General features: G+C 39.4%; 3 protein-coding genes and 2 long non-coding RNA genes across 6 annotated transcripts; 1 reads left to right on the top strand and 4 right to left on the bottom strand.

Annotated features, from left to right (window-relative positions):
* The first annotated feature begins 36 nt into the window (after window positions 1–36).
* On the top strand, window positions 37–11475 carry tgfbr2l (transforming growth factor beta receptor-like). The gene is made up of 7 exons (XM_066686169.1): window positions 37–98; window positions 4286–4436; window positions 5414–5616; window positions 5877–6718; window positions 9855–9996; window positions 10282–10409; window positions 11194–11475. Exons 1-7 carry the CDS (start codon window positions 44–46, stop codon window positions 11473–11475), a joined length of 1803 nt encoding a protein of 600 aa, XP_066542266.1. The 5' UTR covers window positions 37–43.
* A 2412-nt stretch (window positions 11476–13887) lies between these two features.
* osbpl11 (oxysterol binding protein-like 11) lies at window positions 13888–30769 on the bottom strand. Of its 2 annotated transcripts, none has more exons than XM_066686168.1 (13): window positions 30396–30769; window positions 25647–25715; window positions 25215–25390; window positions 25031–25110; window positions 24164–24307; window positions 23181–23379; window positions 21608–21750; window positions 20135–20275; window positions 19270–19720; window positions 18194–18380; window positions 16442–16624; window positions 15887–16040; window positions 13888–15731 (listed from the first exon to the last, which is right to left on the bottom strand). In XM_066686168.1, exons 1-13 carry the CDS (start codon window positions 30509–30511, stop codon window positions 15645–15647), a joined length of 2130 nt encoding a protein of 709 aa, XP_066542265.1. In that variant the 5' UTR covers window positions 30512–30769; the 3' UTR covers window positions 13888–15644. The 2 variants fall into 2 exon arrangements, with proteins under 2 accessions (XP_066542265.1, XP_066542264.1); XM_066686167.1 differs by having other exon boundaries at window positions 13889–15731; window positions 24164–24352; window positions 30396–30768.
* Window positions 30770–32606: 1837 nt separating this feature from the next.
* On the bottom strand, window positions 32607–45453 carry lmln (leishmanolysin-like (metallopeptidase M8 family)). Its single transcript, XM_066641368.1, has 17 exons — window positions 45304–45453; window positions 44578–44675; window positions 44461–44491; window positions 44289–44371; window positions 44085–44202; window positions 42513–42691; window positions 42281–42386; window positions 42105–42199; window positions 41241–41358; window positions 41021–41128; window positions 40851–40927; window positions 39184–39294; window positions 38846–38978; window positions 38498–38657; window positions 38168–38298; window positions 36796–37006; window positions 32607–36282 (listed from the first exon to the last, which is right to left on the bottom strand). Exons 1-17 carry the CDS (start codon window positions 45451–45453, stop codon window positions 36182–36184), a joined length of 2010 nt encoding a protein of 669 aa, XP_066497465.1. The 3' UTR covers window positions 32607–36181.
* A 2565-nt stretch (window positions 45454–48018) lies between these two features.
* On the bottom strand, window positions 48019–50280 carry LOC136664066 (uncharacterized). Its single transcript, XR_010795063.1, has 5 exons — window positions 50266–50280; window positions 49800–49931; window positions 49293–49415; window positions 48642–48944; window positions 48019–48446 (listed from the first exon to the last, which is right to left on the bottom strand). It is a non-coding gene; the product is annotated as an uncharacterized lncRNA (long non-coding RNA).
* Window positions 50281–57625: 7345 nt separating this feature from the next.
* On the bottom strand, window positions 57626–59056 carry LOC136664218 (uncharacterized). The gene is made up of 3 exons (XR_010795093.1): window positions 58926–59056; window positions 58112–58407; window positions 57626–57941 (listed from the first exon to the last, which is right to left on the bottom strand). It is a non-coding gene; the product is annotated as an uncharacterized lncRNA (long non-coding RNA).
* Window positions 59057–61930: the final 2874 nt, after the last annotated feature.

Below are 61930 nucleotides of genomic sequence, written 5' to 3'. Positions count from 1 at the left end.
ACACACTCTATCAGATTGAACTTTCACCGCGGATCTGTTGACAATGGCGCGCATGCGCAGCAGCGTCTCGGCTCTAACATCTGTTCTCTTCTGGCTGTGTGAGTAGAAGTTAGCTTTTCTCATTGCTTTACTACTTCACAAACAAACACACGGAAAATATACAGCAAATGTATCTACCTGATGTTTATTCTAACGTACTCTACACTGACAGACTTAATACCCGTCGGTAAAAGACTCAGAAACATTCCTTTCATCTTTTAATAGCTACAGTCTCACAAAGTGTGAGCTCTTTTTTAATGGACACGTTAAAGAGTTTCCTCTCAGCACAGAGCACCAATGTCAGCAAACTCGCTTTTAATGGCCCTAGTACACACTGTTTAAAAAAGAGCTTAAAACAACAGACTGAATTAAATATTCTACATTTTTCTGAATCTGTGTTTGGATCTGAGGAGTTCTCTGAAACAGAATATTAACTAATTCAGTAATGGATGTCTTAGATGATGAATTATATGTATTATACACATAGGACAAGAAATTTTAAATACACAAGGCAATTTCTACAGGATTCCTTAAAAAAACAAAAACAAACAAACATTGCAATTTCCTACACATACGGGTCACTACGATGTCCTACAGGAATGGGCTACAAACAATAGATAATAATGGCAGTATTATAGAGCACTAGAACCGCTGTAGAAGAAAAGGTCCAAGATGCATATTTTGTTTCATTTCTATAGAATTGTTATAGAATTAGAAAGTATCAAATGACCTATGACTGTAGAGTAGAGGGTATAACATTGTTAAATATAAGGACACAAAGGAGAAAATAATCATGTATTAGAGTTTATAGCAATATTTAACTTTGTCATGACTTGTTGGTCCAATTGTAATGTAAAAAAATGTAGAAAAATAGGTTGAGCCCTGATTGTGACAATATGCTAATGAAGATAGAGCATAGCCACGTTCTGAGAATAAAAGTAAGTTAAAAAACCATGAAAACACTGGCATGCTTGTAATTTGCTCTCATTGACGTCTGGCGGTGATCAATACACATTACACAAAGTTGGATGTTTATAATCAGGGCTCCTGTTGGCCAGTACATTTATAGATTATTTTTTCCTGCGCACTATTAACCTGTATGAAAAAGGCTACATCGCATCAAGTTCTTTGTAGCAGCAGATGCCTGGAAGCGTATATTTGGAATCTAATATTACGTGAAGCTAAAGCCTCTCCCAGATATTGAAGTTAAAAAGAGGAACTCTGCTGCAAAGATGAAAAGATGCAATGGACTTTGACCACAGTGAAATGTCACTGAATAAAATGTGATGGAAATTTCCAGCAGGAAATCCATCTTGAGGGCTCCAAATTATCTTTGTTGCACAGCGGAGGATTGGGTGTGTGTGAGTGAGCAGTTACACTTTCAACAACAATTATGAAATATTACCATGAGGGTGGAGAGGAGAAAACCATAACCTCTTACTCCCTCGCACCGTACACTGGCTGTTGTTCGAAACTGCTCCCGTTAAAAATAATTCTGGTAAATATTGAGGGGCACAGAGGGCACATGTGGCACGCCACCGGGGCCAGCGATGATGAATGTGACCACACAAAGAAACAGAATAAGAAAAGCCAGCAGGCCGAAAGTGCCCTTCTCCTCTCTGCTCTGCCATCATCATTTCACACAATGCTAATATTGTCAGGCCCAAAGTGAGGGATATGATGCTGACGGGCTCTGAGCCGCCCCCTGGCTGAAGGGACCCACGATGGTCTGCCAGCAGACACACACTCTTGTGTTTTCTCTCCTTTCGGCTTCTTGAGAAAGGTCCAGCAGATTCTTTGCTGTGGGCTAGGCCTTTTTTATTGTAACTCTGAGAAGAGAATCACAGTGATTAGAAGATAGATTCAAAGATAAATGACTATTTATTGTTTGGCATGAGATAATAGGCACTGCTTTGGCAGCCGTTGGAGCGGGCCCCTCCTGTCTCTGCTTTAAATGAGTGTCATTGAGGCCTGTAATGTGTCGAAGAAGGCACCTTCTTTCAGAATGGCTGTAAAACACAGTGCATAGTTCTTGAGCAAATCTTGAAAACACACATGTGACAAGGTCTAGGAGTGATGTTATAATTATGCTGTTACTAATTTATGCAGGAAATATTTTCCAGGAGCATGCAGAATTTAAAGGCTAGTAAATTGTGGCCTATGTGCCACCCGGTGTCTGTGTGTGATATTCCTTGCGTTGAATATTCGAGTACCTAACCCGAGCAGTTTATGAGTTTCATGTTCAATTGCTTTTGATTTGAAGCTCTCTGAGGGTCACAGACGTCTCTAAACTATGGCCCTTCTCCACAGGGCTGAGACATTTCAAATGTCAATGTATTAAAGTCCCTAAAACATACAGTTTTCAGTTCTTCTTCATTACTGTCGATCACTAACTGTGTATTATCTTTGCTTTCTTGGAAAAGGCACTGACACAGTCTGTTAAATAGCCATTTTATATCAATATTTTCCGAAAAATAATGTGGGGTGGGGAGGGGTGTCGTTATCTCTAGTGGGAATGAGGAGGGCTAAATAACGAACCTGTTGGCTAAATATGTAATGTGTTGGTTTGTGAAGTCACAAAACATTGCACTCAAGATTTTGCAGTTTAATATGCTTATGTAGACAATAAGGAAAGTGAATACTGCACCAAAAATATGTAGTTTTCCATTCAATATATATACATTTTTTACATTCTGAATATTAATTTAGTGTGTTACAATAAGAGCTTGTGAATTGCAAATAGAGAACGAAGAAGAACACTTGCTTGACTGCAAAGCAAATAACTGAAGGCCAACATTTCTGGGCCTCCTGTAGCATGTGGCCTTTGAATTTCCCATAAGTACAGAGAGGTTCTGCTGAAAAACTTGGCCAGGGCAAACACTTCTGGCTTCAATTTATTTCTGGAGAAGTCACTGCTGATTTTAATTACTTTAAAGTTTGCAGAGGGGTTTTTATGCTTATCCAGCCTTTTAGGTCTCTCTCTCTCTCTCTCTCTCTCTCTCTCTCTCTCTCTCTCTCTCTCTCTCTCTCTCTCATTCACTTGTATATTTTTGATGGTTGGCATCAGTGAACATCTGGAAGACTTTGAGAAATATCTGTGCAGCTTCTTTTCATGTTTACTCAGTTCTGTTAGATCACCGCACTCTGTGAGTGAAAGAAACTCAGCCCTCATCTGCTTTCAATCCACAATTAATATTGTTGTGATGTGGCAGGGTAAGGATAGCAGAGGGAAGATGCGTGGGAAGGAACGCTTCATACTCTCGACATAACCACAGGCACTCACACACACACACACACACACACACACACACACACACACACACACACACAGAAAACACACCAAATTTGTCCAAAACACATAATATACTCTGTATATATCATCCAAATCCATTTAGCTCTGTGGGCTCCAGATGGGCCACAGCACTCCCCAAAGACTTGATTGCAGTTGTCAATACAACTTTTACTCTTCTAAATATTTCTCTTTCCTGTCATCATTGTCATTTTGCTGGTATGATTATCAAATATGCCGAAGGCCATAATGACAAGCACATACCCAAGCTTTCAGGCATTACATTCATGATTATTGCTGATTTTTTAATGCCTATTGCTCTTGAGGATTTTCAAATACTACTAGAATTATGGTTTTGAATATATATGGTATTGTTGAGCTATTTAAATTTTCATTATCTGTAAGCGCTTATCCAGTTCAGGGTCGCGGTGGGTCCAGAGCCTACCTGGAATAATTGGGCGCAAGGTGGGAACACACCCTGGAGGGGGCGCCAGTCCTTCACAGGGCAACTCAGACACACACACATTCACTCACACACTCACACCTACGGACACTTTTGAGTCGCCAATCCACCTACCTGGACTGGAGTGGACTGTGAGAGGAAACAGGAGCACCCGGAGGAAACCCACGCAGACATAGTGAGAACACACCACACTCCTCACAGACAGTCACCAGGAGGAAACCCACGCAGACATAGTGAGAACACACCACACTCCTCACAGACAGTCACCAGGAGGAAACCCACGCAGACACAGAGAGAACACACCACACTTCTCACAGACAGTCACACGGAGCGGGAATCGAACCCACAACCTCCATGTCCCTGGAGCTGTGTGACTGCGACACCTAACTGCTGCGCCACTGTGCCGCCCTAATTTATTAATTAGTATTTATTAAACTCTACATTACAAGGAACAGAGTTCTAAACTGCTGTCACTCTGTCTGTGCACATTGCAGTATTTCAAGCCAGTGCTTTCACTCACATGTCGAGTAACTTGTGTAAGTGGTGTAACCATACCAGTCCTGTGTGTGACGACAACATCTGCAAGACCAACTGCAACTTCAGCTCCTACTGTATCCTGGCTGAAGAGGTCTGTGTGGCTATATGGTAAGTAAGAGCCAATTCAATGCCTTTTCCACCTTAAAGAATGTGGAGCATTAAAATGGAAATTAAAAATGTGTATCTCCCAAAAATAGTAACTTTACAGGAGAAGGAACAAGCCTTCTTAACTTTCAATGGAAGCGAATGTAAAAGGATTGAATTCCAAGTATTTTGGAGCATTTCTTTTGGTTTAATCATCATGAAATTTTAGTCATAAATATATATATAGACACACATACACAATACAAGTGCAATTTGTCATTAAAATCTTGCTTTATGAAATACTTGGATGTGTTTAGAATGTTTTCATTGGCCTAAGTTCGTGCATTAAAATGATAAATGCACTTGAAAATAAGACAAAATAGTAGTTGCAAACTCCAGAATGACAAGCTGATTTATGCTTTAACTGAGCAAAGTTTTTTTAGCTGAGCAAGCCTTCTCTGGACCATTGCTATGATAATGGACCCTGTTTCCAAAGATTTCCCCTGAGCTCGTTCCACCCTGTTTGGACCCTGAAGAGTTTTTCGGGGTTTAATCGAGCTGACCTCTGATTGGCCTGAAGTAGAAACTAACTGGGTATTGAGGACTGGGCAGATCTTCAGGGAGCAGAAAAAAAAACACCCTAGAGTAAATCACTTAAATAAAACTCCTGTTCCCTGCTAATACCGCATGAAAAATAAACACATGTATAACCTTCAGAAAAGAGTTGACTTTGGAGAAAAGTACAAAGAAAACTCCTGAGCAGGGATTCCCAAATTACTTTTTATTTCTTTATTTTCTGCTCACGAAGACTATTCCGTAAGAATTCAAAAGGAATATTTATTCTTAATAATATACAATTAGTTAATAGAAGGCTTTAATAGAGAGTAGAACATAGAGCTTTTTGTGACAGCGTAGAAAAGATTATGCTAAATTAAGCATCATTTAGAAACAGTTTGTGTGTGTGTGTGTGTTGTGTGTGTGTGTGTGTGTCTCGTTTACAGGAGACAGGAGAATGAGCGTGTGAGTGTAGAGACCCTGTGCCACAATCCCAAACATGCTTTGGAGAACATAATATTGTCTAACGCAAGCTCCAGCGAGTGTGTGATGGCTCCACTGCCCTCGGAGAACGGCATGCTGTTCCTCTGCAGCTGTGTGAGAGAACATGAATGCAACGACAAACTTATCTTTGACAATGGACCCCATGGTAAAATAATAATAGAATATGTCTAATACATATGTAATACAGTTGATCCATTGTGAAATAGAGTTAACTGCCTCTTATTTTGAAATCCTGGACTAAAAGTCTCCAACACAACATGGTGTAAAATATCATTTATTATTTTCAACTCATAAATTCAATTTTGGTGCATGCCTTCAGCCAGTTATATCATCTTGGCTCCATTATCATGTGCATTCAGTCTCACTTGACATACATTCTTATTACGTCTTATTCTTTTTTGCCAGGTTTCTCCAGGATGAAGAGTAAAGATGTGATACCAGTAGTCGTGATCAGCCTGGTACCTCCTCTCTTGGTTGCTGTCATTGCCACAATGGCCTTCTACCTGTACCGCACACGCCGGCCCAGCAAACAGCCCAAGGATTGGACCCCGAAGCGTACCCATTACCAGTCACTTGACCGACCAGAAGTCTGTGTGGGCGAGGCTAATGGCAGTGATTTCCATGGAACACTGCTGTCCCTCAGCATGGATGCAAATTCAGACATGTCATCAAGCTGTGCCAACAGTCTGAACCACAACACTGAGCATCTACCCATCCAGCTGGAGGCTCTGGTGGGTAAGGGGCGCTTTGCTGAGGTGTGGCGGGCACGGCTCAACCACAGCGAATGTGGCCAGTATGAGACGGTGGCAGTGAAAATCTTTCCAGGTGTGGAATATGCCTCATGGCGCAACGAAAGGGCCATCTTCTCTGATGCTAACTTAAAGCATGAGAATGTTGTGCAGTTCTTGACGGCAGAGGAGCGTGGTGGAACACCAGGTGCTCCCCAAAGGCAGTACTGGCTCATAATGGCGTACCATGCACTGGGGAATTTGCAAGACTTCCTGATCAACCATGTTCTTAGCTGGACGGAGCTTTGCTCGTTGGCAGGCTCAGTGGCCCAGGGCCTAGCGCACCTGCACAGTGATACCACGCCCTGTGGCACTCCCAAAGTGCCTATTGCCCACCGGGACCTGAAGAGCAGCAACATTGTGGTGAAAAGCAACAGTGAGTGTGCTCTGTGTGACTTTGGTCTGGCACTGCGGCTGGACCTCGCACTCACTGTGGACGATTTTGCCAACAGCGGGCAGGTAATACGCCATTTTCTTGACATTATAGTTAGGTCTATGTTAAGTCTTAAAAAGCAACTTCATATTAGAGCATTGGCTCTATTAATGGATTGTGAGTTTGATTCCTGTGCGGTGCCTCACCCATAACTGGCCACGTTCTCTGTGGGTGGGTAGGATGGCCCTTTCTCTTCCCATGTCACTCAGCAGTGTTAGCCCGTGTGACTGTTTTTAGCTAGCATAAGTAGCAGTTTGTAAAGGAGCATTAACTGCCATCACATGTCTCACAGATATCATGTGATAGCATTCACTCTCCTAGGTTTGTAGCTCTGTGACTGGGAGAAACCAAGTAAATGTGTTAACAGACAGTTGGTTTAAAACTTACTTCTCTCAAACTTTGTGCTGAAGATTAGCTTTTTAGCCAGAAGTTACTCTGGGTTCTCAGGTCCAGTGTTGGGAGGACATTGTCTTGCAATATTTCAATTAGTCCCTGCCTCAGCACACACAATCCCACTCAGAAAAGGCTTGACAATTTGTTGATTAACTGGATTAGGACTGACTAATTATGGACCTCTGAAGATAATGTTGTCAGGTGAATTGCATAAGAGATGAAGCTAAATTAAGATCTCCAGGACTAAACTTGATGACCTCTGCTGTAAAAGATGCAGCATTCATAAATGTCCATCCATCCATCCATTATCTGTAACCCTTATCCAGTTCAGTGTCGTGGTGGGTCCAGAGCCTACCTGGAATCATTGGGCACAAGGCGGGAATACACCCTGGAGGGGGCGCCAGTCCTTCACAGGGCAACACACACTCACACATTCACTCACATATTCACACCTACGGGCACATTTGAGTCTCCAATCCACCTACCAACATGTGTTTTTGGACTATGGGAGGAAACCGGAGCACCCGGAGGAAACCCACGCAGACACGGGGAGAACACACCACACTCCTCACAGACAGTCACCTGGAGGAAACCCATGCGGACACAGGGAGAACACACCACACTCTTCACAGACAGTCACCCAGAGGAAACCCACGCAGACACGGGGAGAACACACCACACTCCTCACAGACAGTCACCTGGAGGAAACCCATGCGGACACAGGGAGAACACACCACACTCTTCACAGACAGTCACCCGGAGGAAACCCACGCAGACACGGGGAGAACACACCACACTCCTCACAGACAGTCACCTGGAGGAAACCCACGCGGACACGGGGAGAACACACCACACTCCTCACAGACAGTAACCCGGAGGAAACCCACGCAGACACAGGGAGAACACACCACACTCCTCACAGACAGTCACCCGGAGGAAACCCACGCGGACACAGGGAGAACACACCACACTCCTCACAGACAGTCACCCGGAGGAAACCCACGCAGACACAGGGAGAACACACCACACTGTTCACAGACAGTCACCCGGAGGAAACCCACGCAGACACAGGGAGAACACACCACACTCCTCACAGAGTCACCCGGAGGAAACCCACGCAGACACAGGGAGAACACACCACACTCCTCACAGACAGTCACCCGGAGGAAACCCACGCAGACACGGGGAAAACACACGACACTCCTCACAGACAGTCACCCGGAGGAAACCCATGCAGACACAGGGAAAACACACCACACTCCTCACAGACAGTCACCCGGAGGAAACCCACGCAGACACGGGGAGAACACACGACACTCCTCACAGACAGTCACCCGGAGGAAACCCACGCAGACACGGGGAGAACACACCACACTCCTCACAGACAGTCACCTGGAGGAAACCCACGCGGACACGGGGAGAACACACCACACTCCTCACAGACAGTCACCCGGAGGAAACCCACGCAGACATAGGGAGAGCACACCACACTCCTCACAGACAGTCACCCGGAGGAAACCCATGCAGACACAGGGAAAACACACCACACTCCTCACAGACAGTCACCCGGAGGAAACCCACGCAGACACGGGGAGAACACACGACACTCCTCACAGACAGTCACCCGGAGGAAACCCACGCGGACACAGGGAGAACACACCACACTCCTCACAGACAGTCACCTGGAGGAAACCCACGCGGACACAGGGAGAACACACCATACTCCTCACAGACAGTCACCCGGAGGAAACCCACGCGGACACGGGGAGAACACACCACACTCCTCACAGACAGTCACCCGGAGGAAACCCACGCAGACATAGGGAGAACACACCACACTCCTCACAGACAGTCACCCGGAGGAAACCCACGCAGACATAGGGAGAACACACCACACTCCTCACAGACAGTCACCCGGAGGAAACCCACGCAGACATAGGGAGAACACACCACACTCCTCACAGACAGTCACCCGGAGGAAACCCACGCAGACACGGGGAGAACACACCACACTCCTCACAGACAGTCACCTGGAGGAAACCCACGCGGACACGGGGAGAACACACCACACTCCTCACAGACAGTCACCCGGAGGAAACCCACGCAGACATAGGGAGAGCACACCACACTCCTCACAGACAGTCACCCGGAGGAAACCCATGCAGACACAGGGAAAACACACCACACTCCTCACAGACAGTCACCCGGAGGAAACCCACGCAGACACGGGGAGAACACACGACACTCCTCACAGACAGTCACCCGGAGGAAACCCACGCGGACACAGGGAGAACACACCACACTCCTCACAGACAGTCACCTGGAGGAAACCCACGCGGACACAGGGAGAACACACCATACTCCTCACAGACAGTCACCCGGAGGAAACCCACGCGGACACGGGGAGAACACACCACACTCCTCACAGACAGTCACCCGGAGGAAACCCACGCAGACATAGGGAGAACACACCACACTCCTCACAGACAGTCACCCGGAGGAAACCCACGCAGACATAGGGAGAACACACCACACTCCTCACAGACAGTCACCCGGAGGAAACCCACGCAGACATAGGGAGAACACACCACACTCCTCACAGACAGTCACCCGGAGGAAACCCACGCAGACACGGGGAGAACACACCACACTCCACACCCGGAGCGGGAATTGAACCGTGAACTTCAGATATAATTCAATGAAAGCTCTTAAATTCTTTCTCTTAGGTTTAGTGTTGTAATTCTTAATTGAATTGCTCTGATTTCTAAGGTGGGCACAGCTCGATACATGGCCCCTGAGGTGCTGGAGTCTCGAGTCAACCTGGAAGACTTGGAATCTTTCAAACAGATGGATGTTTACTCCATGGCTCTGGTGTTGTGGGAAATGGCCTCTCGCTGTGATGCCATAGGGGGTGAGAGACTACACCAGAAATGATTTTCTATACAATAATTTTATAGAATTATGTTTAGGCTACAGATCTACTGCCACCTTAAGTAATGATGTGGGAAACTATTATGGAAAAATAAACTGTTATGGCCATAATAATAATAATACATTATACTGATATAGCTCTTCCTCAGAGACTCAAAGACGCTTAAATTGTTTTATTAACTCATATATAGCCCTCATTCACTAATTAGGATAATGTAGATTTTTAAAAGCAATATAAACATGCAATCTTTCTATTCTTGGGCAGAGGTGAAGAGCTATGAGCCTCCATTTGGTTCAAAAGTGTGTGAGCAGCCATGTGTGGACAGTATGAGAGATCTGGTACTGAGAGACAGAGGACGGCCAGACATCCCACACAGCTGGACAATACATCAAGTGAGTATTTCATACAATTTAATATTACTACAATTCATTCATTATCTGTAACCCTTATCCAGTTCAGGGTCACGGTGGGTCCAGGGCCTATCTGGAGTCATTGGGTGCAAAGCAGGAATACACCCTGGAGGGGGCGCCAGTCCTTCACAGGGCAACACACACACTCACACCCTCACACCTATGGATACTTTTGAGTCGCCAATCCACCTACCAACGTGTGTTTTTGGACTGTGGGAGGAAACCGGAGCACCCGAAGGAAACCCACGCAGACACAGAGAGAACCCACCACAGTCCTCACAGACAATCACCCGGAGGAAACCCACGCAGACACAGGGAGAACACACCACACTCCTCACAGACAGTCACCCGGAGGAAACCCACACAGACACAGAGAGAACACACCACACTCCTCACAGACAGTCACCCGGAGGAAACCCACGCAGACACAGGGAGAACACACCACACTCCTCACAGACAGTCACCCGGAGGAAACCCACGCAGACACAGGGAGAACACACCACACTCCTCACAGACAGTCACCCGGAGGAAACCCACGCAGACACAGAGAGAACACACCACACTCCTCACAGACAGTCACCCGGAGGAAACCCACGCAGACACAGGGAGAACACACCACACTCCTCACACACAGTCACCCGGAGTGGCACTCGAACCCACAACCTCCAGGTCCCTGAAGCTGTGTGACAGCGACATTCTTGGAATTATGCTATTTTCACCTCCTGAACTGTGCTGAAAAATCATTCTGCCTTGTATTCTGTTGCAGGGAATGCAGTTACTGTGTGCTACTATAACAGAATGCTGGGATCACGACCCAGAAGCCCGTCTGACTGCACACTGTGTGCTGGAGCGGTTTAACATGCTGGTCCAGGATGAACTGGAGAACTCGGCTCTCTCTATCTATGTCCCAAACCCCTCAGAGCAGCAGGACTGTCTCCCTTCTCCCTGCAGCCCTCCAACTCCACCACTTCCACCAATTCGTCCTCAAAACCCTCCTTCAACTGAGGCTCAGACCACTGCCTCCCTCAGGCAACCGAGTGAAGTTTGACTGTTCCCAAAGCCTTGCAAACATTTGTATTTGTAAACCTATATATATAGGTTCAATATGTGGAGCTGGTCTCCATCATTTTCTTATTTTCTCAAAATATCGTTTAGGCTTTGGGTTTTGGTACTGCAGAACTTAATGAACATAAATGTGCCACTGAAGAAGAATAAGCAAAATATTGTAAGCCCTGGCTTCTGAGTTCACCATGTTCCTATCATGTCTCACTCATAGCATACACTGACCCTGCAGGCTACTTTTCCTAGTCTGTGTGAATTGAGTCAAGTAACACTTCAAAGATTCAGCGTGAGTCTCGTACCACAGTAGATATTTAAAGCCCAGATGTTGCAGATATAAAAGGTCCTATGTGAGTATGAGTAACTCCTGAGAGATGGATTGTTAACGTAAAGGCAACAAAGACTCCAAAAGGTCCTCACTGTACTAGTGTGGTATGTCCCAGTTCTGCTGGCAAAAAATGTTTTCCAAAAACTGTTTACCACACACCATTTTCTCATTTGAGATTTTTCCATCGGCCTCTGAGTCTCTTACTTACTTAAAAACAATGTGGCCGTTAAACCAAAGCTTGGCTTTGGGAGGGTTGCAATTTGATTAACCACAGGCCCTGAACCGAGCTTACGCGTCAAAGGCTCAACACGCAAGCAGGCGGGACGCAGTTATATTTATTTATTTTTTTATGATGAAAGAAAATAAGAGGGCATTTTATTGTTTCCCTAAATTGCTCAGCATACCCAGGCTTTCCTTTATGAAAACCATCAGCCATTTTTAAAATTTGCAGTGGATTAGAGGTGAAAAATCCATTTGTTATATGCATATTGCACATTTAATTACTGACTCAATTACTACCATCCTTATTGTCTTCTCAGTTAAAACTGATGCACACTCATCTGCCAAGAGGCTGTGTCAGGAATCTGAATCTTAGATGTGTTCTCTTACCTTATCAACAATTACAGGCAGAAACAGTAGTTCTTTTAGCTCATCAGCCTAACTTCATTTATTAGCCAGATTTTGTCAGTCTCTTTATAGAAACATAATGTGAAAGTCTCAGTTAGTAATTCTTTCAGAAAGAAAAATGTTGACCACCAACTAATCTTGAAATGACTTGCCACTCTGAGTCATATTTAGTTCTCAGAGGTTTGGTAAGTTAAACAGACAACCCCCCAATGCTAAATTTAAACATAGCACAAAAAGTAAGGACATTTGTGTTTGGTGAATTATTTCTTCATTGTAACAATGCTTCTTGGCAATAAATCGTATAACATTGGAAACCTGTTAATTTCCCTTTTAAATGGTGCCACACTTGTAAGGAACGTGTATTTGTGGGATGAGCAGTAGAGCTGAGTGTGTGGGTTGTGCCAAACAGCTTATTCTGTGTGATGGTGTGGGGCGGCATCTCCCTCACTGGAAGAACTAGGATTTTCATCATTGGAGGCTTCTTAATGCAGAGAGATATCGAGATGAAGTGGCAAACCCACATCTCCACAGTCTGGGACCAAACTCTATCCTCCAACATGACAACACTCACCCCCCACAGAGCGGGGTTTATCAGAGACTACCTCCAGAATGTGGGAGTGGAGAGGATGGACCTCAACCCCATTGGACACTTGTGGGATCTTCTTGGGCGTGCTGTTGGTGCCAGAGTGACCAACACAACCACGTCGGCTGACTTGTGACAAATGCTGGTTGAAGAACGGGGTGCCATCCCACAGCAGTGTGTGACCAGGCTGGTGACCAGCGTGAGGAGGAGGCGGAGGGTGTTGTGGCTGTGTATGGTTCTTCCACATGCTACTGAGGCTCCTGTTTGTTAAATGAATAAATTGCCAATACGTCTTGTTTCTTCAAACATCAATCATCCAGTTCACCACACACCAAATGAGACAATGGCAGAATAAGCTGTTTGGCTTTGGCAGAGAGGGTTTGGCTAATTTTTCATGGGCGCAACCCACATACTCAGCTCTACTGCTCATCCCACAAATGCATGTTCCTTACAAGTGTGGCACAATTTAAAAGGGAAATTAACAGGCTTTCCAACGGTATAAGATTTATTGCCAAGAAGCTTTGTTACAACAAAGAAATGATCTACCAAACACACATTTCCTTACTTTTTGTGCTATGTTTATATAAGTACTATCAAAAAATTAATTTCAACATCTCACAAACTGCACTGCAGTTAATAGTGGTCTTTGTAGGGGTATTTTTGGCCATAGATTCTAAATCACATCATGCACTGAGGACAGAGCCAATGAGGATTTTTTTTTTTTTTTTTCAGTGTTTGTATTATGCTTTACAGATGGACAGATCTATTGAGCCATGCTGTCCTTCACTTACTGTGAACTGGTGTCACAAATGTACTCATCATATACTCAGTGTTAACGTATCATCGTCTTTTTATTTACCCCTTGCATTTTTAAAAGGTAATGGTCAAGACATGCAACATCCGAGCAAACAACACAAGAAACCATAAGCTCTCTGCTAATATATTAGCAATTTTATTTGCTCATTCACCAGGACATATTTCTCAGGATACCGGGAGTGTAATTAAAACATCAGTGCAGTTCACGGCTCAACAGATATACATTTTTGGGTCAGTTTTCTGAACAAAGATTTCAGGACCACCGGTTCTCGCTGTTAACGCTTATTTACCTTATCCTTGAATCTGGCTAGTCTATGTTCCGAAAATCAGCCAAGTGAATGAAGTGACACAGACTGGAGAGGAGATAGCAGACGTTCTGGACTTCCTTGTCAGGGAGCCGAGGGCAGATATGTACATAGGTCGTATTTTAATTCTTAACACATTTCATAAAGAAGGTGAAGAATGGGCATGGGCTTAGACCAGAGGAAGACCAACACAAAAATAAGGCACCACAAGTTTCTCAGCAAGACAAATCAGGGCTGTAGTAGTGATTTCATATGAGGGGTGTTTCACTAGCGCTCTGTTCAGCACATGTTCACTCAAACCACCGTCTGTTAGTAGAAAAAACAAAGATGCAACCTTTACAGTCTAAATCATCAGAGATTGAGTCAAGCAGGATTCTTCAAACTTGCTGGCTTGTATGGCTCAAAAAGGTTCAAATTTAGTGGAAAACAGCAGTAAAGCATATATTCAGGCTCTGTTGAAGCTACACGTCTTTCAATAGCATTCTGATTGCCTTTCAGACTGAGAATGAGCAGACTTCAGACTGAGAAGAAGTAGTTCTGAAATTACTAATAACTTGACTTCACTCGTCGCAGTTCTGTGGAATGTTCAAGTTTATCAATTTGAAATAATACTGTCTGGTGACAATCCACCACATCTGCAGAGAATTCACACAGTTACCAATCAAGAAGGACAGTAGAGATCGGAAGCAGAGGTTTGGTGCTCAAGTGCTAGAATGAATCATGATTTCAATGTTTCTAATTGTAGAACTAAGTCACATGCGTGCAGAACAGTAGGCAAAAAGGGAAAGCCTCTACCTGAGCAATTAGATAAGAGTGTAAGAGGCAGAAAATGGGAGGCAAAGAGATTGGAAGAGAAATGTAGACTGAGGGACAGAGGAAGAGACTGAAATGGAGAAATAAATCTTAAACACAACTCAACCTCCAGAACACTTGGCTATCCACAATAGCACAAAAGAGCCAAACCTGCAAACTCTACTTCACTGTGGCTTCAGATTCCTTTGCTATGATTGAAGAGCGAGAGAGAGAGAAAAAAGCCACAGCTAAATACTCAACTTCATCACATATCACCCTCTCACGTTCCTGTAATAAAAATCATAATAAATCAAATAAGATTTTACACGTATGGAAAAATGTCTGACCATAACATGGTCAGATAACAGCATTCCATAATAGGATCAAGAGAAGTGAATAAAGTATATTCCCTTGCTATGCACAACTTCCATTAAGGCAACATCAACAAAAGACCTCTGTGCAAGCTGGGACCCACTGTGGATCCGAATGATTCGTTGAGAAGTTGTATAAAAGTATCAATTAAGGGATGCAAAACATTAACATCAGATTCTTCTCAGTGTAAAACCAGCAGTCCACTCCTCTCCTCAGAACATTCTACCCATATCAGGATTACTGTTAGGAAATTGTATAGGCGGAGAGTCTGTGTGTGGACGTCTTCATACGTGATAGAGGGAGCACTGACTCAGGAGCATTACAGCTGTCTGGGGTCAGGGGTTGGACTGAGAAGTTGCAGGAGAAGGGCTCCGGCCAGAAACCGTTTTCCACAGTGGTTTATGATACACCCAGCCTTCACCCTGATGAGAAAAATAAACAAAAATCACACTTTTAGTAAAGGGTAAAGCATTCAGCCGTTATGATCCATATGATCTAAGGCAGTACTCCACAAGCCCTTTTCTGGTTTAGCAGGAGTGACTAATAGAGACTGATGTATGTTGATAAAGCGCTTTACTTTTCTTTCAAAAAATTTGGTCCTCCAGGGTGTTTCTGTCTCAGTGCGGTGTCTCTCCTCTTTCCTCTGTCTCTCCTCCAGGAAGCGCTTGTGCTCTGTGGCTTTCTCTAGGTCTTTTTGCTGCAGGGCTTCTGTCACATGCTGCCACAGTCGCCTGGAGGAAGAAGAGATCAGTTATAGAGACTGTGGCTTCAATACCCCATTCCTTCATTGTCTGTAACCACTTATCTAATTCAGGGTCACAGGCAGTCTGGGACATAATCACTGGGTGCAAGTCAGGAACGCACTCTGGACGAGGTGCCAGTCCATCACAGGCACCACACCCTCACTCTACTGACACTTTGAACAACCAATCCAACTACGAATGTGTGTTTGTGGACTGGGATGGAACCCACACAGGCACTTGGAGAACACACCATACTCCTCAGTAACCCAAGGGGGGGTTTGAACCCATAAACCTAGAGCTATGTGACAACAACTCAGGAGCCCCCAATATATTCCATCATTTCTGATACTGACCAACTGATTCAGAGAAATATGGAAACAAGATTTCACCTGGATTCGTAAGGTCCCTGCTGGCTATTAGGCCGCACTCTTTTCCTGGTGACAGGCAGCTTGGTGACGTCTATGGTGCGTGTCTCACCGTTACTGTAGCTAAACTCTAGTATGCCGTTCCATTCCCCCTGCACGCGACACACCACTGAGTTGGAGGGGTTGTGCTTCACCTCTGCATTCACTCTGCATAAAAAAAAAGCTCCAGTCACAACCAAGACACTTTCATAACACCACAAAGAAAGATGTGTGAGACAATGAAAAAGAGAGAGGAAAATAAGTCATCAAGCGCAACGATATCTGTAAGGTTCAAAAGTACCCAAAACACCCATCCATCCATTATCCACCGCTTATCCGGGATACCCAAAACACCCCATCTAAATAGTGCAGTGAGCTACTGATGCTCAAGAGCTTAAGATCACCATAAGGGATGTAAATTCCAAACAACGTCTTTGGAATGGGCCATAGAGGTGTTTGTGATCCAGAAGTGATCATCCACTTTCAGAAGAACTGAGTCAATTCCTCTGTTACTGTTTGGGGGAGGGGTGTTGTATTTATGCCCAATACCTCAATAACAGTATGAATATGACTGAGGTTTACCCTAGATTTTTGCAGCGATGGTTAAATATAGCATAATTATTTTATAACAAATGGATTAGGAAAACGTAGTTACTTCAAAAATATTTTTTAAAAATAGTGACTAAACTCATGCACCTCATAAACGTAGTGGTGGCATAGTTGTAGTATACCAGCCTGACTTCAATATGCTCATGAAGGTATTGTGTTTCAAACTATTTTCTGGAAGCTCTTTTTCTGATACAGGTAACATGTCTTCAGCGATGTGGAAGGTTACTGCGTCTCTAATTATTCTATACATTTTATTTGGAGGACGCTTTTATGTTTCTTAAATATAAATCTGCAGAGCTATCTTTTGTTACATTTTCCAGACTCCTTCCTCAAAGCATTTATTTGCACTCTTGTCCTTTTGCAATCAAGATGCATGTGATTGGCTGGTTTTCAATGTACATGCAGCACGTTTGTGACCTGTATTGCTGTAAAAGGAAAAGGCTGGAGTACCTTGCATTTACTACATTCACTGTCTATTTTATCAGTTCCACTGACCATACAGGAGCACTTTGAAGTTCTACAATTACAGATCATTGTCCACCTGTTTCTCCGCATACATTCTTATCCGTATTTCATCCTGTTCTTCAATTTTCAGGACGCCCACAAGACCAGCAGAGCAGGTATGATTTCAGTGGAGGTTGGTTCTCAGCGATGCAGTGACACCCATGTGGTTGTGGTGTGTTATTGTGTGTTGTGGTGGCCTCTTTGTGTGTGTTGTGTTGGTATAAGTGTAGATAAATGGTAGGGGTTTCTAATCCAGTTATTGATCAGTGTATATGTCTCTGTCCACACTACTGGCATACACATTCAGATGCACTGTGATAGTGAGTACATGCCAGTGTTTCTATAAACAGAACACAGCTAAAAGAGTTGCCTGAGAAAAAAAAATATTATTTAAATAACACACTACACATAGAAAAAGTGCAATTTAAAAGTAGAATCACTGAGCAACATACAGGTAAAAGATAAATAAGTTTTGAGCAATCAATTCTTAAACATTAACATTGTGAAATCATGGAGCCAACGTGAATCATCATTTTGTCATGGAATGGCTCGATCTGATTTTATTTCCCATCAAGTTACATTAGTCATCTTTCCTTACTCAGTACAACATGATGGCTCACCAACCTGTGCAGCTTGCCTCCATAGAAAGGCTTGGTCTGGAAAGTGATTGCTGCACTGTAGCCCGACTTGGCGCAGTTGACATTGACCTTTCCACCCAACTCCACCCAAGGTACAGTCAAAATGGAGCGTGCATAAGCTGACGGGAGAGTGAATGTATACTCCTCCCCATGCTCCAGCAGGTGCAAATTACCTGAGAAACCATCAGTTACAGGAGAAAATTTGTTAAACTGTTCTAAAAAGCCCTTTAAATAAATCACAAACATTTCCAAAAAGAAACATCAATGCAATATATATATATATTTTTTTATTATTACCTGAATAAGAAGAGTTGTTAACAGTAAATGCTAAACAATACAGTATAGACAAAGTGCAGTGGCAGGCACTACCTATTTTCAAAAGCACTTGGCCATATTCCACATTGTGACCAATACATATTTACAGCCTGTGGTTCAAGATTCATTCTTCTTCATTATTGTCCATATTTCAGAGGTAAGTGCAAGGAATCAGATTTTGTATTAATTTTTACTGTAACCACCATGCCACTAATGTGATGTTGTGGTCACTATGCCCGTTTCCTGGCATCACAGATGCTGTTTCACAGGCTAAAATTCAGATATTATTTTGTGATATCAAGGTAGTGACAACTGTTTGATTTCTGTACTGAAGCATGCTGGTTAAAGGTCAATACAATGTTCAAGTATATGTTCCAATTATTCTACTACAACCTTTGTGTTTTAATTAAATCTCATTTGGCCCATTCCACAAGGTACCCCGGTGCAAATAAGCCTCATAGGGTAAGCAAACCCTGCACTCTTCCCTGATACTCCCTTCCTGGCCAGACACATAAAACATGCATGAGCACTTCAACAAGCTAACAGTCAATCTGCCAGGCCAAATGTAAAAGCTCACCTCTAATATAATTAACATTTTTGTCTGAATGGCTGGTGCAAATTTTTATATGTGGCACAGATCACAAAAGACACCACATAAAAAAACTCCCCATTATAAGGTGAAAGTGACTGAAAAAGGCAAGATAAAAACATTAAGACCTATATCTAATGATTGAAAGATCACCTTACCCTCTCCAATCATGGAAACGCCAATGGACATGCCCATGAACTTGCTCTTTGTCCACACATGTGTGTTCACACATATCTGCCTTTCTTGGCATTCAGCATAAAACCCTGATACGGGTGGATGATGGGATACTTGCTCAGCTACAAAGCGTAACTGGTAGATGTCTGATGGACTGGAGCCCTCACTCTGAATGCCTCCTTGAGATGCTGTTGTTTTTGGCACTCTCCAAGAGCAGTGGAATGTCTCGCCAATGATTGGGTTATAGGGTTTCTTGGCGATGGCGCCCTTGCGGCCCTCATGAAAGGACGTGAGATAATATTCCACAAAACTGACCATACGATCCATAGGACTGGTCCCATCGGTGATAGCCACAAAAAGATCCGGGTGGGACATGAAGTCTGCATACATCTCCAACAGAGAGCGCTTTTCCAAAATAAAAGTAGGAAGGACCACCTACATGAAAGCACATGAAATGTAAATAAAAAGTCCTATGAAACATTCCAAAAGCAATACAAAACGGAATCATTCATTCATTGTCTGTAAGCACTTATCTAGTTCAGGATCGCGGTGGATCTACCCGGAAACACCAGGTGCAAGGCGCCAGGCCTTTGCAGGGCGGCACACACACTTACACTTATGGACACTTTTGAGTAGCCAATCCACCTACCAACATGTTTTTGAACCGTGAAAGGAAACCAGATTACGCAGAGGAAACCAACACGGACACAGGGAGAACACACAAAACTCCTCACAGACAGTCACCCGGAGCAGGGCTCAAACCCACAACCTCCAGCTCCCTAGAGCTGTGTGACTGTGACACTACACGTTGATGACAGATAGGACAGATGATTGGTTCAGGTTGCTTACTCTGGTGAGGTCCATGCCCAATTTGAGTTGAGAGAGGAGGTGCAGGATGACACTACGTTGTTCTTCCACTGCTCCCAAATCCTCTTCCTCAGTCAGAGAGGAATCTTCCTGCTCCTCCTCTGCATCAATATCTTCTTGCTCCTATATTAATTTTAGATTAATCACAATGGAGAGAAAGCATTTCTTTATCTCAAACACAATTATTTAAGCATTCAGAGACTTTTAACAAATAAACAAAAACTTTTTGTAGTCTATCCGTACACTACTACTTCTATTAGGATTACTACACATTTATTATTTCACAAGTCAGGGGTTGGTAGGCACTGCACATTCGCAAATTAACATGCAAGTCCTGGACTATATTTTCCTTAGACCTAATCCCTGTCTGGGAAATGCCCCGTTGTGTCCAGTTTAAGACGTTTCATCAAGTATGCTGGAAAGTCTGTTAGGCTTGGCTGCAGTAGTGAACAATTCTGTTTAAGATTAATTTTATCTTCCAAACCTGACTAACACCCCCACAAAAAGCATGTTTTGATATCATAAATATTAACATCTTTAGGAGCTCACAATTGTGGGGAAATGCTGTTCTTTCTGATTTATTTAAGTTCAGAAGCTCGGCATCTTTTAAAGTTAGAACAGCATTTTTGAGGAAGAAAATGACATGGCTGAAGTTTTTAGTTACTGTCGAGTTGTTTAGCTTTTTAGCACTTTAGCACGTTTTGGAGTTCTCTCTGTTGACTAAAAACTCTAGATGCCTTTTCTATGCTGTGATAAACCCTAGCGTACCTTGCTGAGAAATGTTGTTTTCTTTAGCTATTTATAGACACTGGGGCTTTGTAAACACATTAAACTGGTTTTGAGGCCAACAGACTGGAGAGACAGCAAATGGTGAGGAAACATCCTCAGAATTGTATATAATGTGGTTTTTGAATAAAATCTTGAATGTCACAATCAATCACATGCAGGCCAGAATTTTTATTTTTCCCAGTCTCCCAGCAAAAATAAAAAAAATAAAAAATTACAGTAAATTCACTGTGTGCATGAAAATTTGCATTTTTTGAATGAAATAATAATAAAAAATATCATCCAGAATTTTTGGAATTTCAGCCTGCTATCAACTTTCAGCCCAACAGATAGAAAACAATTAAAAGAAGAAGGAGCTGTGCCCATTTCTACTGCATTACACTTTCAGGCTAATCCACTGACTTAGTAACAGCGACATCCTTCAGATAAAATTCATCTTCCTGACAAGTTCCAATGGAAGTTGGGTGAAGGGAGACAACGAAGGGGAAAACATAACAACGTCACATAGAGAGTGAGAGAATTCGACTGAATTGAAATAATGTCCAAAATGTACCTACTTAATAGTCCATCTTAATTTATCAACATTAGTGCCATAACTTGCTGTTGTCTAGAAGCACTTCGCAGTTTGCATCAAGAGCAGAAAATTTTGGAATGTAAAAGCAATCTTACCCCAGCAATGTCACAGGAGTCCATTTCAATGGGCTCTAGAACAGTCCCCTGCGTTTTGCTGCTGTCCTTGGTGATACTTGCCAGAGTGCCACCATTCTTCAGGATGTCAGGCAGTTTGGGCTCCAGCCACTCAATTGTCGGTCCTGCAGGGCAAATGGAGCCTTGTTCAGGACTGCTCATGTCACCGGACTCTACACAAAGTGGCCACAGATCAACGCAGATTCTGTCACAACTAGAATTCCAGGTGTCCCGTCGCCTCGCAACTATCTTCAAGTTCACGTTTCCAACATGAACACAAGAACCAGCATCTGCACACCAGAAAGCTGAACTGCTTTGTGAGTAGATAAATCTCTCAGTTTCAGCTTCATGACAATCCCCTAAAGCTTATAAGGGAATCCCATACTCTTATTTGAACTAGGTCTGCAGAGCAACTAAGATACAGGTACACCCCACAGAGTGGTTGCCTGTTCGTATGTTCCTATCCTTGCTGAGAGCTATAAAATATGTATGCTTGGTAACTGGATCAAATTCAAGGTATGTAGCTGTGCACAATTGGAAGACCACCAATGTTCACCTGTCTACAACAAGGAATGCAACTGGCCACAAAAGCACCAGACACTAGAGGATTTTACAACATATAAACTGTCCATTTGCACTAGTTGAGGAAAACAGTCCACTTAGAGAGAACATATGTTTATGCACTAGCAAGAGGAATTCTTGACAGCCGTGTACATCACAATTTGAGGAAGCCGCCAGGTGGCTCACATGGGTGACACCCTCAAAGCTCTGGTTACCTTCACTGGCCTATCAGAGGGAGATACAATTCCTCATCCATTATGAAACTATATTCCACTCCCGAGCCAGGGCCCCAGGTCATAAATTCTACAGACAAGAACATGACCTTGGATTAACTGATTTGCTACTTTAGACTCTCAGGATATGTAAAGTCAAAATTAAAATAGGTGATGTTTCTTTGTTATATCATTTCAGAAAAGAAAGGCCTTCCCTTGATATCCAAGGCATTTTCATATTATCTTACATGCCTTTATTAAATATTATTGATAAATTACAGTGTGTGTGATTTAAAGTATACTCTAACTGTTTGACTGTGAATTTTGAGGCTTACCCTGTTTTTGAACTGCAATGAAATATTTAGCATTTAAAGGTTATTTGCTGTATTATTTTGTGTGTATTAAATTTCTGCTGTCCCCCTGTTTTTTTTCAAAACACAACATGTTCAGTTTGTTAAGGAAAAATCAGATTATAATTTCCAGTATCAAAACTGCTGAAAAGAGAATGCAGCAATTAAAATCGTGTAGAAAATTACACAATGAATATAAGCATAGTTTATGTACAGAATACACAAGGTACCGTGTCTGCTAATGCGTATAGAAACATGCAATTAAGTGTTGCATAGAAATGTTATTACAAATGTTGGCTTTCATTGCGTTACAGACACATTTACAATAAACATAGCTACATTCAAACACATGGATGTGTAAATGCTAAAGTTTTCTCCTTGTATTATTTTTAAGATCAGTGCTGTGAAGTATTAATAATATTAACAGGTCACCTCCGAGAGGAACTTTTTGGCGTGCCACTTGCTGAAGCTGCAGGATGTGGAGGCAGTCACTGAGGCACGTCATTGTGGCCAGTGATGTTGCCTTAAGTAGTAGCAGGTCTTGGTCCAGTGGGGAGGGACCCTGACTGGCTGGTAGACCCTCTATACATTGCACCAGGTCTCTGTGCTGGCCCTGCGCTTGGCTCATCATCTGCACAACAAACCACAATGCGAAAATTCTCCAATTTCTGCCGATGGATGCCAGGCATGTTAGGGGTGATCGTTATAATAATTCATTCAGTGTAACTTTTAATGAACCAATTGAAGCATCAGGAATATTGATTAGTATACCATTAGCAATGGTTAATGTTCCAGTATTATTACAATAAATTCTAATAGATCTACATCATGCAGTAGAAATCACAAGACATGTAAGTGACGCATTGCATAAGGGATGGTCTCTGATTTTGCTGAGCATTTCTGTAATTCACAGAAGTCATTTTTTACTGAAGCAAAATTAGACGTGTCTCCAAAGTGGCAAACAACCCCTGGAAAAATTCTGAAATCTCCACAGTTAGTGGAGGTTACTGCAGATTTAAAACAAATTAAAGCTGACATTTTTGTGTAAACAACTAAACGTCTGGCTTTATGAAACATACTTTAATCAAAAATGTAATAATGGCATTATCTGTTTCCCAAATGAAGTAGATGGAATGTGGAATTATTTCAAGTGTAGATGACTGGATGACAGCAATATTCACTGATGAATCACAATTAAATGATGCAATATTCTTCTCTACTTGAAATAAGCCATTTATTAAAAAGCCAGAATATTTAGCATTTAAACATCTGCAATATGTTCATTTGCTACAAAAGTTACAGCCTCCAAATTTGGTGGTGTGTTATTTTTGCCAGGTGTTGCAGCAATTACAACACAATTTGGGAGAGCAATAATTCATCTTAACAGAGTGTAAGCTCCATAAACGTGGTCTCACCTCACGGGCCTCTACCAGGTGGTCAGGCAGCAGGGACCGCTTGCTGGAGTACGGTGAAGAGCCACGGTGTAACTGAGACAGGCCCAGGAGGGAGCTGGCATTATGGCTGATCCTGCGCTGGGATCCAGGAGAACTGGCACTGCCCTGAGATGTTGTGGACAGACTGCGAGTCTTTAGCGGTGGGTTTGTCTTCAGAATAAAAGCAAAGCATTTAAAGCTGGCCATAACGCATAAACAGATGAGCCAAAGAACAAATGTATATCTAGACTATTAAACTATGAACAGATGTTTGTTTAACTCTAAGTGTGTCTCCAGGTCTCGCAAACACTGGGTCTCAAAAAAAAAAGCAACCTTCATACCGACAACAATATAAAACTATAGAAGAGAAGAGCTTCTTTCATGTTTGTTTTAGAAAAACACTTAAAACACGTTCTCATAAATAAGTAATGGGAAGCGGGATTAAGAAGTGTTTTTGTTTCGATTATTTTTACACAACGAATGTCAGGCCATTTCCTGTCCTAACACTTCAAATTAAAACTAAAATGCTGTGGACCGTAGCCTGGAGATCAATTTCAACGGCCATGGAGGAACATAAAACTACAATAATTGATTTATTATTATTATATTTCCCGTGCTCATTTTCTTTTCTGTGGTCTTCATGGATCTCAGTGCATATGTCACAAAATAGGAAGTAAATAAAAATGGAAGAAGAAAACTAAAGAAACATTAAATGCAGGATGAAATAGGAAAAAAAAAAAAAATTAAAAAAGGATCTAAATATTTGACAAATGGGAATTCGGTTAAGAAGAATATTTGTACAAACAAGAACTTAGCAATATTTAGACATTACAAACTCGTCTTTCTCACCTTGCCCATAGCTTCTGTGTGATGCTGTGTGCATATCTGCAGTCTGCTCACCCAGTGCTGTCTCTCTTTAGCATCCGCAGCTGTTGCAACCAATCATTATAAATAATAATCATTTAAAATTGTTACTCAAAAAGTTTATTAAACCCATAAAAATTGGACCTTAGCATTAATTCAGTTGAAGTACCTCTGAGTTTGTACTGCTCCCCGCTGATCGCATTAACAGTGAAGGTGTGAGAGTCCTCGTCACTGGGGGAAATGACTGCACCTGCTAATGGAAGAGTGCCCCTTGGCTTCTGTTGTCGAGACTGTTCATTTACAAAATACTCCAGGAGCCCTGCCTCATTGTTCAGCACAAAGAATCTAACACAGCAAAAGAAAGAAGAGAAAAAAAAAGCTAATCATTAGTGTTACTCACATACTCTCATATGCCTGGGGGGCCATTCAAGTATGGGTACAGTGTACCTACCCCCTTCAAACACTCCCGCAAACACCACCACCATTTTAGAACTCAATTTTGATTTTGTCATTTTTTTTAATTAATTTTAGTAACTGATAAGCTTCTATATATTTTTTTTTAACAAAACACAATTTAAGTTAGTTCTGCGCCAGCACTCACCGATACTGCCATCCAGTTACAAGATTTGTGTACTTCATTAAATACCCATCCACATTCTCCATGTGATCGCTACAAATGACAGATGAAAGAGAAAACTGCATTATCAATTCGACAGCGCTTGTAGTAACATTTTGGTAACATTTCTACCTCTCTGTAATGCCTGCCTAATTACCATATCAAGGTATTAAACTCCCAATTTATTTATGTAATCTAAAGCAGCCCTTAAACACTGATCAGCTCCAACATTAAAACCACTGATAAAGGAAGTGAATAACACTGAGGATCATTTACAAATAATATCTGTCAAAGCGTAAACTGGGTAACCATAAGCATCTGAGCAATTTTTACAAGGGTCAGGCTTAGTATCTGACAAACATGAGGTTAAAAAACTAAACAATAGGATGACTGAGGTGCATATTGGGAAGGAAAACTAGCTCAACCGATATGATCCCACAGAAGAACTACAGCTATACAAAGTACTGAAAAAGTTAATATTTGTGATGAGAGAAAGGTTTCAGAACAGAGTGTGTATCATGGCTCGCTGCATAACGGGAGGCTGGTCAGGGTGCCCATGCTAACGCATTGCCATGGCAGAAAGTGCCTACATTTGGCATGAGAACAGCTGAACAACAGGTGAAACTGTCCTGGTCTGATGAATCACATTTTCTTTAACATCATATGGACCGTTGGGTTGCCTTTGTGTTGCTTACCTAGGGAAGAGATGGCACCACAATGCACTACAGGAAATAGGCAAGCCAGGGGAGACAGTGTGATGCCTTAAGTAATGTTCTGCTAGGAGCCCTGGGCCCCAGAATTCAAATGAATGTTACTGTAAGCATCAGCAGGACAATGTGACAGGACAACCTGCAAAAACTTTTCAGGAATGGTTTAAGTAACATGACAAATAGTACTAGGTTTTAAATTTGCCTTCATATTCCTCAAATCTGAATGTGTCTGAGCATGTGCTGGACAAAGAAAATCTTCGCAACCTACAGTAATAAAAGATGCACTTTGTGACAAATTAAACATTAATAGAGAAGTAAACTATACATTTCAACGTAAAGATATAGTGGATTAAAGGTGTCCTGAGTAGAGAAAGAAGGCACACACAAGTTGTGTTATACTGTTCGCAGGCCCTTGTTTTCATAGTTGGGACAGCTCTGCATGCACATTAATCCCAATCTGTAGAAAATTTGGCCATCCTCACGTTTGTTCTGCCCTCCCCAAGTGACAAGACAGTGACTGGCTACAAAGCCTTGTGCGCGCCAGTTGGCGGACTACAGCACAAAACTTTCAGGAGAATGTGACCATTCACATATTCCTCCAAAGAAAAAAACACATTCAGTGATTAAACATCAAAAATTCTGACAGAAACTTTCCCACAGGATTCACTCAACATCTGCTAATCATGTAATATTATATTTGTTAGTTCCATGCCACACAATGTTTGCTGTTGTTCAAAGAGGTATTTAATTTATATGCGAGTGTTTTATGTTGTTTTAAGGAAAGACAAAAAAAAAAAAAACTTTTCTATATGTAAAAAAGTTGCTGGAGCAAGAGGCTGTGATGTCTCACTAGATGCGGTCTAAACAAATATTGCACCGAATCAAGTCCCAGTACAACCTCCTTTCATGACTTTTTTTTTGCAGAAATGTCCTTTTTATTACTTAGGGTCTTAAATCAATTGTATCAATCATGTGAAGGCTAGTTAAATTGTTTTCAATGGGCAGGACAGGTATTTCCAATGGATTTCAAAGCTGTAACTCTATTCTGCCAGTAAGCATTCACTCATTGTAATCTTCTGATATTCCAACATCCAAGACAAGAAACAACTCTGGACTGGCTTTTCCAATACGGAGAACACCAAGTGCTGCAGAAAGCCCCCAGATGGATGCGGTGGTAAAAACAGCAGCACCAGTTACAAAGGCAGGAAGGATGTGGAATTTGTGAGTGGTGGTGCAGGTAGCTACGAGCTTGTTAGAGTTAAGGGATGACAATGGCCAAGTGCAATGCTGAAGAATAGGCCTTGGGGCAGATTATATGTGGAAAGCATTTAATAAGGCCATATCGCCAGAGCGAGGGCAAATGATGACGTGTTTTAATCACGAGCAGGAAGAGGAGGCAATGGAGGAGAGACCTATTGTGTTTTTTTGGGCAGGTAAAGAGCCTAGTTTTAGATTGTGTAGGGATGGCAAACTGACACATTTTCTATCAGTATGTAGGGGTAAATTGTTACAGGGTATACGTGGTGACACATTCAGGTGTTTAGGATATTATCAAATGTATTCAAATGTAAACACCTGGAGTTTAAGGCACTGCTGAGTAGTGGCAATAAAATTGTTAGGTTTGTGCATGGGGGTAACATACTGGAGAGTGAGCACAGGCTATAAATATTGGTAGATAGCGTGAAGCATGAGATGAGAGGAAATTGCTGGCAGATGTAGATGTGAAACTACAGGTGCCAAAGTGTATTATGTTCAGTACACTGAGACCAGACGTGTGGTATCCTAAAAGTAAGCAAATATTTTACTTTATAGAGTTAACAATTCCATTTGAGGATTCAGTAGATTAAGCTTTAATAGGAAGAAGTATGTGGATTGTGGTTGTGGATAAGGAGAACACAGAGCAGTTGGGGAAATGCCCTGTAAATGTGGAATGGGTTCTCTTGCCTGACCAGTGGAAGCTTTCTTCGCAGGACAAATTTGCCCGTTTTTTTACCATGACCCTACTAACCTCTGTATTTTTATTTGTTCCCTTTGTCTGGCTTTCTTTCTCCTGTCTCTCTCTCATGCTTTGAGATGTCCTGCTGCTCTCCAGGTGTTGCCCTGATCCAGTCCGTGTCCTGTACAAGATCCTGGCCTTCTCTCATCTACACTATCATGCTTGGCCATGCTGTTTTATCTCAGATTAACTCTGCACCTAATTTTAACTAACACTGAATCCCTGATCACCTCCTCCTTCATCAGACTCATACATCACTAATATACTACATTTACATTACTATAACCCCTTCATCGGTCATCATTTCACTTCTGTTCTGTTCTCTGTTGTGTCTCCGGTGTGGACCCGAGGAGGATGGGTTCCCCGTATGAGTCTTGGTTCCTTCCAAGGTTTCTACCTCGTGTGCTGAGGGAGTTTTCCCTTGCCACTGTTGCCCCTGGCTCGCTCATAGGAGGCTTGGACCCGGATCTCTGTAAAGCTGCTTTGTGATGACTTTTTGTTGTGAAAAGCGCTATATAAATAAAATTTGATTGATTGATTGATTGATTGAATGGCTGAGGTGTGTTTAATGTACATACAGGACAGGCATGTGGGATGTTGTCATATAATGTGTTGGTGTATCACATTAAGCTCACATGGAACTGGTGGCACTGAGCACGCATCAACTGTGTCAGTGGGGTTAGGAACATAGAACTACATGTAGGAGTATAATAGGGCTTCAAATCTAGCTTTAAGAGGGTGGGTCTTGGATGAGAAAGCCTTCCAGAGTTGTTGTGTGCTTAAATTAGCAAAACTCTAAGGAGGGGATGTGCCTACCTGATGACCCCTATGAAGAGCCAGCAATGGAGTCTGTGTTGGGTACTCATGAGCTGTGTTGTTTATTTATCATTCAGCATTTTATTTACTGTGCATTTCCACCATTTAAGACGGAATGGGTAATTCGAATGAGAAGCTAACTACAGCCTTGCAGATCTGTCTGGAAAAGCCTGCTACCTAAATGCCTTATTTGTTTTATTTGCTGGTTGTTACCCTGCTCCAGCCTGATTTTTCTACCCTCCCAGGCAATGGAGTATGTCTGCTTTTATCTCCTTATGCGCAGATGAAGAGTGGTCAGTCACACTGTCGATACTCTACCAATGACAACACAAACGGTTTATCACCTGAGCAAATTAGTTACTATTGTTTCCTACTTCTCTTTTTATTGGTTTAAAATTATTAAGAATTAACTATTAAGGCCCGGCCACAGTGTTGTTTTTTTTTGTCTGTGGATTTTCACAAGCAAAATTTCATTGATTTTATTTTATTTATTAGATTCGCCACAACTTTAACTCTAACTATAGAATTAACCATAAACATTAGTGGAATTATTCCGGTTAATCTGTACATTACAGAGGTTAATATAGACAGTTTGTTTTTTACTCTCATGCTAAAAATGTGGGCACTGACTCTTTAGTCAACACAACAATATCACAATAAAACTATTAAAAACTGAAAAATTTGGGAAAATTCTGGAATATTCCTGAAACCTCACAGGGTGTGAATGTTCATGTGAAATGACTGAATAAATGTTGAGAGATAAATTTTATTTTTCGTACAATACATTTTATTCATAAAATGGGAACTTATAAGTGTGACTTTGAACGGTTTCACACATTACTGCTAGTATATTAACATTAAGATTTTTCAATAATACATCAATTTAAACAAAGCTTTATAATGGGACAGGAAAATAATGTTATTGTTTTCAATAGTGTATATGTGTCCTACACTTGAGTTATAGTCTAAGCGTTTAACGTGTATTTTTTACTACGTTTAGAAACATGAAACACGAAAATGTAAGAACGATTCGTGGAATCACTCCTGGAGTCGCTGGAAAGACTTTCAGGAATCAAAAGAAGTGAAAAATCTCTTTAAGTGAGGTAAACACTTCATGTCAAAGCTTTCTGAGGGAGTGGGTGGCTAACAGCTAACTAGCAGTGGCCAGGCCATTAGCAAAGTAAGTATTTAGTTTAAAAGATTAAATCTCACCTGTACTGCCAGCTTTTTGAGCTGGTCCTGAACGATCCCTGTGTGGAGCTCTGGGTGTGAATATCCAGTTTGTTCTCGCTCTCAGAGAGTCGTACTCCCGCTGTTTCCACCTGCATTGTGACTGTGGTGGGTTTAACCGCTGTGGCCTCTCTCTAGTTCTCGCTCTCTCCCTCTCTCTCTCTCGGAGCAGAGCTCAGATTATGGGCGAGTTTACGGGACTCGGTCACTTAGCCAGCGCTATTAACATCCAAGACACATTTAACTATTCACCTGCATCGACGTCTGCCCCATTTTACTGCTACAAATATCCGAAACAAAACAATAAAATTAAGATTAATATAATTTATTCCTCCAATCAGCTCTCCGCCTCCATGATGCCACAGTTTACTATCACCATCTGATCATGTGACCTTCGGGGTTTTCTGGAGAGGATAACGTTTTCAAATTTATAATCCAGAAAAAACAGAAATCTGTAGGAAACTGCAGTTCAACTGAAAATAATATTTACTCTCAAATTTTAAACTGCTTTAATATGCACCCACCTTGCGCCTTTAACATTTATTTCAAAATTAAAGTCCCCTTCTCGTTATACTCGATGTTGTCTTGGTGTCAGTCGGTTCCTTCATCTTCGTCCACAGCCAGCCCACCATATTGGGACCTGTATGTTTTTAACCATAGGCCGTATACAGTCTATGTTTCAAATATGGGCTCTCAGTGGATTAGTACATGGGTTGTTAATGGAATCCCACATCAGATTAATGTGGGTAGCCTGGTAAATAATTATGGGGCCCACAGGCTTACTGTCCTCCCCATAAACGTAGGTGGTCTTCTTTTCATCCCCAAATCAGTCATCAGAATGATCTTTGCAGGGGGCAGATCCTTCATTTTCATTGACCCAAAACTACAGGACATAACCCCAAACTTCCCTCTCGCTTCCTTTAAATCAGCTCACCCCTGTAAACAACTGTATATTTATTTTTGTCCTGTATTGATGTAAATTGACCTTGAGTGTGAAAAGGCATTATATAAATTAAACATTATTTATTATCATTATTATTGTGGCTTGTCTTAATAAAGACAGGTTTAATGTTTCAATGGGTTGCAACATACAGCCCAGATTGGCCCTATATATAACCCATCCTGGTCCTAAAGGGAATCCAAATGTGGGGGCCAGCATCTAAACTATGGACAATACTTGCCCCACATTGGTATGTTACCATCGTAGCATAAGTCTGAAGATATTAACAAACACTGAATAAACTAACTCAACCTCCCAATAATAATAATAATAATAAAGAAAAAATTTTACATGAATTTAGTATTATCATTACTGATTATTCTCCATCTGTTTCTCCACATTTCACCTATGATTTGGTATGATTTTGATTTCAGGTTGGTGCATCATTCTCAACACCGATGGCAGTGGTGTGAGTGAGTGTAGGTAATGAGTGGATCAGACAGAGCAGTGCAGTTCAAGTTTATAAACAGTGTCCCCTCAGTTAGGTACACCTACCTCAGGTCCACCTTGTAGATTTAAATTCACAGTATGTTGCTGTACAGTTTGTGTGCGTCATCCTCTAATCCTTCATCAGTGGCCATAGGACGTATTTTGTTATGATTTGGGTGGTGGATAATTTTCAGTACGAGATGATCAGACATCTTTAAAGTCCTCGGTGTTACTGCCAGGCTTTAAAACACAAGCTGCCCTGCTGTGTCTGATCCTCTTGGACTAGCGCAACCCACGCCAACACATCACCACAACGTCAGTGTCACTGCACCACTGAGAATGTTCCACCACCACATCACACCTACCCTGTGTTGATCCTCACCTTTGAAGAGCAGGGTAAAATAGGTAAACCATGCAGAGAACAGTGGGTAATTATAGAAACAAAGTGCTCTGGGGCTGTCAATAAGATCAATTTGAGGATTTTATGTAGAAATATATACAAATTTTTATTGATCTATTTTTTAATCACAGCCTATTTCAGTGGGCAGTGTTTAATGTTTAGTTACTGTAAAGCTGAAGAGGTTCAAAGTTGTCTTTTTGGTAAATGGGGGTGGGGGTGATTGCAAGTTCTTAAAATACTGTCAGGGAATGTTTTGAATACCTTGGCTTTACACAGATGAGATGAGAAAATAAACACTGATGTGTGTCTTCCATCAATGACTGAAAAAAATAATCACGCATTAGCTTCTGTACCTTAGTTCCACAAATGGTTTTAATTGTTCTCATCAAAACACATGTTCAACATTTAAGGGTGAAGGAAGAAATTAATTCAATGACAATCTTCTACAAATAACATGTGCAGTTAGACATAAAACAGCAGAGGAAGTGAGTGACATAACTGAAGATTTTCTGAGTGAGAATTCTCAGGAGTTATGCATAGAGTTGTCTTTGGTCTATCATATATTCAGTCATCTCTCAGCTCAGTGTCTCATTTATCCTAGAAATCTGTTCCACGTTTGGCATACATCGATCACTATTACATTTTTTATTTCCCTTTTCACCCCGTCTTTCTGTCTACTGTAACATGAAATGAACTGAAACTATTTTTTCAGCATGTGTTTGCAATATATAATTTGTCAGTTCTGATCATAAAAAAAACATAAGACACCAATTAATCATTAATATTCTAAATGACAGCATCATTTAATACAAAACTATGTTTGATCTGTATCCTTACTTCTGAAGAATCTACATATAATTTAGTAAGTACAGGGGGCGGATATGCACAATGTGTTCTAACCTGAGATCTACATGTCACAAAAACCCATATTACATTTAACACACACATACAGCACTGGAACTGTAAAATAAAATTTAACTCTAAACATTAGGAATCTTTCATAAACTATAAAACTATGCTGTGAGGTTTCCTTGTGTTAAAGTAATCATGATAATAAAACATTTTCTTTTGCTAGTGATTCAGTCCATTTAAATTATATCATATAATGGAAAGTGAGAAAATGAAGTAGTATCATAACAACAACAACAACAACATGATACACAAATAAAACAGGAACAAGTAAAAGGCTATTTGTTATAAAATGAATACATTTTCCGTTATTGTAAACAATAAAGTCAAACACCTAAAATGTACTAAGCTTACCTCATTGGCAGAATTTAATGTGTTAAACAAACCATGGAAACCCATCCCTTTAGGCAGAGGGACTAAACTAAATGTTTTTTTTTTCCAATTTCTTACTGCAGTACTTAAAGATTCTGACTTAGTATCTCAAAAAACAATGCCTATTTACTTCATAGTTTGATACAGAATCTCGAATTACATTCCAAAATAATAACTTCTATTAATTTTATTAATATATTTAATTTTATTTAAGGACCTACGTGTTTTTTTTTATGTTCTTAATTTTATAATAAAACATTTTTTAGATATTAAATATGAATTGACCAAATAACTATTTTGAGATATGCTTAAAATGAGTTAACTGAGAAAAACTAAGCAGGAAAAAACAACTTTTTTGCCCCCTGTACCTGGTGGGAATGGGCTTCTGTTTGAAAATATTGACAGCAATGAAAACCGTATCGGTCCAAAAAAGAGAAAACTGAGAGGTGACAAATTCACATAAACAGACACCATGCTTCAGCAGCAGAAATGAATTATGGGAAGGTAGGCATTCTGGTGCATTAGAAACTCCTGTCCCTGACTTCAGTAGGAATGGACCTCTATGATTATAAGGCTCATTCAGTCTGTATTTCGGTGCAGAAATTGTACATTAAAACACTTTACTGCATGGACATAAAAAGCAGGTATAAACCTTCAGAGTATAATTGCATTACTCTTTTTTTTGTTTGTTTGTTTCTAGAAAAAACTGTTGTATTTGAGTCATACTACAAAGCACTGAGAATAACACTTGTATCCAATTCAATCTTCAGTTAGTCAATATAAGCTACCGTTGCTTGGTAAAATTAGTAGTTTTATGCGTACAATATTGTAAGCAGAAATAAAATGCCCTTAACGTTAGACATTAAATGTTAGTTGAAAAGTACAGGCTGCCATGTTTAATACATGTTTCCAGTGCTTTACTGTTAGTGTAAGCTAGTGTCTAACCAGCTTCGTATGCCTTAACTGAGAGAATATTAATAAGATAAATACAAATAATTAAATAAATAATTAAAATATAAATTAATTAATTACGACAGGAGATTCAATATGTTAACACTAGACAAAAAAAAAATGTAGAGAACTTGACTTAAAATGCCAGGGGCAGTTAAGAATCAAATGCAAATTACTAAAAATTGTATCCTTAGCACCAACATACTGATAATGCATCACTTGTTCACATACCACTTTCTTACTAACTGAGATACCAGGTTAGGTGGTATTTTTTGGGGGGGACTGAAATTATTAGACCATTCTGCACAGTGTATTGTCGTTAACCAAAGTTAAAAGGTGTCTGGCAGTCCAAGTAATCAACAGTTCTAAGCAAAAAATTCAATTAAAAATCTGTAATATATGTATTATCTTACATATTATTACAATATTAAACTATGTACTTTCATATTAGTTAGGATAGAAACATAGCTATAAACCTCACATCGGCATATGTCCGAGTCCGCATGGCTACCTATGCTATTGCACATTTGAAATAATGGTCCATTCACCAAAGTCTGATTAAGTTTAAGAGCTAAGACAAAAGAATAAAACTAAGAAAATAAGTTCCAGATGAACAACTCTGGAGGAATATATGACTATTTGCCACTACTCTCTGAGAATAACAATTGCTCAGCATCAAAACAGAAAAATGAAAATGTAGCCACTAGACTTCTCCTTAAATCTGATCTGTGTTGAAAAGGAAAAATGCAATTCAAAAGAAACTATCAGTCATAATTCACACTAAAGTTCACTTCCAATCCAAGGCAAATGCAAACATGAGAGATTAAACATGTCAAAACAAATTCTTTGAGGATCCATGCACCCACAATAGAGGCTAAACATCTGATTTCCCCGGAGATCGCAATTTTCATCATTACACCAGAAAAACAGTATATCAGAAGCCTTGACAGTCAAACCAGTACATTAATGTGGTATATTAATATAGACTGCCTCTGCTAAAACTTTTTAAGCAGCCCATTATAGAATTTACTTAAAAGACCATATTAGTTAATAATACATTATAGGAAACATATTAATCAAATCCAACTTGTGATTCCTTTTTTTAAAAAATAAGACATTAATATTAAATACATTTTCTTTACAGTACATGCCAATTCATAAAGAACAGCAACATTCATATTTCCACCCATAAACATCCAACATCACCACTAAAGTCTGAGCTCAAATTCACTTTCCTTTGGAAGATTTCTCCAAGAATTTTCTCAGCGTTGCACATCATATGTCACATTTACAGAGCTACAATTATTAAAGCATTATCATTGATTTTTTTTTTAGGGAAATACAAAAAAACAAACCCAAAAACAAACAAAAGCTACATGTCCACCAGAGATAGAAAGACAACAAAAATTAGCACCAGCATTTCTAGATCGCCTGCTGCACACCACCTTGCATGGCTATGGCTTCTCGACTCAACTACGGCTGACTGGCACTTAATGTCTTCACAGAGTGGAGTGCAATCCATGGCTTTTTCCATCCTTCAACATTACCATTCACAAAAGCCTTCATGTTCAAAAGCAAGTAAGTGAATCAGTATAATCTAATGTACTGAGCACTGCTTTCCTTGCTAATACAAGAATCTCAAAAGGAAGCCTGTGGCAGTGTAATGCCAATGACCTCCCCTCACTGACATCATTCATGTGACCGACTTCAATTTCTCACGCAGAGGATAAAGCCTGCTAGCAACGGAACAAGATTAAACAGGAGCCGCCATAATGTCACCACCAAACCAGAAGAGCTGGAGCATGGGTCTGTGGAATGAAAAGCAAATTAACAAGATGTTAACACTTCAGAATTAACACATTTAAGTAACCCCTTCATTTAAAGGAGAAATCTGTAATATATTTACTGTGCTCAATTATAAAATGGCCAGTGTGTGTCATCAGAAATTAGAGAAACATGTTAAGCTGAAGCACTGGCGTCTCTGACAGCCAGTATAGTCTGTGAAGGGATCAGTTTTGGAGTGGAACTCTATTGGTGTTAGAGTCTGGCTCCAACCCATTGCCCAGTCACAGTGAAATCTGATGATGATAATAATAATAATAATAATAATAATCACAGCCCTAGTACTGGGTAGGTATTATTCAATGACACTGTATTAGCAGCAGTTAGATACAGTCAGACGTGGTTATAATCCAACAGGGGAACTCAACAGTCTTCATGCATCCAACATAGCAGGTTTTGCCTTGTTTTGTTAACTGTCACTCTCCACTTTTGTTTGCCTTATGTAGAAAACAGAAAGAAAACAAGGTATCCGAGCTTACCTATGCGGATTCTGCGAGTTGTGTTCACTGGCGGGAGTTCATGTGGGAGGGGGCAGTGGCTGCAGAACTGAGAGCAGGCCGGGCAGATCAGCTGACCACTGTACACCCACTGATTCATTCGCACATTTACATTGAGCAGCTGTCCGGCTCGAACACATAAGAAACTCTGATCCTGAACCCACACCAGCAGGCCCTGTGCTGAGCAAGACATCTGTGGAAAAATAACAACCAGAGCCCCATGGCAACAGTTAAAGCATTGCATTCCATTAATGTGTTATACTGAGAGATGAAATACTGAAAGCACAAGAGGCATCCAATCCAGGGAAGGCTCAAAGGCTTTATTTGTAATAAAGAGCTCATAGAATGGAAAACAAAAAAAATGTCCTTAGTCATTCTATTCATCCCCCAATCCGAATAGTCACTACACCAAAACAGTCAAGTTTTAATAAAGTACTACATCAAGTATACTATAGATGGCTAACCCCACCCATTCCAGGGTTTCCCCGCAGATAATCGTGTTTGGGGTGGGGGGGCGGGGGGGGGGTGTAACTGTTATTGTACTGAAAAACAAGGATCAGAAACTGAAAAAAATTATCTGAAAGTTTTGAATCTGAAAACAAAAAATCTGGGAATATAGGACATCAACTATCAAAATAGATAGAAACGTGAACATTGAAAATAAATTATTTATTCAAAAAAAAAAACAAAAAAAAAACAACACAATTGAATCAAAATTATATTTAAATTGAAAAAAATCATCATACACTTTTTAAATGTTTGAATGCACTGTTGTATTTTTCAAAGTTCAATCTCAAGATTTGAACTTTCAGTTGCAGATTTATTTTTTTTTTTTTCAAATGAACAAAACTTTTGACCCTAATAGAGCTCCATATTTGGGCGCTTTAAGAAACTTACACGATGGGTTGAATGTAGAGTCGACTCATTGAGTGAATCAGCTCACAAATTGAGTGCTAATTCAAATCAATGATTCAAAACAATGTACATACAGCCGTGGGGAAACTCAGAGGCGACACACAGCTCGCCATAAACGCTGGATTATACTTCAGAATGCGCGTTTGTGACTGAAAACTGTTGAATAACGCATTAAACACAGAAAGTCACAGGAAGTACTTTGGAACATTGAAGGATCTCTTATTATTGAGTGTTTACAATGGGGGAGAGGGGAGGGGGTGGACGACATTGTCAAGGCTGCCACCATAACTGTAAAGCACCGTGGGGAACCCTACATTCACAATGAAAGTTTTAACCAGGACTGCTTTTTAAATTAGACAATACAGAGCATCCGATTGTCATAAGGGGCTCAACAAAAACCACAGCTTGTTTCTTATTAAGAAACGAGGAGAGGATTCACCTTATAGCAGCCACTTCCCCAGTCGGGGTAGTTCATGCGTTTATTGCACTGCTCCATTATGAAGGCTGATTTCTGGTACAGACAAACAGAGTTTGGGCCATATTCTTCAGCAGCATAATTTCTCCATGTGTCTGCCACAGTGGAAAACAGGAAAAATAAATTATGTTATCCACTCAAAATACACTTCTGGATTTGCTTGTGCTATACGTTTAAATGTATGAAAAAACACACTAGATCTGTTGAAATGTTCACCATTACTTATTAATGTACTTATTACATTAATTGATACAAAAATGTCTTTAAAATTAAATTGTAATTTAATTTTAACACCTGGCTGGTTCTCCTCTATTCTGCAGTAGGTGCTGCGTTGGTACTCTCCACTCAGGTGCCAGCTGAATTCCTGACTGAACGGGCAGAAGTCCGCTATCTCCACTGCACCTCCATACAGTGCCAAGTCATCTTCAGGCACACCAGGGATTTTGTCAAAGTACTGTATAAACAAGGGCAGTTACTTAACCACAACATTGCTTCATGAGTTATTTACACATGCTGAGTCTGAACAATAAGCAAATTTATTTTTAAAAAGTTATTTCATGAAGTAGATTTTATTGCAAATGTCATCGATTAAACTGAAAGGTTAGTTTGCAGTTCAGATGAAGAGTTTTTTTGTTTTCAGACCTGATACTCATGGGGAAGGGGCTGGGGATATTTCTGCAGGTTGCAGACTGCCACTGCCAGCTGGTCCTGCCTGCAGGAGAGCTGCAGAGGAGTGCCACGCACAGAGTCACAGTACGGGGATAGTGTTGGTTTCCTGCAAACAAAACCACAGCGAGGAATAGCCTTGCTCAACAATCAACGCTTACATATTTTGAAATCATATTGCAGTTTGAAAAGAGAGAAAGCTTTTGCAAAATGTTTAAGAATAAATGTTACCATAGGTAAAAGAACAGCCAGGGGGTTGAGACTCCTGATATGAAGTTATAGAGGAATTGTAAATATATTTTGAGAAAGCTTACGTGTGGCGCTGCTGGTCGATCCAGAATTTGCAGCTCTTCATCACAAAGTCACAACCCAGACCTTTTCCCCATTCCAGATTCTCTGCCATGCTGTAGTTAGCTCTGTACCACCTAACACACAACATGATTCAGAGGGTTAAATAAGAAAAGAGGATTTTTTTTCTGATTGGTAACCGCCACTGTGTGTCACTGCTCCTTTGCATATATATAGTTGCTGTACAGTTAAAACTCTATCTCCATTTGTATGTATCTTCATTTTTCTACACTGTTTGAACACAGCAGCCGTCTTTCACAAGGCGTGAACATTTCATGATGAAAGAACCAATAGAAATGCTCCAAAATGACTCTGAATAAAATCTTTTTACATTCACTTCCATTAAAAGTTCTGTAAAGTTACAGCTAATTAATAAAATAATCAAAAAGAAAACCTTGAAAGTCAAACACGTTCCCAGTCGTTCACCTGGTAAAGTCCAGGTGACTTTTACATTTACAGCATTTGAGAATTACATTTAAATACACTGTGTATTGATCACTCACTGTGTTTAGTTCTTTCTAGGTATCAGCACTGGCCCTGGTTCTGGCAGTGTCTGAGATCAAGGGGAGATTGGACTCAAACCTGTATGTACTAGCGAGGATAAACATTCTGTTTGAACACTAAGCACTTTTGTGAGTCGCTCAGGATAAGAGCGTCTGCTAAACGCTGTAAATGTAAATGAAAATGGACTGAGTTTACCATGTGAATGATAGTGGGAAAGTAAATCTATATAATACTACGTGTAATTATCAACATACAGATATCGGTCGTAGTTAGACTGCAATATAGCTGCATAAAACATTTTCAAAATATGTATGAAAATGTCCCTTACAAACGAATGTTTTCTTCTGTTCTGAGGGTGGCAGCTGTCTTGACCCGACACACACTCCATTAAGAGCAATGTACAGCTACTAATAAATAATGAATACATTTTCAAACACTAAATACCTTCCCCCAACTTAATAAATCTGCACTGCAAACAAACATATGCTTTTCCATATCTCCAATTAAACCCATTCACAGTAATTCAGAACCAGATTTTATAATAAAAACCTCGAAATCACAAACCTACAGCGATGTTTATATGGCTTGATTATGTAATAATAACATTATTTTTGGCTAACTCAAACGTCTGCTGAAATTTGGGTACACTTTATTAAATAAGTATCTCTACTTGAACATTTAAAGAAAATATTATTTACTCTTTCAGTTGATATAAACACAAATTTATTTGTAATAAGCAACAAAACCTATGTAAAACATATACCATATACTTCAACGTTATACAAATCCAGAAACTGTAATAATGTGTCTCTCTTTCATTCTCAGAAAGGAGCAAATCTTTAGTAGGATCAAAGGTCTGTGGAGTGGTCCTGAGGGAAACAGCCACCACTGCGTGTCACTGCTCCTTTGCCTAAATTTGAGCAGAGCATGTACGGTCAGGAGACTTGACCCCGGGTATACAATGTTGAAATCAGTAGTGTTACCCACTGTGCTACACCAACCACAGGGTTGTTTTTTTTACTTCAATCTAGTGCCCCACAGTGTAAGAAATTTAAAATTCATTATAGTACACAGAGTCTTATCAATAATCCTAATACATTTATCTGGCAAAGACTGGTGAAACCCTTACCCAGTATCTTCCATTACAGCAAGTGTGATCCTAGAGAAAACTCTGTTCTGAGTATGAGACCCAGTCATCGCTTCATTCTGTTTGGAAAAAACCCCATAAATAATAAATAAAAATATTCAATATCTGTGGTCCATTATTGCTTTAGTATTTCTATATATTTCTCCCTGTACCTCTAATAAGCGTTTTTCCCAATGATTTAGCTCTGTGCCCATGCCCCCTTGGTTTTCTAGCTCCATCCCCTCAAGAATAGGGCATTTGAAATGTCTTCGAGCTTCTTCCTAAAAATAATTGATATATATATCAATATATATCAAAGTTATATTCAGCTTCTTAAACCATATAGTGACAAATTATTATTTATTAAAAAAAAATTTGAAAATTTTTTTTTACCACAACTCGTGTGGTGACCATAAGATGGACGTCATGTCGAACCATGTGACCACCACGGACGTCCCAAATTCTGGTCGCTTTCCTTATTACTCTATCACTCCACTGGTATAGGCCCAAACTGTAGAACAAATATAAATATATATATCGTTGCTGTACAATTAAAAACATCCATCCATTCATTCATTATCTGTAACCCTTATCCAGTTCAGGGTCACGGTGGGTCCAGAGTCTACCTGGAATCATTGGGCACGAGGCGGGAATACACCCTGGAGGGGGCCCCAGTCCTTCACAGGGCAACACACAGACACACACATTCACTCACACACTCACACCTATGGACACTTTTGAGTCACCAATCCACCTACCAACGTGTGTTTTTTTTTGGACTTTGGGAGGAAACCGGAGCACCCGGAGGAAACCCACGCAGACACAGGGAGAACACACCACACTCCTCACAGACAGTCACCCGGAGCGGGAATCAAACCCACTACCTCCTGGTCCCTGGAGCTGTGACTGCGACAGTACTTGCTGCACCACCGTGCCACCCAAATTAAAAACATGCATCTCCATTTTTGTCCATTTTTAGTTCACTACATCGTTTGAACACAGCTGTCTTTCGAACTGTGTGAAAACTTCATGATGAAAGAACCAATAGAAATTCTCCAAAATTACTCTGAATAAAGTCTTTTTACATTCACTTCTGTAAAGTTACTGTGTTTGGAGATACATATTTTAATTGGACAGCGACTATATTCTTTTTCATAGAAACTGTTCATTATCATGAATCAAATAAGGAAATTTAGTGTAACATCAACTAATTCTGCTAACAAAGCATAAAATAAACGTGTGGGTTGTTTAATCTACCTTTCGTTGAATGCTGGTAAGCCATTTGCAAAGCGTGGTGTTAGTGGTTTCCCATCATCATTACGGTAAAAAGCAAAAAGTCCTGCTGAAAAGCCCTACACAAAATACACAAAGATCAGCTGTCTTAATTACATTATAAATAAGTCATGAAAATACAGATGCTTTACTGTGCTCACCAAAGCATGTATGATCTCGTGTTTAACAGTAGACAGCATGCCCTCAAACTCCTGAGGTTGTGTTGAGATCATATTTGGACACAAATTAGCATATCCAGCAATAGGCCTACAAGCAAACATGACAGGAATTATTAGGACAAAATGATCTTTGTTCCAAAATGTTCACATTAAATAAATAAATCCTTTCAATTAGTTTCATGGTTGGGATCTTAACAGAAAACACTGATTATACCTGTCTAGTTCTGCCTCCAGCTGGCAGTACGCTGCATAGGCCACAATGTTCTCTTGTCCACAGCGCTCAGTGGTCACCCCACTCACGTACAACAGAAAATCTGCTCTGTCAACTCCCTCTCCATCTGGGGGTCCCACAGGGCCACATGACTTCCCAGTTTCACTGCACACTCTGCATTGCTGAACAGCAAATATTTTCAGAACATTTGTGGCATTTTGTACATTTCAATAAAAAGAAGAATCTATGATTTATTAATTTTCATGAAGCTTCATTTAACAGACATAAATACAAACGTTTATAAATCGATGCCTGCAATACACGGAAAAAATAAAAAGAACTGGGACAGAGTCGAGTTAATCACGGAGTTACATCAACGTTCTTTTAATTAAACCTTAATCGTCAGGGAAATGAGGATTCTACTTGCAAAATTGGTGATATTAACTTCCTGTTTGTAGTACATTAGTATATGGGAGGGGGGAAACTTTTCAAGATGGGTGGTGACCATTTTGAAGTCGGCCATTTTGGATCCAACTTTTGTTTTTTCAATGGGAAGATGGTCATGTGACACATCAAACTTATTGGGAATTTCACAAGAAAAACAATGTGCTTGGTTTTAACGTAACTTTTATTCTTTCATGAGTTATTTACAAGTTTCTGACCACTTATAAAATGTGTTCAAAGTGCTGCCCATTGTGTTGATTGTCAGTGAAACCCTCTTCTCCCACTCTTCACACACTGATAGCAACACTGCAGGAGAAATGCTAGCACAGGCTTCCAGTATCCGTAGTTTCAGGTGCTGCACGTCTCGTATCTTCACATCATAGACAACTGTCTTCAGATGACCCCAAAGATAAAAGTCTAAGGGGGTCAGATCGGGAGACCTTGGGGGCCATTCAACTGGCCCACGACGACCAATCCAAGTGGTCAGAAACTTGTAAATAACTCATGAAAGAAATGAAAGAAATTCCCAATAAGTTTGATGTGTCACATGACCCTCTTCCCATTGAAATAACACAAGTTGGATCCAAAATGGCCGACTTCAAAATGGTCACCACCCATCTTGAAAAGTTTCCCCCCTCCCATATCCTAATGTGCCACAAACAGGAAGTTAATATCACCAACCATTCCCATTTTATTAAGGTGTATCCATATTAATGGCCCACACTGCATATCGATTCTGGTTCTTATTGCATTTTACACAATGTCCCAACTTTTCTGTAAATGGGGTTGCACACGGTAACAGCAGTTAAGACCAAATGAAACCAGATTTTGAAATCATGCGAACAAGAAAAAAGAAGGAAGTGCAAAGCAAGTGTTTCAGCTGCCAGTCATCTCTTTCAACCCATGTCTCATCTTAACAAGTACAAAAGACTAACCTGATTAAAGAACACGACCTCAGCTGTAACTTAAGTAGGATTAGACATTGCTTAACATTCATAAAGGGCATCCAACTAAAGACACCATGACATAACAGCACTGCAAAACGTTAACCCCATGTGGTTTGACCTATAAACAAAAACAATATTCAACAGTAGGAGCACTCTTATTGTTCTAAAGTGTTAAATGACCAACCTGTAAATGTCTCTCAGGCACAATCACTGGTCCACATCTCGTGATATCTGCGCAAGCTCCTTGGCAATAACGATAAGAGTCATCTTTTTTTCGCATATACTGGTTTGTTGAGCATTGTCTGTTCAAAGGAAACACTGCTGCAATAAGAATCCTATGAACCACACTCAGTGCCAAAGTTTTAAGAGGATTTTATCTGTAAGTTACCTGCTTAGTAACACAAGACCCGTCTGCTGGCGCAATCTGAAGACCCTCTGAAGATAATCAATGGCTTGTGGGAAGAGTTTGTCCTTTAGAAACAGCAAGAAAGAAAAAGTGTATTATTCACGTGCTGAATTAAGCCTTACATGCCCTTCAGGATGAAAATGAAAAGAAATACCTTTACAAGGATGCTTTTGTCCTGATCTAGCCTAGAATTATAACAGACAGATAGTACAGTCAGTGCCAGTGAAGCCACAAAGCTTCAAAATCTCATGTTTACAGCCAGAATACTTACTCATCCAAACTGGAGTCGTAAACAATCTGAATCTTTAATTGCTGCTCTGGGCTTCTTTTGGTCAGTCTCACTGGTTTCAGGTATACATCATGAATCACCTGAGAGCACAGACAAAACAAGGTTTGGCCAAATCATTACATAAGATTATATACTGTATTCTATGTGAGATTTATTTCTGGAATGGCAGGAAAAAAATAGGGGGAACACCTGAAAATGACTTGATTTTAGAATTCACTTTGAATAAATATTGTGTTGTTAATATCTTTCCTGCTTTACAAATCTAGCTACATATCCATAATTCATAAATGACACTTGTGCCAACAGACCTAGGCCCATTTCCAGCAAATTAAAAAAACAAAATAAAAATCTGAGGACTACTGTTTCATTTCATAATCATTTAAATGTGTGACTTTAACTTAGCGACTCTGTGTATGTGTCTATGAAACAACACTGTCAGGGAAAAAAAATCAACAAAGAATAACAAATATATAATAAATAAATAATATAATAAATAAATAATAAATAATTTATGTTGAAGCTGGTTTTAGAAACAGTATCTCTCGGTGCTGTGCGAGTTTGAGTGCGAAGGGCGCCACCTAACGGATAATCCCGAGCCTGCTAAACACGAGTGAGTGAGTGAGCAGGAGAGAGGGTAAGAGAGGGAGAGGCATTCCCGTGGCGCTCCGCATTCTGACAATACACATATTCTAGGCTCCGTGTGTTTACCTCTGTTGGCAAGGGCACTTTGTGTGTGCAGGAGTGAGCGGCTGCGCAGGAGGAGGAGAGCAGGAGGGTGAACACTGCGAGGAGGACAGTCACGGACCCACAGCAGATGCCGGTTAAGTCGCTCGCCATCGCTGAAGCTCGACGGCTCATCTCTGGACCAACACCGCGGCTCAGTCCCCTTCACTTCCAGCAGGAACACCGCGGATTTAGCCAACATACTTCACACCCTGTGACAAATATCAGTACACATCGCCCCGGGCTTCATCTGACTCTAATTCAACAGCTACCGGCCCTCAGTGTTGAATAATCATCACTAAATCACAGTCAGAGCCTCACACACTCACAGCTACAGCACCTCCACACACACACAGCATAGAGGGAACTCACTTCACAATAAAAGTCTCTCATAAACTCAGTCTTGGTAGTGAGGAAACCCTGAAGGTATGTTCCTTAAACTAAGCTCCATATTATTATTTTATTCCTGTCTGTTTTACATACCAAAATCAGCTGAAAAATATATATTATCACTTGTACAATTTTAGCCATCAAAAATGTCCTCAATTTTTCTATTTCTAGTGAGGTGTGCCTGAAAGTTTAGCATGTTATACCAGTGTTGACCAGCAGGCGGAGGCAGAAATTTATTTTTGGTTACTCCTCAGCGCTTCATTGAAACGAATAAATTCAGAGCTGCTAAATGAGATACTAATGGGACATAGTTATGAGATGTAATAATAATTATGAGTAAAGTAGATGCCAAGTAATATTAATCAGATACATATGAAAGTGATGATCATTATCATCTGGTATAACTGGTTGACTAATTTAACAAATGTGCATTGAAGAATTCATGCTGTTTTGAACTTGATTTTGATTGCTCCTTTGTTCATTCACTTCACATTTTGTTAATTGACAATAAAACATTATCCCTTAAATTTTGGTATGCATTCTTACTTTGTAGTATTTTTCCTCAACTGTCTGAACGTTTTGCAGTAAACTGTAACTGCAAATGATGTTTGAAGGATATTGCCAGAACCCCAGACTAAATTACAATGCAACAAACGAAGAACAAATTTCTGGGAACATAAACACATCCCACAGATTTTGATATATTGCATTCTTTTTTATATTTGCATTCATCATTCTAATAAACCTGTGTGACTGACAACAGGTCAATGTGCCATATATATATATATATATATACACACTTTTTTTAATAGTTTTTTGTTTTCAAAGTAATTCTGGGTAATACTTGTTAGATGAAACTTAGCTTTATCACTTAGTTTTTTGTTTTTTAGTTGTTCAGAAATAAAAAGAGGGCAGAGCCATATTTGTCTTGTGATTGGTTTGGGTAAATGTTATGCAAGTCTTCCCCATTTTAGGGCCGCCACACTCTACATCCAGAGGAGAAAAGTATGTACTGGTGAAATTCAGTAGACATTAGACTTTGGGCAGATTAATTAATTAATTTATTTATTAATTAATTCTTCTGTAACCCTTTTCCAGTTCAGGGTCATAGTGGGTCTGGAGTCCACCTGGAATCATTGGCAGGAAGGCAGGAACACACCCTGGAGATGGCACCCGTCCTTCTCAGGACGACGCACACTCACACATTCACTCACACCTACAGACACATTTAAGTCGAGAACACACCACACTCCTCACAGACAGTCACCTGGAGGAAACCCACACAGACACAGAGAGAACACATCACACTTCTCACAGACAGTCACCCGGAGGAAACCCACGCGGACACAGGGAGAACACACCACACTCCTCACAGACAGTCACCTGGAGGAAACCCACACAGACACAGAGAGAACACACCACACTCCTCACAGACAGTCACCTGGAGGAAACCCACACAGACACAGAGAGAACACACCACACTCCTCACAGACAAGTCACTCGGAGGAAACCCACACAGACACAGGGAGAACACACCACATTCCACACAGGCAGTCACTCCAGGTCCCTGGAGCTGTGTGACTGCGACACCTACCTGTTGCACCACTGTGCCATATATCATAATGAATTGTTCAAAATGCAAGATGTTCTTTCTCACTTCTTACAGCAGAAAAATAGAAAAGAGTCCTCCAAATATTTATTTGCTTTATTCCTGCTCATGTGCAGGTAATATTCACTTATTTTTTAGGTTTCAGATTACTAATGGTGGAACTAACTCTAAATTTGGGAGACCGCTAACTGTATGAAAGTAAACACAGGCCAAAAGTGCTAAATCAAGTTACAAATGAGTTTCTGTGGCAATTCAAACTGTGAATAAACATTTAAAGTTAACAAACTGTATCATCAGTTTTTAAAATTTTTTTATTTTTATTTTTTTAAACACAGTTCCACTTTTAAAAACATAGATCTTCTGATTGTTAAAAAAAATGAGAGCATGACAGTTCCCCACAATCTTAGACATTGCTTTTAAATCTGCCCTGTGTTGAAGATGATCAAATCTTTAAAAAAAATATTATAAATATTATTATTATTATTGTTGGTTTTTTTCGTAAGTTTGTTTTTGTCTGCATTTCATTTCTGTTGTTCTTTCTATGCCTTTAAGAAGCAGTGATAGTTCTTTATTTCCGTCCATGGTTAAACTATAGTGGGTCAACATGTTATAAACAAAGCACAAAAATACTCCCCAAATCGGGTTAACGGGATTATTTCATTTCAGTTTTATGGGAAAAAAAAAATCAATACACAGCCTGAAGGGGTAATACAACCCATTTATTGAAGAAAGAAATACAGATATAGAGAATAACTGAAAGCCAACACAGAATTATACATTCAATATTAAAACTGCATTTCCACTATGTGTAATATATTACTTAAATTACTCAAATATAATAATATATTAATATGTAATATACATTACTAGTAAATGAAAAAAAAGAATAAATGCTTAAGATTGCACTTTTGACTTTGGTTTTATCCCAAAATGTTTTACACGGGACATTAGTAAAACCTCAGAGAGGCACTTGTCATGATTTTGTATAAAGTTTTTGTTGTAACTTCACATTTATTAACAGAGTAAATATTTAAGAGAATAGTCTTAGAATAACAGTAGAAAAGTGAAAAGAGCACAGGATTTTAATTCTTCTGCTGTGAGTCACTGTAGGAAATGCCTTCTAAAAAAGCTAAAAAGAAAAAGAATAATAATAATTTAAAACAGATCAGAAAATTTTAAAAAAATGTTATTCACTGTATCTCATATTTCTGAAACACTGCTGTTATTTATTGTTTGTCATTTTTTATTTCTTAATTTCTATTAAATATCCCACTGTAATTTCTAAAATGCTTTAGTTGTGTCAAGTTACATTCAGTGGTCTCACCTTGCTCTGTCTTTGCTTGCCCTAGCAATGATGACCGTGATGGCCGTGATGACCGTGATGACCGTGATGACCGTGATGGTGGAAAAACCCATGGTGCCCATGGTGATGTCCATGGTGATGATGTCCATGATGATGGTGATGATGATGATCAAATGGGATATAAACTCCCTGCCCATATGCAGGTCCATAAGGACCTGGACCCTGGGGACAGTAGGGCACAACTGGTGGTGGAGGTGGGCATGACACATAATGACCTCCGAAGGCTCCCTGCTGATGACAATGAGGGTCCATGTTGATCCTGTCCTAAAACACAGTGATATCAGAACATATTTGTTACTCAGATCTGTTTATTATAATAATTACCCATTTAAAATATTAAATGAGCCAAACCTCAAATATTAATTAATTATCTGTAACCCTTATCCAGTTCAGGATCGCGGTGGGTCCGGAGCCTACCCGGAATCACTGGTCACAAGGCCACACCCTGGAGGGGGCGCCAGTCCTTCACATACTATTATATACACATACTACATAACTATTTCAGTGACTAGTTACTGAGGTATTTTTCATTTAATTCTATCCACTGCCATTTGTTCTGATTAATTATCTCATTTACATAATTACATCTGATTTATAAACAGTATCACTAACCAGCAGAGCGTTCAGTAGCTTCATGCCCAGTACAACAGGTTTGGTCTGTTGTACTTCCTGTAGACAAAAATGGAAGAGTCCACAAAGTCTAATTAAATGTATATATTGTCAGTGACTTCGACCCTGAAATGGACAAGCGGAAAATATGATGATGATGATATTGTCACTGTCAGGGCATAATTTTATATCTTCATTTTTACATTTATATATCTTTTTAAACGAATTTGAAAACAACACCTGGTATTTTACATGGTGCCAGAATGTCTAGAAAAATATACCAAAAGAAATGTTCTGAAATTGCGTAATTTCTTTTACATTAACTTCCTTTAAAAGACTTAGATGTGAATAAAACAATTGTTTTAAATAAAACAAATTATAAACCTGGCTTACTGACAACAACAACAACAATAATAAAACATTTTCAAGAAAATTTCACATTTGTATTTACATCTAAAGTTGAAGTTGACTGTGAACCTGATTTTTTACGTAAAGGCAAAACCTACTCACCTTCGAACAAGGTCCAAAAACACAGCAAACACAGAAAATCTTTGGAGAGGAGATGTCTCTTTATACTAAATTCCGGAATGACAATCATTGGGTGACGCCCCCCGCTCTCTCTCTGTCCATACAGCGGAAACACTGCGAGTGTAAAAAGGGAACAGGAAATGGAAAGTTTTACTCAAAACCTTATACAATTTATTAACCGTAACATCATAAAAACGCGTCCAATAAAACTTATTTCACACACACTAATTTTCATACAGAGCACATAATAAATATGGATTTTAATTACATTATGGAAGTCATTCTGAATGTGTTCCAAGTAGCTGTAAACGTATGTTTAAAAGTCAGTGTTAAAAACATTCCTTTGTTTGAACTGAACGCAGTCTCTGGGCGTTTCTGGACAAACTGGTTTAATTTCCAGTCGCAAAACAAAGGCTCACGAGGTAAAGAGACGTCACAGAGAACGCACCTTGTTTATTTGACGACGTTATCACATGAATATTGTTGTAAATAAGAATATTACGGTTAAAAATGTTGGCACACCACCGCTGGTCCACCACCTGACCACTCAGATTATTGTAATGTGTACAGGATATAATACATTTTTAATCTCCTCAAACAGATTTTATAGTCACAGAGACTTTTATTTTGGAAAACAAACTAATACAAATATTAGCAACAACTACAAGAGATATAATAATGAGTATAAGACTGATATAAAATGATTAAATGATAAAAATGTTGACACTGTGCTGATTAAATTATTTACTGATCTCATTTATAAAGAATAACAAAAAGAACCTAATGAAGGAGAAAAATGTAAATTGGACTGTGAATGGAAAAGTGTTAAAATGTTAGGCATTTTGTCTAAAATTCTGTTTAATCAGCAGCGGTCCGCCCAGAAAACACTGTGTAAAACACTAGTGGACCTCCAACTCTCCCCTCAGTGGAACAACAGTGGTCCACCGTCTCCTTGCTCTCAGAAACATGAGAAACTTAATGCAATTAAAATTATTTTATGATTACTATCAGAATAAATACATTACTTATTTAAATGCATTATATACATCATATTGTAAAATTAACATTTCAGTCAAAGGACCTTTTTAAGTAACTGAGAATATTCACTTATGTTTATTTTATTCACTATTATACTTATATTCAGAGCACCAAAAGGTAGTATTTACTAATTAATAGATTCCTACTGTCCCTAACACAAATTAACAGTATTTTTATGAATATGTAAATCTTGGTATAGAGATAACCATTATAGATCACATTATAGTTTAATATCAATCTTAAACTGACAAGAATCTAACCTGTAACTGAAATAAATGAACATGTAATTGAAGGACAATTCCCACTGATAGTTCACCTGTGTTTTAGGAGGTTAGGATGACCCATGATTTCTTGATTTACTGGGCTATAATATGAGTGGAGTGGCACGAAACCAACCCCCTCAGACCTTTATTATCATGAGAAAGATGAGAAAATATAAATGAAACCAGAAAAAAAATTTTACTGACCAATTAAGCAACGATTAATATCTAGGAATGATCATGTCAACACTTACAGCAATCAGAAGTTTAAAATACCAAGAGCTGTTTCCAGTCTGCCTTGAAAATGATATGTGTTTATTTTAGGAATGAGGAAAAAGACAACAGAGGCAAACATTTCTCCAGTTGTAATGTAATGTTTGAACACTACAGACTATGGTAGCTTTTTATGATCAGCATGTCTCCAAAACCACAACTTAATGTCACTTCTGTTCTAAACAATTATTTGGAAGTTGAAGTTGAAATGCTAGAGAAGAAGAGAGAAATAATTTAATGGAAGTACATTCATTCATTCATTCATTCATTATCTGTAACCCTTATCCAATTCAGGGTCGCGGTGGGTCCAGAGCTTACCTGGAATCATTGGGCGCCAGGTGGGAATACACCCTGGAGGGGGCGCCAGTCCTTCACAGGGCAACACACACACACACACACACTCACACATTCTTAATGGAAGTACAGATGCATCTCAATAAATTAGAATTTATTGTAGTAATTAGTTTCAAAAAGTGAAACTCATACATTATATAAATTCATTACAAACAGAGTAAACTATTTCAAGCATTTATTTATTTTAATGCTGATGATTTTGGCTTACAGCCAATGAAAACCCCAAAGCCATTATCTCAGAAAATTAGAATAATCAACACAAAACACCTGCAAAAGTTTCCTAAGACTTTAAAATGGTCCCTTAGTCTTGTTCAGTTGGCTACACAGTCATGGGGAAGACTGCTGAATCGACAGATGTCTAGAAGGCAGTCACTGAAACCCTCCACAAGGAGGGTAAGCCACAAAAGGTCATTACTAGAGAAGCTGGCTGTTCATGGAGTGCTGTATACAAGCATATTAATGGAAAGTGGAAGAAAAAAGTGTGGTAGAAAAAGGTGAACAAGCAACAGGGATAACCAGAGCCTTGAAAATTATTGTCAAGAAAAGGCCATTCAAAAAAACTGGGGGCAATTCACAGAGTGGTCTGCTGCTAGAGTCAGTGCTTCAAGAGCCACCACACACAGATGTAACCAGGACATGGGCCAAAACTGTTGCATTCTTTGTGTCATGCCACTCATGACACAGAGACAACACCGGAATCGTCTTACCTGGGCCCAGGAGAAAAAGGACTGCACTATTGCTCAGTGTCTAAAGTCTTGTTTTCAGATGGAAGTAAATTTTGCTTTTCATTTGGAAATCATGCAACCTAGGCTTTCATAACACCCTAGTAAAAGGATACAGTCTCCATCGTCAAGCAGCAGTGCTAAGGTAAGAAAACCACCACAGCAACAACAAGCAAGTTTTTTTTCACAGATTAAATGGTGGCCCTAATTCACCAGTACAATTTTTTTGTCACTTCAGCACCAGGCTTTCAACTTCTTGTACTCAGATTTGAATCATTATCATCTAGGCTTGCTGATGTGGAGCATTGTAGAATTAACCTGCTATTTTAACCTGCTTCGGAAGCCACATTTGAATTTGGCGCTAAGGAAATAATCCTGTTTATATCTACTTGTTTTGCATAATGATGTTCCTTACTGGATACATTACTTATTAATTCTTTATATATATATATTAAAGTTGTTGCATAAAAAAAGTAGTTTATGTTCTTTCAGATTTCCTTGAATTTATCTGAAACAAAGATACATACGAATCCAACTGAGTTGATTTATTTGATTAAAATGAGTGTTATGCATTAAAAGTGAATACACAATTTTAAAGGGGAGTACCATATACTGTATTATACATTTTTATGATACATTTTCGATAAAAAAAGAGATAAAATATTAAAATGCAGTACAAGTTTTATTTTAAATGCTGTTTTCTGCTGAGTTCTGATCAATCTGAATCTGATATGTGATTTTACTTATGGCAAAATGTATTCATTTTCTGTAACCACTTCATCCTGTTCAGGGCTGTATCTGGTCTGGAGCCTACCCAGAATCACCGGGTGCAAAGAATTGACAAGGCAATGGTCCATCACATAAAACAGAAAAAAAGAATTGGTTGTTGGGGGGGGGGGGGGGGGGGGGGGGATGGCATGTTGTTGTTAGGACCTGCCCAGCCCCCGGGTTGCTGAGGATATTGAGGATTCATAGTGATCCTAATGTAATAAAAAGACTTATCAAGCATATTTAGCCTTTCATTTTGCAGCAAGATTCATTGCACAACTATTATTTTCACAGTTTGTTGATTACAGTTTGTTAGGTGCCCTTTTTATTTTTTTTTCCCCTGCCCTTCAAACAGTCTGAGTCCAGCACTCTTCCCACAAATATTCACTACTGTCATTTGTTTGATCATTGACTTCAACTGCATCAAACTGGTTTCAACGTTTGAAGTATTTAAAATTATGTTAATTTTTTAAACATTATAATTATTATACCACAATCTTCAAGTATAAAGGTTCATAGAGGGAAACCAAATTTAAATATTGTTATTGGTTTGTAGTTTAGACCATAAAAATAATTGAAAGGTTTCATACAAATGAGCCTAAAGACTTGCTAGACTTGATTTGTAAACAGCATTTAAAAAATCTAGGATAGGTAATTATAAATACACAGTTAATATAACTGATTAACAATATACTATATTTTATTAATACATATATTTTAAGGTCCTCACTGAAAAATGTTATTTAATGGGAAAATGTACTTATATCAAATTAACGTTTGCACTTATAATATCAGCAAATGAACCTAAGAATTTAGCTGTTTACATTGGATTTCAGGGAAACTGCAGGTGTCAGATTGAGAGAGCGGAATGGATAGTCTTTTTGTACTGAAGTCTGGAATGATGAGACCATGGGCAACACCCCAGACATAAACATACTCTACTCATACAGCAGACACACAGCGTGTATTACTGGAAATAACAACTGATATATAATGACATTTTTAAATATATTTTTAAAAGGTGATCAGGAGATACAGCCTTATTTGTATATTAAATATAATTCTAATTATACAATGTTATTATTATTTTTGTAATAATTGAGCATTTTAATTCAGTTGTGTTGGTATGTCCATGTATCCAGAACAGCTATAAACATTTGTTTGAAAGACTATTTTAAAAACATTTAGTTCTTAGAACTGAACATTCTCTTGGGTGTTTCTGGACAAACTGGTTTTGTTTTCATGAGGAATAAAAAAACTAAACACTGTTTGAAATCTATGGTTTTATGTATCATGACAATAAAAATACACTCTGGTCCTTGTTAAAGATGTTAAAATTAGGTAAATACAACCTATGGTGGACAGCAACACACAACAAATTGCACTGTGTCATTATTTAATTAACAAAAATGAAACCACATTTGAAGCCATGTACGAAAAATTAAGTACACACCCAGGTGTGCTCAGGATCATTGTCTTGTTGCATGACCCAGTTTCAGTCAAGCTTCATCTGTTGGAGATATGGTAACACATTAAATTACAGAAAGTACAGAGAAAGTACCTGTTGAGTATGCCGTAAGATAAAATAAGTACTGAGTAAGTAAAGGGTATGACACTAGAAATATGTGGTTATTACTGAGTATATCTTACCTATGTTTGAGAACAGCATAATTATAGATTACATATTTGAATTAAAAGTATGACAGTTTATGCAAGTGATTATTCCTGTCATTTTTATAAATAAGGAATGCAGCTTCTATTCTGAATTCACTGTGTTTCTGAATGTAATTACAGATCCTTTAAAGTTATTTACAGTGCACCTACAGAGAAGGTGATCAGTTGCTGTCATTACAGGCTCCAGCAGAGTTTCCGGTGCTTTGCGCTCATTGGGTTCAGGAAGAACATGTGATTAACCACAATAACCATCATCACATACTCACATAGGTCTGAGATATTTTACACTGTTTAGCCGATAATGAAGCATTATATGTAGATAGCTGACCAATGAGGAAATACTCTTCTTCCTTATTTGTAAAGTGTTTGTTAAATACTCAGTAATAACCACATATTTCTAGTGTCATACCCTTTACTCACTCAGTACTTATTTTATCTTATATTACAGCTTACTTAATGGGTATTATCAGTCTGTAATCTAAAGTTTTACCAATATATATGAAATTTGACTCTAGAATACATAGAGTTCATAGTTGACTCAGTGACCAGGTGGCTGCAAAACAAGCCCAAATCAGCACTCTGCTCGGCCGTATGAGGTTTTTGTGCTGAAAAGCGGCATTTGGTTTTTGCTAAAAGTGGCATTATGTGTTATGGCCAAACGTCTTCACTTTGGTCTCATCTGTCCAAAGACATTGTTCAAAAAGTCTTGTGGTTTGTTCAGATGCAACTTTGCAAAAGCAATGCTGCCATATTCCTTTAGAAAAAAAGTCTTTCTCATGGCGACACTTTCAAACAACTCATAATTGTTCAGTCTTTTTCCAATTGTACTGTTAAGAACATGGACATTTATTATGCTTTCTGACACCTATAGAGTCTGAGATGTAGCTCTTGAGTATTCTGCAATTTCACTGAGCTTTGCATGAGTCTGTCCATATGGTGGTTTTGCTGGGACATCCATTCCTGGGAAGATTACCAACTGTCTTTGGGAATAATCATTCTCACTGTAGAATGATGGACTTCAGATTGTTTGGAAATGGTGTTATTATCCTTCCCAGATTGATGGACTACAACAATTGCTTCTCTAAGACCATTGCTGATGTCCTTCCTGATGGTATTTTGAACACACTTGAATTCTCCAGAATGAGAAATAAATGTATGGCATTTGATTAACAGCATCTGGCTGCTACTTCCCCCTACTTAATTTCTCACACACTACTTCTGCATTTTGGCCTAGATTTGGTCAAATAAATAATGGCACAGTGTAATTTCTCATTCTTGTTGGTCATCTGAGGTGGTATTTAGCTGAAATTAAGAAATTCTTAGATCCGAATGTTAAACCATGATTCAAAAAGGGGATACTTTGTTGTTCTTATGATTATAACCTTTTGTGTTTATAAAATGCTGGGAACAAAAACATGGACATCTAGTTCAGTTGCGTGGCAAATGTGTGGTCCCTTCAAGAAATGAATTCCTCAGGTACACAAGTTCAATGAAAATACTTTAGCTCTGAGACTGAAAGGAATAAGTTCACAAAGGAATTCATGAACATATTTGTCGAGCTGGTTGGTACAGTACAATAGAAGAACTATAATTTTAAATCCATTTATTTCTTATTGTCGCAGTGAGTGAGTGATTTTGAGACCTTAAGTTAATGGTTTAAATAATCATCCTGTTGGACCAGGACCCCTGACCTGAAAGTGAGACAGAGATTTCTGACACTGGGTGGTATGTTTATGTCCGGAAGGCCTAGGCAATCTTGAGCTTTCTTGTTCTGCCCAGATTCCAAACCACATGCTCCTGAAGCAGGCCCTAAACATAATCACACACAAAAAAAATTGTGGCTGAAAAAAAATGTTGTATGTTTAGTGTGTGTTTGTGCAGTTTCTGACACCCTATGACCCCAGGTGCTATCACTGATGATGTGTTCAACGCAGGGCAGAGAGTTATTGGATCATACATTATTCACTACACTTACAGTACTCTAATTTTCCTAATCCCCTTTTGATACACACTGAAACATATTATTTATGTAGTATGGGTTTTTTATACTACCGTTTTTCTGCTTATTTTATAGTTATTTGTTAAAGATATATTTATATGTATAAGTCTAATATTTAAAAAAACATTTATTAGACACCTTGGCCAGAAAACTATAAGATAAAGCAGGAAAACAGTCGTATATAAAATATAAATACCAGTGTATATCATTGTTGGTTTAGGGTCATTAGGATATTGAACAAAAGTCATTGCAGTTAGCAGCACTAGTGCATTGTATTTGTGTATCATGATATTTAGATGGATTTAGTGAACAAAATAGTGTTATTTTATTCTGGAAATTCCACATGTCGTGTAGAACCAGACAAGGTCACTGTACATTAACTCTTACAATCTTCATTTTTGGCTTTAAAAGAAGCAGCCTAAATCTAACACACTAACTCTCTGGGGCTTAATTAAACAGAGCTGAAGACTGAAAATTCACTCTTAGAACATTCCAGTGCTGTGGTGTGTGACCAAGCCTTATCATTGTCTTCAGACTGAGTATGTTATGAATCTGTATTTTCCTGCCAGAGCAACTGGATACTGCTGTGCTTTTGTCTTGTGCTGTTTTAAAAAGTGCCTTTCAGGAACAGAGTGTCACAGATCAGAGCAGTAGCTGTTTTTTAATGATTTACTCAGCAATGCACAAGAGGCACCACATAAATGTGGGCTTTTTTATTCAATTTAATGTATTTTGTTTAATAAAAATTAACACAGAGTTTTTAGGAGTACCACATGTTATGGTCATTTTAAAAGAAAAATGTGGTTTTAGATTAAAAGTCAATAAAATCTTTTTAATGAAGTGTTTAATGAAACATTTTTATGTAAAAGGCTGCATTTATCCATTTTTATTCAAGTTTCATAATTATAATGAAGAGATCAATAATGTGGTATATGCTTTTACTTTTAGGAAACTCACAGAAAACAAGAATGTAAGACAGGTTTAAGATTCTTCATGTTCACTGCTGTCAGTCACTGCAACAAAGTTCTCTGACGTGCTGTGAACAAAACAGAGTCGTCAGAAAGAAGAACAAGAGCATTGTGTCTTTAATTCCTCTTTTTGTGCTGCATCTTACTGTTTCGCCTATTTTTACATCTAAGATTGCAAAGTCACGCTGTGCTTTTACAAATGTTTCAACAGTGTTTAGGAAATGTTTAGTGATCTTACCTCGTCCTCTCTTTGCTTCAGTGTTTTCCATGATGACCATGATGACCATGATGGTGAAAAAGCCCATGATGTCCATGCCCATGGTGATTTTCGTGATGCCCATGGTGATGTTCATGGTGCCCATGGTGATGCTCGTGATGATGTTCATGACCATGAGGATTATGTGCTCCATACCCAGGACCCATCTGTGGATAGTAGGGCGCCCCTGGTTGTTGAGGTAGGTACGGTATGTTGTTGTTAGGGCCTGCCCAGCCCCCTGGTTGTTGAGGATAGTAAGGGTTCATATTGAGTCTATCCTTGAAAACAAAGATATCAGAGCTTACTTTCACCTTTATATAACGAGGTTCATGGCACACATTGTAGATTCAGACCTAGAGAATGCAGTGAGTAATTGATATTTTTTATATTTCTTGGTGTTAATGACAGGAATCCAGGATTAACCATGTCTTATTATTACAGATCGTAACTAAGTCATGCATATATTTATTGTTTTGAGCTGCATTTTTCTTAAATAAATTACTTTTAGGGCCCTAATTTTAACTGTTTCTGTAGTGGTGAATAAAACTAGGCTGGGACCCAAAGCCTAAGTCTATCTCTTTTATTCACAGGGTGTTAAATCTTTACTGAAATGACAAATTAGCAAGCCACAATATTTACCAACTTTTTTTAAGGATTATGAATAAAATATGCAGTTGAACTGTGAAATGTCGATACTTAAAATGAGTTTTCAGATTTATAACATCAGCATTTCAGTGTAAAAATGTAGTGTTAAAAATGGTAATGAACCTCATTGTTAAAATAAAGTCAGTCTTACCTCGAGAAATAAGTAGAAAATTCAACAGTTCTCAGCAAACAACAGGTGCCAAATGGAGAGTGGGGAGTGGATGAGTCTTAATATATTTAAAGCATTCAGTGACGTGTCTGTGGGCAACACCCAACATGTACACACTCCCTGCTCTTAGGCAAACACTGCTTGTGTAAGTAGGAAGTAAACTAAGAAATACTTTACACAACAAGTAATTTACTCTCTTTCTTTTTGATGTAGTTTTTATATTGTTTGTTAAAACCCATTAGTCACAGTATCACATATGTGATGAAATAAAGAAAAACTGAAAAAGTATTTCTCATAATCAATCTCTCAGATAAAAGAAAGCTTAAACTAACTGGAAATAATCGTGTGTGTAATTAGATCATGGTTCCAGCCCCGGAAAAATGAGAACAGTCAGCATTTATCACCCTACTTGTTTTGTTTGAGACATCACAGAGACACAGGTGCTATCGTTATCAACAAACATTCCATTCTTTGTTCAGTTCAGTCAGGTCTGTGAATACAAACTGGTTTATTTCATACTGCAAGCAGAAGCAGTCACAAGGAAGGGAAAGGTCAAGCGAATGAAGATAACCCTGTTTTTATAGCATTGTTAACTCTAAAATGCATCTGCTGTAAAAGACAAAACAAAACAAAATCAATCCCACTTTAATTAAAAAAATAGTTCAGTAAAGAATAGGTAAAAAAAAAAAATAGATTCATACACAATGTGAATATGTTACAGTGCAACACTTTATTTCCAGAAGCCACCATAGACTGTGTTTACCTACCACAAGTTCCATTTCCTTATTTAAATCCTGTGGTTTGTGTAATTTACGTGTGGAAATGTGGAAGGTGGCCTGGAGTCAGATGCTCCACTGTTATGAGTTTCAAAGATTTCAAGTCACAGACAAAGATTGTTAATTCTGTCAGTGTGTCTTCCCTGAAATTACTGTGATCTGTAAGGTATGTATTCAAAAAGGAATAAAATATTTTTCCTGATAATATTTATTTATTGCACCCATTGTACTTTAAGTAAAAAGAGATTTCACATTGGATTAAATATATTGAGGCTATAAGTAATACACTTTTACTTATGTTTACCTGTGGTGCTAAAAAACAGTGGCAAGCATCTTATAATTTTGCTTCCCAACATAACTGCAGTGCTGTAACCAACATGCAGAGAACCAAAACAAAACCCTAGATGGTGAGACACCACTACACACTAAAAACAAGGAGCATCATTATAAACATAGTGCAAGGAAACTGGAGGACAAAGGGCTATATATATATTTATATGGCTAATGGGTACCCATGGCTATTGACCCCTCCCACATGAAACACCTGACCCGGTTGGCACTATAGAGGAGCTAAGGAGAGACACAAGGGAAAATTGGGAATTCAGACCAGAGGGCAAAATAAAACATGTTACAGAAGCCACAGGGCAGAGGCAGAACAGGACATCACCTTACACACCCTTACCCATCCGTAATGTATGGTTGTGGTCAGATCACAAACACCATGAATACCTTGGTGGTTAGGTGTATGATTTGAATGGCCAATGATAGGTAATAATAGGAATGCTGTGGATGCATGTAGGAGGAGAGTGGAGAAGGCCCTATGTGAAGCTCTAAGGGATTGGCGTAGGGTGTTTTACATTTTATCCTTTGTATAATTACAATTTGCTTGTGTACAGTTAGACTGTTAGCAATGTTCATGCACATCCTGTTCTTGTCATCTTCTAAACCCACATCAGTGGGTCAGGTTCTGCATTTTTTGAGAATTTTACAAGAGAATGATAAGCAGCTGGCATTGTCAAATGTAAAAACAAGGAAGTCAAATATGGAGATAAACGATTTCATAGATTTTTAAAAGATTTACATTTTTTACATTGACTTCCATTCAACAGGTTTCGTCCTTCTCCTTTGAAGTTAATATTTTGAAAGTTTTTCTTTGGACAGCAATGATGTGCAAACCACCCGTGCCATGGACACTTTTTACATATCGCTGATAACAGTGTGTATGGTGCTTTTCACCTTTGGCAGAGAATACACAACAAGCACTACACTACACATTTCTAATGTCCACTGGATCATGTGAAATTACCTTGGGCCCAGGAACGCGCTAGAATATCCACTTAAACACGATGTGGGGATTTTTCCTCGTGGAGTAAAATTTCAGGTTGCATCTCTTGATGTAGCAGTGGACTGTGTTTTGTGAAAAGTGTTTTCCAAAATGCTCCCAGACCAGTTTGGCTATATTTATAAAGGTAGCATGACATTCTCTCACGCTGTAGCATCTGAGGACTCAAAGGTCATGCGCTTCAACATTACAGCGCTGCACAACAGATTTCTCCGGATTACTTCAATCATTTTACAATATTACGTAAAATAAAAGGTATAAATAAATAGAAACTGGTACATGGTTGAACAGCTGCATTGAACAGTTCAAATTTTGGAATTAACTGACCATTTTTCACACAGTAAGCTACAACCCATCTGTTTTTTTTGTTTGTTAAAAAAAGGGAAGAGAATGAACACATAACACATAAGATTTCATTTTTTATTGCATTTTACAATATGTCTCAACTTTTCTGGAAATGGAGTTTGTCACTTGTGTGTGTGTGTGTGTGTGTGGGTGGGTGTTTGTGTGTGTGTGTGTTTGTGTGTGTGTGGGTGTTTGTGTGTGTGTGTGTGTGTGTATGTGTGTGTTTGTGTGTGTGTGTGTTTGTGTGTGTGTGTGTGTGTGTGTGTGTGTGTGTGTGGGTGGGTGTTTGTGTGTGTGGGTGTTTGTGTGTGTGTGTGTGTGTGTGTGTGTGTGTGTGGGTGTTTGTGTGTGTGGGTGTTTGTGTGTGTGTGGGTGTTTGTGTGTGTGTGTGTGTGTGTGTGGGTGGGTGTTTGTGTGTGTGTGTGTTTGTGTGTGTGTGGATGTTTGTGTGTGTGTGTGTGTGTGTGTGTGTGTGTGTGTGTGGGTGGGTGTTTGTGTGTGTGTGTATGTGTGTGTGTGTGTGT

This window comes from Hoplias malabaricus, chromosome 12 (genome assembly GCF_029633855.1).
Source record: "Hoplias malabaricus isolate fHopMal1 chromosome 12, fHopMal1.hap1, whole genome shotgun sequence".
Taxonomy (NCBI): domain Eukaryota; kingdom Metazoa; phylum Chordata; class Actinopteri; order Characiformes; family Erythrinidae; genus Hoplias; species Hoplias malabaricus.
Note: the sequence above shows the minus strand (reverse complement) of the source record. Positions and strands in the feature narration are given on the sequence as shown.

Coding starts and splice junctions, on each gene's coding strand:
- tgfbr2l (XM_066686169.1), top strand. CDS start 44: ATGGCGCGCATGCGCAGCAGCGTCTCGGCTCTAACATCTGTTCTCTTC. Junction 99..4,285: donor ATCTGTTCTCTTCTGGCTGT/GTGAGTAGAAGT, acceptor TGCACATTGCAG/TATTTCAAGCCAGTGCTTTC. Junction 9,997..10,281: donor TCGCTGTGATGCCATAGGGG/GTGAGAGACTAC, acceptor ATTCTTGGGCAG/AGGTGAAGAGCTATGAGCCT.
- osbpl11 (XM_066686167.1), bottom strand. CDS start 30,511: ATGCAGGTGGAAACAGCGGGAGTACGACTCTCTGAGAGCGAGAACAAA. Junction 25,716..30,395: donor TCAAAAAGCTGGCAGTACAG/GTGAGATTTAAT, acceptor TGTCATTTGTAG/CGATCACATGGAGAATGTGG. Junction 15,732..15,886: donor CCAAATTTTTTGAAAGAAAA/GTAAAGCGCTTT, acceptor TTTTCTCATCAG/GGTGAAGGCTGGGTGTATCA.
- lmln (XM_066641368.1), bottom strand. CDS start 45,453: ATGAGCCGTCGAGCTTCAGCGATGGCGAGCGACTTAACCGGCATCTGC. Junction 44,676..45,303: donor AAGTGCCCTTGCCAACAGAG/GTAAACACACGG, acceptor CTGTGCTCTCAG/GTGATTCATGATGTATACCT. Junction 41,129..41,240: donor TGGTCACCACACGAGTTGTG/GTAAAAAAAAAT, acceptor AATTATTTTTAG/GAAGAAGCTCGAAGACATTT.